At 38.7% G+C, this 72,089-nt stretch overlaps 2 protein-coding genes, 2 long non-coding RNA genes and 2 pseudogenes across 4 annotated transcripts; 3 read left to right on the forward strand and 3 right to left on the reverse strand.

The window, feature by feature from the left end:
• Positions 1–15,071: 15,071 nt before the first annotated feature.
• On the reverse strand, positions 15,072–15,997 carry LOC126629474 (uncharacterized). Its single transcript, XM_050299520.1, has 2 exons — positions 15,985–15,997; positions 15,072–15,454 (listed from the first exon to the last, which is right to left on the reverse strand). The coding sequence occupies exons 1-2, from the start codon at positions 15,995–15,997 to the stop codon at positions 15,072–15,074; spliced, it is 396 nt and encodes a 131-aa protein (XP_050155477.1).
• A 12,548-nt stretch (positions 15,998–28,545) lies between these two features.
• Positions 28,546–31,555, forward strand: LOC126633212 (ribosomal RNA small subunit methyltransferase-like; annotated as a pseudogene).
• Positions 31,556–42,890: 11,335 nt separating this feature from the next.
• LOC126633139 (pentatricopeptide repeat-containing protein At3g62470, mitochondrial-like) lies at positions 42,891–44,724 on the reverse strand (annotated as a pseudogene).
• Positions 44,725–57,902: 13,178 nt separating this feature from the next.
• LOC126633182 (probable calcium-binding protein CML18) lies at positions 57,903–58,655 on the forward strand. Its single transcript, XM_050303756.1, has one exon. It carries the CDS (start codon positions 58,036–58,038, stop codon positions 58,522–58,524), a length of 489 nt encoding a protein of 162 aa, XP_050159713.1. The 5' UTR covers positions 57,903–58,035; the 3' UTR covers positions 58,525–58,655.
• Positions 58,656–60,248: 1,593 nt separating this feature from the next.
• LOC126633220 (uncharacterized) lies at positions 60,249–71,601 on the forward strand. The gene is made up of 12 exons (XR_007626984.1): positions 60,249–60,697; positions 65,174–65,383; positions 65,495–65,589; positions 66,399–66,466; positions 66,595–66,637; positions 66,721–66,827; positions 66,945–67,651; positions 67,753–67,797; positions 68,147–68,284; positions 69,194–69,266; positions 69,974–70,042; positions 71,165–71,601. It is a non-coding gene; the product is annotated as an uncharacterized LOC126633220 (long non-coding RNA).
• On the reverse strand, positions 62,792–64,862 carry LOC126633233 (uncharacterized). Its single transcript, XR_007626993.1, has 4 exons — positions 64,675–64,862; positions 64,429–64,564; positions 63,676–63,749; positions 62,792–63,368 (listed from the first exon to the last, which is right to left on the reverse strand). It is a non-coding gene; the product is annotated as an uncharacterized LOC126633233 (long non-coding RNA).
• Positions 71,602–72,089: the final 488 nt, after the last annotated feature.

Below are 72,089 nucleotides of genomic sequence, written 5' to 3' on the forward strand. Positions count from 1 at the left end.
ATTAATTACTCACTACAAGAGTGTATCGGTGTACAATCATTTTAGGTTCCAATTAGCAAGGCAGTGAGGTGATTGGCATTAATCCAATTGATTATATTTAATTCAATCACTTAGTGAATTAAAACTTCATTTTAATTCACCTTTCTTCTTTGATGACTACATTTAATCATCTAGAAAAAACTCACAAGCTATGAGTGACATCTAACCATATGTCATAGCTACCCAAGCTAATGTAGAAGTTGTTCGGAGAACCTATTCATTTGGAATTACAATGTAATTTGATCCTTCTCTAAAACAATACTCTCAATCACATTACTAGGGTATGGATATATTATGTCAAACCCCTAATGTGATTATTCCTTCTTATATGATTCAATTGAGTCGTATAGGAACGCTTTCCTTTATTACGCTCGATACTTTGGCCGAAGATTCCCGAATCATATCTTAGAGTATTCTTCCTCTCTTATCGAGGATTAGAGATTCCTTGTTGCGCATACACTTGCCTTCATGACTAAGTGGCTTAACCCCAACTATGCCGTTGACATTCTGATAGAGTGACTTTTGACATAATCAAAGATCAAGTACTTAACCACAAGACAACGACGATGCCTCAGGTCAAAGGACTACTTACATTATTCCAACCATTAGAGTTACTTGCTTGACATGTGAGTAGACCTCCATGCAAGTACTCTCGTTCGATTGTGTTCAGTGAACTCATTCCCTTAATGAGCACCTACATACTTGTCTTAGTGTCACCACACGAATGGGATGAGACTTTCCATCCTTCCAATTGAAGCAGACACAGTATGTACCGGTCTAAGCATTGTCGTATCCCTCCGACAATCCAATGACCAGGAACCTTTTGGACATAATGGTTATGTGAAGAAGGTCTCTGTAGTCTAACATCATTAGATTACTTCTTCAATCAATCCATTGTCCATTGATTCACTATTTAGGACATATATCGTTTATTGAGATAGTCCTAATTAGTATCTTTGCCATTCAATGTATAAGAGTCATCTATACATCGATTCATTTGTCCTGAAAGGTTTCTTCCAAAGATTGACTTTCAGGGCATATTTCCAACAAGGATGAGACTACTTAGGTACATTTACAAGCCATTAAAGACAATCTATGGTTTTGTAGTACCAAGTCCGGAAACTAAAGCTTTCGGCTTTTATTTGTCAAGTGTTGGATAGCGTTTGCAAATATATTGGTAAATAAATACATAACGAATATAAATTGATTGATTTTAAGCCATTTGATCCGGGTCTTTAAATCAAATAGCACCACCCACTATTTTTGGCAAATTCCATATCCCTCATTGGAATTCGAGAGTTTTGGAGGAAACTCTTAGTAGGGTATGGGAGACTCATCATTACCAAGCCCACCTCACAATGATATGATGTTGGCTAGCATTAATAATAATGAGAGAATACGCTTACTCATTTGCATCTCTTGCAAGTACCCATCTTATTTGGCCTCTAGAGAATGTTACCTCACAATGATATGATGTTGGCTCCATTGCACTTAGTTAAGTCATTCCCACCATGCAAGTTCGGGTAGGGGTTCAAGAACAACCTCACAATGATATGATGTTGATCATTCTCGTTGCCTACTGGCGCCGTTGCCGGGGATTAGCAACTTTGCTAAATCCCCATTGTTTCTTTTTATTTCTTTTTTGTGTGTTTTAATTTTAGTTTTAATTTTATTTGATTTTGTTTATTTCAGGTACTAGTTTATGACTCGTAGTTCTCAACCAGTTCGTGCACATATATCGGAGTTTGACGGCAATTTTGAACGAACTTTGAGAAGGAAAAGGAAAGTACCAGAACCTAATCCACCTAGTTCTAGTTCTGAATCCGAATTTGAAGAAAATGAGGAGGCAGAAAAAGACATGGAGGTGGACAATCGAACAATCAAAGAACTTTCAGCCTCGGGATTGGACAATGCCGCGCCTCTATGTATCCAATACCCCGCAGCAGCCCGAGGAAAGACAGAAGAATTTGAATTGAAGTCAAGCTTGTTACACCACATTCCGAAGTACCATGGGTTGTCCATGGAAGATCCTAACAAACACTTGAAAGAATTCGAGGTAGTGTGTTCGAGCATGACCCCCGTCAATGTCGATGGGAGTATTTTGAAGATGAAAGCCTTCCCTTTTTCTCTCTTGGAAAAGGCGAAGGATTGGTTGTACGAATTGGCGCCCGGAACCGTCACATCATGGGAAAGCATGAAACGGGCCTTCTTGGAGAAGTTTTTCCCAACTTCTCGAGTCATCCTCCTACGGAAAAGGATAAGTGGAATTCAACAAGAGGAAGGTGAATCTTTTCCTACTTATTATGAACGTTTTAAATCTCTTGTTGCTTCTTGTCCACAGCATCAGATGAAGGAGGAACTTCTTTTGCAATACTTCTACGAGGGGCTACTACCTATCGAACGTCAAATGCTAGATGCCTCGGTGGGAGGAGCCTTGGTGGACAAGACCCCCACGGCAGCAAAGACTTTAATTTCCAACCGTGCGTTGAATGCTCAACAATACGAAGGCTTTGGACAAAGGAGTAACCCACGACCACATCAAATCAATGAGGTAGGTGCCATAACCGAACTTCAAAATCAAATGGCTAACCTTACTACTTTGCTTTCTCAGGTAGTGGAAGGTCCAAAAGTGCAAAACGTGGCAGCTTGTGGCGTGTGTTCCATGCAAGGCCACCTTACGGACAAGTGCCCACAGTTGATAGAAAATGGAGGGTGGGAGACCCTCAATGCCGTGGGATTTGACAACCAATACCAACCAAGGAATGACCCATTTTCCAATACTTACAATCCCGGTTGGCGTGATCATCCAAATTTCAAATGGCGAGAACCCCAACAAGGCCAACAACAAAGCGGATTTAGGCAACAACCCCCGGGTTTCTATCAAAAGCCGTTTGCACCAACTCAACCCCAAGCACAACCTGCCCAAAAATCAAGTTCGTCTATTGATAATGATCAAATTTTTAATTTACTAACTTCTATGGCGCAGGGAATGCAAAATAGGGACAAAAAGGTGGACGAGTTGGAGAAACAAGTAGGGCAAATTGCCGAGTTCATGGGGCAGTTTCGAGAGCAAGGCAAGTTGCCTAGCTCAACCATTGCAAATCCAAAAGGAGGCTTTGAAACCGTCAATGCAATCATGTTGAGAAGTGGTACACAGGTTGGAGCCAAACCAAAATCATCCAAATCAAGTCACGATGAGGATGAAAAGTTGCTACAAGAGGAAGCACATGGACCAAAACTCACGGCCAAGGATGAACAATCCTTGCCACCACCATCTATCCCTCCTAAGCCGTCCCAAACCACCAAGGTAAGTCCAAATTCGACTTTTTCTAGTTCCATTCCATTAAATGTGCCCTTTCCTGGCAGGTTTAGGCAATCAAAGAAGGAAGAAGCCGAGAAGGACATTCTAGAGACCTTTCGGAAAGTTCAAGTCAATATTCCGCTCCTTGATGCAATTAAGCAAGTCCCGAGGTATGCTCAGTTTTTAAAAGAACTTTGTACATCAAGGAGAAGGATTTCGAACAAAGAGGTGGTCCAAGTAAGTGAGAATGTTTCTGCCATGTTACAAAGGAAATTACCCCCTAAATGCAAAGATCCGGGTAGTTTTACAATTCTGTGCGTTATTGGCAAGACTAAGTTTGAACAATGCATGTTAGACTTAGGGGCTTCGATTAATGTTATGCCATACTCTATTTATGCATCTATGAACTTAGGTGAGCTTAAAAACGATGGTGTGATTATTCAATTAGCCGATCGTTCTAATGCATATCCAAAGGGTGTTTTGGAAGATGTGTTGGTGCAGGTGGGCAATTTGATTTTTCCAGCGGACTTTTACGTGCTTGACATGGAGGATTCACCCTATTCTACCCCATTGCCGATACTATTAGGGCGGCCCTTCATGAAGACAGCCCAAACCAAGATTGATGTGGCTAAGGGAGAGTTAACGATGGAGTTTGGTGATGAATTGATTAAATTCAAAGTTCATGAATATGTTAAGAATCCTCATGATGTTCGTTCTTGTTTTGCAATAGATGTGATTAAACATGTGGGGAAGGAACATTCATGCGCACCAATCAAGAAGGATGTCCCTAGATGCATCATCGAAAAGGGTATTGGAGTGGAGCATACAAAGCATGTCATGGAGGATGTACCCCTCCATGCCGTGGCACCTAGTCAAGCTTAAACAGAGGTACCGTCCGGCTGGAAGACGTTAAAGAAAGCGCTTCGTGGGAGGCAACCCATGCATTCGACAAAGGAAGGCCTAGAGAGCACTCCAATTCCAGATTTGCGTTCCTAAACCCTTCTCTTTGTTGTTTAATTAGTTTCTGCCATATTTAGTTTGTTAGTGTTTGTTTGTTTGTTTATGTGTTTTTGTGTTAGTTATGCTTTGAAACATTGAGGACAATGTTTGGTTTAAGTGTGGGGGGGGGTAACCAAAGTGTTTTGATGCAAATTCGTAGGGTTTTCTCACTCATACTTCCCAATGTTGTTTCTTGCTGTTTTTAGGTGTTTTTAGGCTGTTTTGGTGAGTTTTAGTGTGTGCTGACTTATAACTCCGAAAATCACATAAAAATTTGAAAAATTGCTTTGCAAAACCCAAAAAGAGTTGTTTTTGTGTGTTTGTTTGTGTCTTAGGGTACCTTCCAACACAATGATGAGGATTTGGTTTGTAATTTCATGGCTGTTAAAGAGAGTGATTAACATGGATGAAAGTTTGATTTACTCTTTGTTTATGCTTGGTTGTGGTTATAACTTATGAATTTACATGCAATCTTAAAGGAAAAATCAGTTTTTGTAACATGCTTGAAGGAAAGAACTCAAACTAACGCTACAACCTTGTGAGACTTGAGCCTAAACGTTTATTTGGAGAGTTAATAATCTGTGATTTATTGTTTTCTAAGTCGTTGCATGATCTCATTATTCTTTGCTTGGTTACTACTTAGAAGACGTTTCATCATTTAGTTCCAAATGCTAGAACTCATACCCATTTCATTCAAAGCATGTCATTGATTTGCATAACACATATTCAAGATAAAGTTGTGTAGTGACCACCACCATAACCAAAAAGCCGTGAATCCCCTATGTCATTATGTTTTGTACGTTTTAATCCCGTTGAGCTTTGTGAGCCTTTTCTTTGTAACCCACATTACCCTCACCTAGCTTAGATTAGGACCATCCATTAACCTTGTTCTTAAAGCGTAGTAAAGCATGATTCAAATTGAATTCCTTTGTGGCAGAAAACAAGTGTGGGGGAAGTGTTTTTCATAAGGAATTATGTGCCATAGGCACGGGTAAAAAGAAAAAAAAAAAAAAAAAAAAAAAAAAAAGAAAAGAAAAATGTGAAAAGAATGCGAAAAGAGTTGAAAAGAAGTGAAAAAGAGTTCTAAAGTGTTGTTTGATGAAGAAGGGGTCCAAAACAATGAATTCGACCCTAAGGAGTTGTTTAAATCTTCCCCTTGTGTTTTAAAGCTAATTTCTGCAATCTAAGTAAATTCTAAGTCTCAATTTCATTACTTTGCTTACTATCACTTTAAGAACGTTTGTTTTCCTTATCCTTTCTTTGTTAGCCAATACCCCAAGCCCCGTTACAACCCTTGACTTCTATCTTGAGTGTTATGTGTTTCAATTTGTGGAGATTGAACTTGGTATGAGCATATGGTCACTGGTTCTCGCATCTAAGTAGTAGCATTCCATTCATGAGATCATATCTCAACATGCTTATTAACTCTAGAAATTGTGTTCTTTGTTATACATATATGTGAGCATTCGTTTTTATATCTACATCAATTCTCTCACATATAACTAGTATAGGGTGTGTAGTTAGAAAATCTGAGTGAAAATAGAGTGCGTATCTTGTAAGGATTGAGGGAATTCTCTAAGGCATGTTACTACATTCAAAACATTGTTTTAATTGGTTAATTGTGAATTAGTAAGTAGTGACTATGATTAAGTATGTGCTTAAGTGTTAAATTGACTCAATTCTGTGGGAATGATAATCTTTAACATGTCATGTGCATTGGAAATCCCTAAGGCAAATGTTGGAAGGTTAGGTTATGTTTTATTTGTTTTATTTTGCTCGAGGACTAGCAATAGCTAAGTGTGGGGGAATTTGATAGACGCATATTTATGCGACTTAGTTAACTAGTTTTCTTGCATTTACGTTATTAGTTCTTAGTTATTTTAGTACTTTAAGCCATTTTCGTGTGTTTGTAGGTCCAAAGGGCTAAGGTAGCAAGAAAGTGCATTTTGGTGCATTTTGGAGCAGTTTTGAGCTTGGAATGGATTACATATGATATGAGCAAGATGGATGGACGAATTTGAAGACAAAAGAGGCTAGGAACATGCTAAAAATCTGGTGAAACAAATACAAGTTGCAAGAAGGGATAAATTTCTAGAAGGATTGGCCAAAACTTCACTCAAAACCATGCATACCCCATAAAATTCATCAATGCCGTGGCCTTCCCTTTGTTTTACTTCCACCAGATTTTTTAGTGATGATGCAATGCCTATCTCACTATGACATTTGAGTGGATGATGTAATGCTTAACTCACCATGACATTTGAGTGGATGATGCAATGCTTAACTCACCATGACATATGAGTGGATGACTCAATACCTACCCTCACCAACAATTCTCCACCTTGCCATGCCTTACCTACTTCATTCCACCAGATTTTTGCATTAAACATGTCCATCCTCTTCCTATAAATACCATGGCAGCAACCTCATTCAAATCATCCAGAAATTAACCATTCTCCAAGCCTTTCCTTGCCTCTCCTACATATCTAAACCCCTTCCCATCCATCCCTCCAAATAACCAACCCTTCAACATCATTCAACCTTGTTGTGGCAGCAAGGAGAAGGAGAAAAGTCCTTGGACGCGCTTGCTATCCAACATGGATCGTTGGAACGTTTAGGTGCTTTCTTCCCTTTGTTTTTCAATGGTTAAATTTGTTTATCTTTGTTTTGTAATAATGAGGAACTAAACCCCCCTTGGCTAGGGGGGGATTCAAAACCATGTTTATGCTTGCTATATGATTTGATTACTTCCAATTGCGTTTCTTGAATTGTGAATTCAATTTACTTATCCGTTCGTATAAAAACTAATTTGTGTATGTTGGTTGAGAGTGCACGCTTAATTTTCATGCATGAATTTGACGCTAGAATATAAGGGAGTTTCACCTAATCGTTATGAACTTATATTCACAAGTAGTGAAGGTTGCTAGTCACAATCACGTTAAGTAAATTCTTGGCATAAGTTTCATGCAAATCATAGTAACGAGTGCCTCGTCAATGCTTATGTTTTTCATAGAACTTAATGATTCTTGCTTGTATCTCTATTATGCAATTCATGTAGGGAACTTGTAGGGAATGTTTTGGGTTGTCGTATGCAATCATCCAATCTAATAACTTGTTGAAAAACTGAGAGTTAATTAGTGCAATTCACGGTTAATTTGGGGCGTTGAGTATTCATAACTTATCGAAGAGCAATTGGAAATCATTTTGTATGCAAGCAAGACATGTGTGGAGAAGAACCCCTTAGCTATCCTTCCATTATCCATTCAACCCAAATTTGTTTAAAATCTATTTAAGTTTTTAGTTTATTCGTTTTTACTTTCAACTTCACCAAACTCAAATCCCCCTTTTACTTTCTTGTTTTAAAATCTTTTGTTTACATTTTTAACTTTGTTTCTTTTTGTTTTTGAGTCAGTTTAGAGGTTTTAGCAAGCCCTCCTAATCCCCGGTTTAGAACGATCCCTACTTACATACTTTGCTACAATTGTCAAAAAGAGGGTTTAATTTGAGTGTGCTTATATTATTCGCATCACCTACGTCTCACATCATCAAGTATGCATATAGACTCCTCCTGAGTATAAGCATGCACTTTTCACTCCCCCATGATATGGTGAAGGCGGTGTACAAGTCATAAACAATTGGAGCCTACCACGGTGGAAGGCCACGAAAGAGTGTTCAAAGCACTCTCACGCTTTATCAACTTAATAATGGTTTGGTTGAGGGTTTTAGGTCTCATCACATATAAACATACATTTTAATCTTATTAAAACAATTTTGGTCCTATTACAACTATTGGTCCATATGATTGTTTTAGTTGTATATAATACTCCCACTATGCTTATAAAACGGTTTTTAAAGCAAGAGTATATGATACTACTAACATAAACTTTTGCATTCATTTGATGGACTATATAGTTGCCTTAGGGCCTTAGGATGACTATGAACCTTTGTTTAGATTCAACACGAGCCTAGTGTTGAATCTCGGTCTAGGGATGGTGATTGATTTTAGTTATGCGTTTTAATCACATTAAGGCGTGTTGTCTTAGGGGCGTTGGACCCAACTACTTCATTTTCATGCATATCAAATAAAGCAAGAAAGAAGTACTTCAAAGTAAAGGTGAGCTTATGCTCATTACAACATTTGAACAATTCAAATTACTTTAAAGTAAAGAAGAGCTTAAGCTCTTTTACAACATTTGATCAAATCAAATTACAACCAAAATTTAGTCTACACATTCCCATGGTTCAAACAAATTTGAAACGGCCTTTCACATAGCTCAATTATCGTAGGCTTAGGTTCATAATCACCCTTTAATTAATTAACACTTTAACTAATTAAATTGAATGCAACATTTTCATTTGGTTTTTGTATCCATAAAATTGATTTAAATGGAGCTAAATAAAATGAAAATCCAATTCTCATTTAAAGAGACAAAACAATTTTGTTCTCAACCTAATTTGGGCCAAAATGCAATTACCACAACTTTTGGGCTATATTGCAAAAACACAAACTTTTGGGGTCACTTTGTAAAAACACAAAAGTCCACTACTTCATGTAATTACAACTAGAACCCAAAAATTTCAATAAATTCAAAACTTCGTTAAAGGAGCAAAACAATTTGTCCTTTAGCGTTTTTAGGCCTTAACGTCAAAACGTAAACTTTCAGGTCAAAATACAAATACACAAAAGTATCAAAACTTTATGTAATTGCATAAAGCCCCAAAAATACCCTATTTTAATAGGGTGGCCGGTTTTAGGGAGAAAAAGGAGTGGAGATAAGTCCACAAAAATTTGGAAAATTTTCAACTAAGTCATAAAGCCATGCAAGTGGAAATAGGTTGATGTGAATAAAGCCATGCAAGTGGTGTGTGTGTAAGAGAAGTCCTTCTTACACACCCATCACCATTTCTATCACCTTTCAAAAATAATAAATGTTTTGATGATAGATAAGTCACACCCACCAACACAAAACAAAGACTTTATGAAATAAATCAAAACTTTGAATCAAAACATCAAACCTTTTTGTTCTTGGCAAGAACATCAAGAACAATGAAGAACATCCATGAAAACCCATAAGAGCTCCATGAATGTTTTCAAGCAATAAAACTCAAATTTTCACCATTCAAAATGGGGCTAACATCCTAGGGTACTTAGGGGTTCCAAAAGTCACTTTAAAACATTTTTAACAAGTCAAACAAGAACCCAAAAAATCACCCTTTGGATTTGGCCGAAAATCCCCAAAAACTTGGCACCAAATTTTAGCTCTAATATTCATGCTCATATGAACTACATCTACAACATTTGAGATGGCAAATTTTATAACAAAATTTACATTCAAAGAAACAAGAATAAAGCTTGTAACATATTACAACTTTTAAATCAAAACTATGAAATACAAAACCCAAAAGGATTCACCAACTACTAGACCTAGGCTCTGATACCACTTGAAGGAAGATTTTGTGAAAACATGTTCATTTGAGCAACATCTATAAGCATGCAATTAACAATTAAAGGTGGAATCATGCTAGCATGCACTCAAAAACAAAACATTACCCATGAAATTCAAAGCCTAGTAGATTGGTGAACCAAGACTCAACTCAAAACAAAGTGAGTTGAGAAATTTATACCTTTGTAGATTCCTCTTTGCATAAGCAAAGGCTAATCACCCAAGGAGAGGGCCTTCATTCCTTGCTTCTTAGATCCATGGATTTGGATGGAAGAATAGATTCTCCAAGTTCCCAAAATTGAGAACCTCTAAGTCTCCACACCAAGGTTAGATTGGAGAAGAAATGAGTGACCTTGGAGGAGTGGGATTGCTAGCTAATCCCTCCAAGGGGGCCGGCCTCTTTAGAGAGAAAGGAGAGCTTTGTGTTCTCTCCAATTTCCTAAAAAGAAACCCTAAATGAATTTTGGCTATAAAGTCACATTTATACCTTAATTCATTGGAGTGGCAAACTTGTAAATAAGTCCAAAACCCACTCCATCTCTAAATGGCCGGCCATTGGGTTTCATTGGGCTTTTAGGGCCTTTGTGAATTATTAGTCATTAAGTTGTCATACAACTTAAGTCAATGGGCTTGACGTTCGAAGCCCATTGGGCCTTGAGGCCCAAAACTAACCCGTGGTCTTTTAACGAACTTATTCGTTTGATTAATTAACATATTAATTAATCATTGCCATCAATAATTAAACCATTTAATTATTCTTACTCATCTCCGTTGTTTCTTCAATCTTTACCTTACACGGTGTACGATCCATTAGGTTCCTTTTAGCGAGGCAGTGGGCGATTAGAACTCTTTCAAACCAATTGTGAATTGAAACTTACTTTCAATTCTCCCTTTAGTGATTATACACGTTTAGGGCTTCCACAAACCATGAGTGACACCTAGCAGCATATCATGGTTACCCAAGCTAATCAGAAGAGGTGGAGAACCTATTCAGTTTAGGATTACAAATGCAATATGGTCTTTCTCTAATACAATACTCTTGACCACATTGTTTGGTTTGATAGTTTATTCATGTCTACTATCCAATGTGATTTGTTTACTTATATGATTACCTTGAATGTGATTTGGAACTCCTTCCTAAATCTCATTCATACTCTGATCAGAGATTTTCAATCATATCATAGAGTATTCTCCCCCAAACGGTTTGAAGGTTAGAGATCCCTTGTTGCGCATTCAATTGCCTCCATGGCTAAGTGGCTTAACCCCAACGATGCTGTGGACACCTGCGGATGGGGTGACTTTGACATAATCAAAGATCAAGGACTTAACCACAAGACAACTGTGATGCCTCAGGTCAAAGGACTACTTTGCATTATCCCAACCATGAGTTCTCATGTGACATGAATATGAGAACTCTTCGTTGATCGTGTTCAGTGAACTCATTCTCTATTGAGCACCTACGTACTTGTCTTGATGTCACACACACCAATGACTCGAGACTAGTCACTCTCCCTGAGAGAAGACATAGCACGTACTTATCTTAACGGAATGTCAATGCCTAATCGGCAATCCTATGATCAGGAACGTTTAGGATGTGTCTACGAAAGAATGGTCTCATGAATCTAACTTCTTTAGATTGCATTCTCCCAATCACATATTCCTTGGACTTATCGTTTAAGCATATAACATTTATATGAGACGGCTCAAACAATAATCTTTGCCCTTTATATTTAAACTACATTAGTTTAACTTTGTGAAATGTCCGTAAAGTATCATCATATGATTGGTTTTAGGGCACATTTCCAACAGCATGAAATCTAATATGATGGAGGGAACAAGGAATGGTGCAGCAAGGTAAGATGATGCATCCTTTGTGGCAAGGATTGTCCTTCTAAAAACATGTAATTAAGTGTCCTGAAGTATTTAGAACACCCCTTTGCAGCTGTCCATGTGCCTTCAAACTTGATTTTCTGCACTCTTTGCTATGTGTTCCAGCTCACTTCCACATGTATTAGGTGTTAGACAAATTTCACACACATGTTTTGAATTATTTCATCTTGCAAACACCAACTTTCGGCCACTTTACACCTCTTCACACATGCACGAGCTGCTAGACACTTTCACACACATGTTATGCATCATTTCAGCTTGCAATTATGTTTGTAGTTGCTGGAAATGTGAATACAACTTGTAAAGCAGTCCAACAAATGGCATCTTTCACTTCTTTTCCTTTCAAATTGTTCCTTAAGTGTATGTATCTGCACACTTCCACACTTTAACTTCATTATTCAGATTTTTGCATATGTTGAAATTCTTTTAAAACACAAAAAACGTCCATCCAACTTGCTCCATATGCATGCAATCCAATTCAGCCTAAAATTGCTCCAAAATGCACTATCTTGCCAACTTTGTTATTAGGACCTACAAACACACGAAAATAGTGTAAAATGCTAAAATAATTATGAACTAACAACATAAATGCAAGAAAACAAGCTAATCAAGTCGCATAAATATGCTCCTATCAAATTCCCCCACACTTAGCTTTTGCTAGTCCTCGAGCAAAACAAAACAAACGAAACAAACAAAACATAACCTAGACCTTCCAACATTTGACTCAGGGATTTTCAATGAAACATGACATGCCAAAGATCACCACTCACATAGATTTAAGCAATCCTTACCCTCGAGCATACTTAATCAGGTGATCAAAAGTACGCCCAATACTCCAAAATTATTCGGCAGTCTGCCGTTATTATCACCAACTAGGTGATCAAAAGTGCACCCAGTACTCCAAAATTATTCGGCAGCCTGCCGCTATTATAATCAACCAGGTGATCAAAAGTACGTCCAGTACTCCAAAATTATACATGAGCATCACTCATGTCAATCATACATAAACATTCATGAGCATCACTCATATCAATCATACATAAACATTCATGACCATCATTCATGGCAACATTCATGAGCATCACTCATGTCAACATTCATGAGCATCACTCATGTCAATCAACTTCGAAAGCTTCATTTACAGAGCTCCAGCTTCGAGAGCTCCAACTTCAAAAGCTTCATTTACAAAGCTCCAGCTTCAAAAGCTTCACTTGCAAAGCTTCACCTACAAAGCTTCAGTGCAGGGTATACAAATACCGCCTCCGAACAACTGCCACGTCGGCCCATACATGGATTCAATTTGAAGTCTCCAGCCAACAGACTTTATTAACCGAAGACTTGGGGAACTACACTATGTACCATATATTGGGCCTCATGAAAAATACTGGGGGACTTAGCCGATCATTTATATATTGAGAAGCGAGCCCTTATTCTATAAAAGGGACTCCCCCACCATCATTAGAGAGCATCAACTCTAGCTCATCGCTTATGTATTGAGGAGCGAGCCCTTATTATATAAAAGGGACTCCCTCACCTTCAACACCATAAGCCGAGCCAACCAAGGCAACATAAGCCACAAGCCGAGCAGCCTCGCAGCATGTGCTACTTCTAGTTGAACATCATTTCACATTGAGCACCACCTCATATCGAGTATCAGTTCTAGAAGACATCTAGTTACTTCGGCCCACACATGGAATGAATTTCAAGTCTCCAGCCAAAAGACTCTCTTGACTGAAGACTTGGGGGACTACTGTTTGTACCATACTTAGGGCCTCCGTATTTAGACCTCGTATAAATACTCGGGGGACTCAAATGTAATTATGTAATAAATGGAGGGGAAAATATGTAATAAGTGAGAAGCCCTTATTCTATAAAATGACTCATCACTCTCTTCATTAAGGAGGCCAATTCTCAGGCTTGAGATCCCCAAGGCCTCAAGTCTCTCATATTCATAGCAAAGCTTTCAAGCTCTCTTCCTCACATACAAAGCCACAAGGCTAACAAATAGAGAAATACAATATCAGTGTGGACGTAGCCCAAACATTGGGGTGAACCATGATACATCTTGTGTTCTTAACTTTCTTGCAGATTCATGGTCGGATTTACGTTGTTCGAAGACCCCTCCAGTTTTGAACCACGATACAACTTAAAGTTTCAAGTGCATTTGATTAATATTGAAATTAGATAGATGAAACAAAATCAAGAAAAAGTAGTTTATGAAATATTTATGTCCCTCTATAGTTTGTGTGGGAAAAAAAAGACCACAGACGTCCATATGGATGATTTCTAAAGTTTCTTTGCTTCTTGTTGAACCTTTCTTTCTACTACTTGTCATTTTTCCCTTAGCATAATCCACACAGAACTCAAAACCATTAAAAAATTATGGGAGGCAAAATATCATTATTGAAAAGTAACTTCATCCTTTGTTTTGACATATGACCTAGCCTCTTTTGCTATAAGTTTGATGATTGTCGAGTCTTAGTATGTTCATTTTGAATGTTAAAATAAATTCGACTTTGTTGAGTTTTATTTGAAACATGTCATCATTCAAAAACCAGTACCAATTTGAGAAGATATGTAAAAAATGTTGAAGCCAATATTATTTATAGTAAAATAAAAACTCAACAAAACTAACTTTGAAACGGAACCAACTTCCTTCTCATGGAAGGCACATAGACAATGTTTTCTAATTCTAAACAAAAAACCTAATCCTAACTTTACCCTAACACTTCCTAAAGCTTTGACTTCAACTCTTCTTCCATTGCAAACTGAAACTTTGACTTCATCCATATTTGGTGTTCTCCTTGTTATGAAGTTCTGCAATGAATTCGTAACATGAATATAAAAAACTAGAGTCAAGCCACCATTTAGTGCTAGGTATAACAATTAAATTAGACTCAAAACAAGCAAAAAAATTTTTACCTTTCTTCATGTGGCAAGCCAAGCCTTATACAAAAATAATGTTTGAGAATCGATGGCTTGTTAGGTTTGCTATTTCTTTTAGGAGAAGGAACCCTTTTGGTAGAATTCTTTCTAGTATCGGTGGTTAAGGGTGTATGTGCCTCGGTGGTACTTCGTACATAGTTCAAAGACTTAATCTTCTCATCTTCAAACTTTTTCATCTTTTGCTCTTCACTCACACATACTGAAATTAACTCATTCACATCCCACTTTTCATGCAATGCATTGTAGGACAATTTGAGATGTGTATAACTATCAAGCAGGGAACTCAATATCACATGTACCAAGAAAGTTTCAGGGATTAGTACCTCGATAATTTTGAGTTTTCCAACGATGTCCACCATTTTTAAAATGTACTCACACACACTCTCTATGCCATCATGTCTCATGGTTGTCAATGAATTCATGAGATTACCTGTTTCAATTTTTGGTGACTCCTAGTACTTTTCTTCAATGCAATTAAGGAAATCGTTTGCATTGGTAGCATCTGTCTCAGTTTTTAGTGACTCTTGGTACTTCTGCTCAATGGACTTGAGAAAATCCTTTGCATTGGTAGCATCTGTGAAGGCTCCTCGAACCACATCGGTCATGCTTCTTTTGATAATCAATAAGGAAATTCTGTTTGATTTGTGCCACTTTTCATATTTAGACTTCTGACTTGAGGTGCTTCCATCTGTTGGTGTAAAGGGCTCTTCAGTTCTAAGTGCTAAGTCCCAATCCATGACACCTAGCAGGATCTCAAGATCTTGCTTCCATTTCTTATAGTTGACACCAGTGAGTGGTTCAACTGTATTAAGGTGCATGGAGCTAGAATTCGTAGCTGTCAAAGCACATAGTTCAAGTATTAATCTTTAAATCCCCAGACTATAAATCACCTTTTCAACATCTTTAGATTGATGAACATGTGAAGACTTTTCTTTAATCACATCACCTTTATAACCAACATTTGAATTTCTATAATCAAAATTATAAACCTTTGTGGTTTGACAATAGTAATTCGATTCAAACATTTGTATATAAAGTGATATACTACTTAAATTCTAAGCATGAAAGAATGATCTTCTTTAGATGACCAGTGATCATGTTTTGAATTTAAGCACCATCACTGGTATGTATATCTGAATGAACATATATGTCTTTATGATCAAGGATAGCTTTAGCTATCACTTGATCGTGTTCATATATATTTCCCTAATGATATACTACCAGTTCTGTAACCTACGAGACAAGGAAAATTTTCTTGATGCCTTCAACATAGGGTTAAATGATATGTGAAGGGCTCTGATACCAAATGTAAGTAAATTATGCAACAGAAAAAACTTATTCACAATTATCAACTTAACCACTTACCTGTGGAAGACATCATCTCAGAGAACTAGGATTAATAACTGAAGTTCTTCTACAACTCTACACAACCGAAAGCAAGGCTCGCTCAATGGGGCTTGAGTTTTCTGTAAACTTTCGTGTACTGTGAGAGAGCAAGGACCTCAATTTTATACTACATACGATGGAATTCAATAAGGATGCCTCCCATTAAGTGATCTTTATCAAATAGTAGCTTTATCACCATGAAACACTTATGCATTATATCAGCTAGAAGAATTCTAGTTTTATCAAGAATGTATCTGACTTGAAACTTTAAGTAATACAACTCCTGATAAGTCTACCACATGTGTCAATCCTAATCTCCTTATCATTCCATATGTCTTTAATCAAATCACCAAGTGTTTGCTCTCATATAGAACTTACACTCTGGGCATGGAATGGCGTCCGTCATCCATGAAATTTTCTGTTGGTGTGGATATCAATACAGGACAAGAATATATGGTGCCTCCTTTGCCAGATTTGGAAAGAATGATTGAACCACTACCATATTTTATTGATGCCATGTTATGAAAACCAGAAAATGAGGTTGTAAGTGAAGATACTGATTCGGTGTATAATGTTACTGATGAAAATTCTAGTGAAGAGGAGAAAGGAAATATTAGCACCAGTTCTTCTAATGATCCAAACTGCAGTGAAGAAGACAGTGAAGCTAGACGCAGTCATAAGGATGGCCTTCATCGATCAAGGAGAAAAAGACCAAGGGTAAAAATGCTCTATCTATATTTAGATTCTATACCAGTTTTTGTTTTGTTCGACCTACATCGATTGAATTTTAATGATCTTTAGGTTGAGTCTTCTGAGAGGTGTGTCAAGAAAAAGAGAGTGGGTGAGCATGATCGCGTTTTATTTGGGATTAAAAGAACTAAAAATTCAAAAGGTGGCCAGAAAGTTTCAAAGAGGAAGTCTTCTAAAGCAAAGACAATGAGACCCTAGCGAGTAGCAGCACACAATGCTCAAACTGTGTTTTCTCAGAACCCTGAAACATCTACAGAAGGAGAAGAAGATGATTGGGAAGATGATTCATCGAATAGTGAGTCTCTTCAGAAAGAAATCCACACTCAAAACGATGATGGGGACTTCCAGATAATGCAACAAAACCATACTAAAGAAGAACCATCTCGACATGAGTTTGGCAATATAGTGAAGCCACGTGTAGTTTGTTCGTCTCAGTCAAACGTCAGAAGCATGCCAAAATTGGTTTTTAAGCTTAAGAAGCAAGAGGCTCCAAAGGATGTAAAACTCAAAGATAATAATCAGGCTGATTTGGTGTCTCCATCTTCTAGATATCAAGATGTCACTCCAGATAACAGGATTTTTAACAGCTCTATGGATCCAGATTCCTCTTCGGTGGATGTGGTTTGTTGACTTGTATTAGGATTCCCATAATTGTGGGATTCTTACCATATTAGGTCTCCTAGTATGGAATGTAATTATTCTTTTTATTCTTTCCCATATTTGTATAGGGTTGTATATATACCTTTGTTTGAGATGAAATAAACCTATCATTGAAAAGCATTCTTTCTTCTTGGTATCGGAGCCGGGATTAGAAAACACCAAACCCTAATTATTTTTTTCTGCCGTGTCCCTGATCAATTGCAGCGAGCAACGTAGAGTTGTTGCTGCCCGTTTTCTGATTGATTGCAGCGAGCAACTGAGCAGTTGTTGCTGCCCCTTCAGTTCGTCCTTGTTGTCCCAAAGTTGCTGCAGTTTTTTTCTTGCCCGTTTGTATTAGTCAACACCAAGTTCCAAAGTTCCATCCACGTTGCAGGTAAGCGAGATGGTTGAAGAAAAGGGGACTGATTCTTAGATTGTTTGTACGGCTGCTCCAATTATGGTGCAATCAGAAAATTCAATCTTTAATATTGGTATGTTTTTGGATGAAAAGAACTATGATTTATGGGCTCCTCTCATTCAAATCCATATTGCTGGAAGGAAGAAGATGGGATATCTTCGTGGGTCTATCAAGGCACCTAACGAAGACGATCCTAAATATGATGATTGGTTCTCTGAAGATCAAAAAATAAAGAGTTGGCTTTTGTCTTCAATAAAGCCTGAGATTATGAAACGGTACATTCGGTTGTCTACATCGAAGGAAATTTGGGACTCTCTTAAGGCCGCCTACTTTGATGAGAATGATGAAGCTAGAATTTATTCGTTGAATCAGAAGGCATCACGTCTTCATCAAAATGGCCGACCTTTGGCTACCTATTTCGGGGAGCTAACTGAGATTTTCCAAGAATTGGATCACTTTAATAAAGTATCCATGGAGTGTGAAAACGACATCAAAGTGTTTCAGAAATCCACTGAGAGACAAAAAGTCTATGTGTTTCTTGGTGGTCTCGATGATGGGTTTGATCAGGTGCATGGAGAAGTGCTGCGGAAGGATCCCCCATTCGGATTGTAGGCCTCTTATGCATATGTCCGTCGCGAAGCCGACCGAAAGGAAACAATGAAGACAGAGGTTAACAGGAGTGAACCCGCTGCCATGGCAGTGAAGGCCCGTGGATCATCTTTTGGGTCGAACCGAGAAGGGTCACAAAGCCGGTCGGGACAAACTTGACCTAGCCAGACAAGCCGAGATCGTCCCCAAGGTAAGTGCCCACACTGTGGCATGACAGGACACTCTAAGAGTCGTTGCTTTGAGTTGATTGGATATCCCGAGAATTGGGATAAGACCTGTGATCCTTGGTGCAACAAATCTCGAGCCTCCGTTGCAGAAACTAAGAATGATTCGGACCAGATAGCGGACAAGGTATCTGCCATGATTGCTACAGCAGGTAGTGATGGTAAAGCACTAAGTACCTCTACTTCTGTTATGAATAATATATGGATAATTGATTCCGAAGCTACTGAACATATGACTTGCAATTCTAGACAGGTTCCCTCACTAAAAACATCCACACAAACCGAGGTCAATGTTGCTAATGGTAATGTCGTCCCTGTTATTGGGGATGGCACAGTTTCCCTTTCCGATACCATGAAACTTGACACTATTCTTGTGGTTCCCTCTCTAAATTATAATTTGTTGTCCGTTGCTCAAATAACCCTTGCCTTACATTGTTTGGTTATTTTTTGGCCCTATTTTTGTGTTTTTAAGGTCATCCGGACGCGGAAGACGATTGGTTATGGTATTAGAAGAGGGAAACTTTACTACTTGGAGTTGGCCACCAGTAGTTCTAGCCTGCTAACTCAAGCTCTTTCCATTGATGATTCTCAAAGGGGTACTAATAAAGTGTCAGATATCTGGATGTGGCACCGGCGCCTTGGGCATGTTTCCTTTGGTTATCTGCATAAATTATTTCCTAGTTTGTTTGTCAAGAATGATGTTTCTCAGTTTAAGTGTGATGTTTGTGAAATGGCTAAGAGCCATCGAACCTCCTTTCCTCCCAGTTTCAATAAAAGTACCGTTCCTTTTATGATTTTGCATTCTGATGTATGGGGACCGTCGAAAATAGCTACTCTTAGTGGTGCTTACTGGTTTGTTACTTTTATTGACGATTGTACCAGAATGACTTGGGTTATTTTGTTAAAGTCGAAAAGTGAAGTTAGTTCAGCCTTTCAACAGTTCCATAAAATGATTGCTGTGCAATGCAACAGGAATATCCAGGTTCTTCGAAGTGACAATGGGGGTGAATATGTTAATATGGAACTTCGTTCCTTCCTAGAATTGCATGGTATTGTTCATCAGACCACGTGCCCGTATACTCCTCAACAGAATGGGGTTGCTGAACGAAAAAATAGACATTTGCTGGAAATAGTTCGTGCTTCACTCATTGCGGTGCATCTGCCTCTACATTATTGGGGAGAGGCACTTACGTCCGCCACCTATATTATTAATCGTCTTCCTTCTCGTACCATAAACTTCCATACGCCACTTCAGGCTCTCACATCTCAGATTAGCAGCCCACCGACTCCCAATCTTCCCCCACGGATCTTGGGGTGTGTAGCTTTTGTTCACCTCCAGTCTCCTCAACGGAATAATAAACTTGAGCCTCGCGCTATTCGTTGTGTTTTTTTGGGGTATGCTACTACCCAGAAAGGATATCGTTGTTATCATCCTTTGAGTAAAAAAATGTTTGTAACTCAGGATGTGATTTTCCATGAGCATGAAATGTTTTTTGGCTCTTCCGCGTCCTCACTTCAAGGGGAGTACCGGAATAGTGAAGTTCTGACCTGAGATAATAGTGAAGTTTTGAGTTTTGATTACTTTTCTGTGGCTAGAAACAAGCTGCATGAAGAACAGCCATTGCAGTCATCAAGCATGGACTACACGGCATCTGGAGGAGAAGGGCCGCAGCCCACGTGTTGTGGTGATCAGCCCACGGGATCTGAAGAAGGGCAGCAGCCCGTGTTTGGTCATCAGCCCATTGAGGAGCAGAAAGAAAATCAGGAGGAAGAGGAGCCCACAGGCCTCACAGAGTTTAGGCTTGAAAGTGAGTTGCAGCCGAATGTTTGCAGTGGAACCGAGCAGCAATTGCAGCATTTGTCACGGGATTCTTCTCCCGAGGTTATGTCAGGTCCGAGTATGAACTCATCTTCTATTAATTCTCATAACCAATCGTCTCCTACACCGGATGCACATCCACTCCGTCGCCTTTCAGAGCGTATTAATCGAGGTATTCCCAAACCTACTTATCAAGCAGATCCTAAGTGTAAACACAAATATTCTGTGAGTGAGCCAAACTCTGATTCAAGAGTGAGATACCCATTAAACAATTATGTGTCTACCTGTCACCTGTCAGAATCAAATAAGTCATTTATATATCAATTATCTACTGTATCTATTCCTAACAGTGTGCAGGAGGCTTTAGCAGATTCTCACTGGAAAGATGCAATGAATGAGGAATTGAGATTGTTGAAGAAGAATGCTACCTAGGAAATAACTGACTTGCCAGCCGGAAAGAAATCTGTGGGATGCAAATGGGTTTATACAGTGAAATACAAAGCAGATGGAACGGTAGATCGCTTTAAAGCACAATTGGTGGCAAAGGGGTATACACAGAAATATGGCATCGACTACACTGATACGTTTGCACCAGTGGCAAAGATCAATACAGTTCGTGCTCTACTATCCTTAGCAGCAAATCTGGATTGGCCTTTGTAACAGTTCGATGTAAAAAATGCATTCCTCCATGGAGATCTAACTGAGGAGATTTACATGGACCTTCCACCAGGGTGCAATGATTCGGACATATGGAAACGAAAGGTATGTAGGCTCAAGAAATCATTGTATGGGTTAAAGCAGTCCCCAAGAGCTTGGTTTGGTAGATTTACCAAGTCTATGAGGGCATTCGGGTATAGGCAAAGTAATTGGGATCACACTTTATTCGTGAAACACCAGAACGAGAGGGTTACAGTTCTCATTGTATATGTGGATGATATGGTGGTTACTGGTAACGATCATGTTGAGCAAGCAGCCTTGAAGAATTATTTGTCCACAGAGTTTGAAATGAAAGATCTTGGTTCTTTGAAATATTTCCTTGGGATTGAAGTGTCGAGATGCAAGTCCGGGATATTTCTATCACAAAGGAAGTACGTTCTTGACCTGTTGGAAGAAACCGGTATGATGGCGTGCAAGCCGGTGTCTACTCCATTGGCCGAATGAATGAAGTTGGGTATCGATCCGAACCAAGTACCGGTTGATAAAGGGAAGTATCAAAGGTTAGTAGGGTGATTAATGTACTTGGCTCACATTAGGCCAGATCTTGCTCATGCCTTAAGTGTTATTAGTCAATATATGCACAATCCGGGAGAACAACATATGAGTGCAGTTATGAGAATATTGAGTTACTTGAAAGGGAGCCCTAGTAAAGGAATTTTATTTCGGAAAAATGGGCATTTCAAGATCGAGTGCTATACGGATGCTGATTGGGCAGGATCAACGAATGATAGGCGCTCGACATCTGGATATTTCACCTTCGTTGGGGGCAATCTAGTAACGTGGAGAAGCAAGAAGCAGAATGTTGTATGAAGGTCAAGCGCAGAAGCCGAATTTCGAGGCATGGCACTCGGTATTTGTGAACTATTGTGGCTTAGGTTTCTGTTACAAGATTTGGGGGTCAAACATGGTCAGCCGATGAAGTTATTTTGTGACAATAAAGCTGTTCGTGATATTGCTTATAATCCCGTGCAACATGATAGGACCAAGCATGTAGAGGTTGACCGGTTCTTTATTAAAGAGAAGCTAGATAGTAAAGTAATTGAGGTTCCTCCCATAGGAACGGACGACCAAGAAGCAGATATTCTCACGAAGGCGGTTTCTAGTGACAAGTTCTCCAGGTTTCTAGACAAGTTAGGCATGTGCAACATCTATGCACCAACTTGAGGGGGAGTGTTGACTTGTATTAAGATTCCCATAATTGTGGGATTCTTACCATATTAGGTCTCCTAGTATGGAATGTAATTATTCTTTTTATTCTTTCCCATATTTGTATAGGGTTGTATATATACCTTTGTTTGAGATGAAATAAACCTATCATTGAAAAACCTAAAGTTTTCAAGAAATCTCTTAGCCAATGATTTGACAGATACTGGGGAAACTGTAAAGACAGAGAATTCATTGGAAGCATCCGCAAATTACCAGGATAGCAGAGTCAGATTGGAAGCAGCTACTGGGTCGCTTGCTAGTTGTAATGTCCATATAGAAGAGATGAATAATGTCCATCAGTATGTTAATCCTGAGAATAATTGTGAACAATTTTGTAATCATTTAAAAATTAAGGGAACGGAAAATTATGAAGGTGTCTTGCGTTGCAGGGATGGGGAACATACTGGAACACGTGCATTTGAGGATCTAGATGGTAGAGAGCTTTGTCATACTGACGAGGCACTTGTATCTTCATCATTTGATTACTCAACTTTGGGCGAGCACAAACAAAAAGGAATCGAGGGTTCTCCGGAGATAGAGAAGTTTGCTAGAAGAAAGCACTCTGGTGATTATGCTTCTCTTAAATTTCCTGCACAAAACTCCACAAGTTCTAGAGATTTAAACCCCAACGATTCTTCAAGCATGGATCCAAATTCAAATTTTGGGGTACGGAAAATGGGTGGAGGTGCTGGCAGATCAACTTCTTTGAAGTTTGTTTACAAGCGCAGGACTAATTCAGAAGGTTCTGGTGGTAATGTCGAAGAATATGCAACAAATATCAACGACCATCATGATTCAGGAATGGATCTCCCCGCAGCTGCAACCAATGCAATAAGCAGAACAAGAACCTTTAAGATCAAAGCAACTTCACGGAAGGTGGACTCTGTGAGCTGTAGCCCTAAGTTGAGGTGGGGCCATCAAACATTGGGGACATCAAGGGATGCAGAAGACTCCTCTGCCAAATTGTGTGACCAGATTCATCAAAGACCAAGGTCTACGAGAAATCATCAGGGTTCATGTAATGACTATGGCCAAAGTTCTTCAACCCGAAGCATGTTAGTGTTGAATTATAAGTCTCTAGCTGATTGAGTATTAGAAATAAGATGAGTTTAATGTGTGTATTCATTTGAGCATAACTGCCAAGTGTAGAGTTAAAATGATGTAAGGCCATGAGTGCCATGTGGTGTTTGATCCATGTAATTAGGTTGATGAGTGACTAAGATTAAAAGTAGTGTTTTGTGTGGTCCTAAAGCTAAGGCTACCAGTTAAATGTAAAGCAGTGTTAGTGCGCATTTTTCAGAGTAGTACAAATTATTCCTCTGCAAGATTTTTGCATGAGTGAACAAGAAAAAAAAAAACTTTTCGGTTCAACTTCTTCTATCTTTGTTTTGCTTCTGTTCAGCATTTTCAGAGAAAAACATCCAGCTAAATCAAGGAACACTAACATGGCCTCAAAGCCTGGTTTCGATTAAGATCTGGGCGTGTTTCTGTGAGCTCAAACATCACCGTTTCTGGTTTCGGTGAAGTTTGCCGGAGTTTGTCTGTGACTTAAAGAACTACGTGTTTCTGGATTCACACAAGCTCACGATGGCTGGATCTGGGAGTGCTGAAGTGAGGACCCCGATCTTCTCCGGTGAGAACTACGAGTTCTGGAGAATCAAAATGGTTACCATTTTCAAGTCATATGGACTGTGGAATCTGGTGGAAAAAGGGATTTCGGTTTTCGATTCGAAGAAGAAGAAAGCTAAGACTGATGAAGATACAGATGTTGATGCTGACGATGATGAGAAAATGACTGCAATCTTCATGAAAGATGCAAAAGCTCTCGGAATCATTCAAAACGCAGTCTCCGATCAGATTTTCCCTCGAATCGCAAACGCAGACTCGGCAAAAATGGCATGGGATCTGTTATATGGCGAATATCACGGTGGGGATCAGGTAAGATCTGTGAAACTCCAGAATCTTAGAAGAGAATTTGAACATACTAGAATGCGTGATGATGAATCCTTGACTGGGTATCTTACTCGTTTAAATGATCTGATTAATCAAATGAAAACGTTTGGTGAAACTCTGTCAAATGAGAGATTAGTACAGAAGGTATTAATCAGTCTCACTAAGATATATGATCCTATATGCTTAGTGATAGAAAATACCAAATGTTTAGAATCTGTTGAACTGCAAGAGGTACTAGCCATATTGAAGAGTCAAGAGCAGAGGTTTGATTTGCATTCTTCAGATGCAACTGAGAGAGCATTTTCTTCTCTTACTGTTAGTTCAAAAGGGCAGAATCGAAGTTATGCTCAGTCTAGTACTTTTAAACCACAGAGAAATTGGAATCGAAAGGGTAAGAAATGGGATTCAAAACCAAAGTTTCAGCAAAAATCATACACAAATATTGCACAGAATAGTACTTCCTCACAGGTTATGGGTCAAGAGAGTGTAAAACCTCAATATAAAGTGTGTTCAAAGTTTCATTATGGTGAATGTAGATATAAGGGGAAATCCAAGTGCCATAACTGTGATAGATTTGGTCATTGGGCCAGAGAGTGTACTGTTGGAAAGTCTATTCAAAAGGCAAACTGTGCAAGTCAAATGGAAGTGACAGGAAACTTATTTTATGCAAATTGTATAGTTGCTGAGACTAAGGTTAATGGAGATTGGTACATAGATAGTGGCTGCAGTAATCATATGACAGGAAATGTTGATCTTCTTGTTGATGTGAATACAAATGTTGTAGGGAAAGTTCAAATGCCAACAGGAGTGTTAGTTAATGTGGCAGGAATGGGATCACTGGAAATTGAGACTAACAGAGGAAGAAAATACATTCGAGAAGTCATGTATCTACCTGGTTTGAAAGAGAATCTATTAAGTGTAGGACAAATGGATGAGCACGAATATTATCTTGTGTTTGGTGGACATATGTGCACTGTTTTTTATGGTCCTTCTCTGAAATGTCAAATTATCCGTGTAAAAATGAAAGAAAACAGGTGCTATCCTCTATCTCTACGGCCTGAGAAACAACTTGTGTTGAAAACCAGTTTTGCTCATTGTTCTCTGACTTGGCACAGAAGATTAGGCCACCTACACTTTGGTGGAATCAAGAAATTGAAGGATAATGACATGGTTCATGGATTACCATATCTAGATGAGTATGACAAAGTGTGTGAAGGCTGTCAATATGGTAAGCAACACAGAGAAAGGTTTCCTAGTGGTCAAGCACAAAGAGCTGGTGCTCCACTTGAATTGGTTCATGTTGATCTGTGTGGACCGATGAGAATCGAGTCTACTGGAGGAAACAAGTACTTCATGTTGCTTGTAGATGATGCAACCAGGATGATATGGGTGTATTTCCTTAGATTCAAATCTGAAGCTTTTACTTGTTTTCAGAAATTCAAGGCCATGACTGAGTTGCAAAGTGGAATGAAGGTAAAATGTGTAAGGAGTGATAGAGGAGGGGAGTTCTTATCAAATGAATTCAAGCAATACTGTGACACAGAGGGAATCCAAAGGCAACTGTCTCTATCTTACACTCCACAGCAAAATGGAGTGGTTGAAAGGAAAAACAGAACTGTGATTGAAATGGCCAAGTCTATGCTTCATGACAAAGGAATGCCTTACTATATGTGGGCATAAGCTGTGCATACTGCTGTCTATCTGTTAAACAGATGTCCTACCAAATCACTGGATAGTATAACACCTTTTGAAGCTTACAGCAAAAGGAAACCAGGTATTGCTCATTTGAAGGTTTTTGGCTCAGTCTGTTATGTCCATACTCCATCCGAGCTAAGACACAAGCTAGAACCTAAGAGTATAAAAGGAGTCTTTGTTGGATATGCAAAATGTGAGAAAGGCTATAGAGTATTTGATCCAATCTCTAAGAAACTGATTCTGTCAAGAGATGTTGTGTTCGATGAAAACTCAGCTTGGGATTGGGAAAGAAGCACAGAAAGATATATGTCACTTCCTACTTATGAGTTTGACACTGTGGATACATCAAGAAGTGAGAATAATGAAAATGACCCTCAAGTTTCAAGTGGTTCATCATCTGGCATATTGGAAGAAGCTGCAAGTGATATTGATGATACACAGATCAATTCTCAGTCAAGTGCAGGTGTGAGTGACACCTAGGCATTTGATCATACTCCATTAAAATGGAGAAAGCTGGATGATGTACTTGCTAAATGTAATCTGTGCATTATAGAACCAGAGAATTTTGAAGATGCAGCTAAGGATGAATCTTGGATGAATGCTATGAAGGATGAGCTCTCCATGATTGAAAAGAATGCAACCTGGGAGTTAGTGGACAGGCCAAGTAACAAGCCTATAATTGGAGTAAAATGGGTGTTTAAAACCAAACTCAACCTAGATGGAACTGTGCAAAAGAACAAGGCAAGGCTTGTTGCAAAGGGATATGCCCAGAAACCAGGAATAGACTACAATGAGACCTTTGCTCCTGTTGCCCGGTTAGATACAATCAGAACCCTTATAGCATTGGCTGCACAAAAGAGTTGGAAACTCTATCAACTTGATGTCAAATCGGCTTTTTTAAATGGTGTTCTAGAGGAGGAGGTGTATGTCGAGCAGCCTGATGGTTTTGTAGCTAAAGGGGAGGAAGACAGGGTATATAAACTTCACAAAGCCTTGTATGGTCTAAAACAGGCACCACGGGCCTGGTATGAGATCGATACATATTTCTCACAATGTGGTTTCACAAGAAGTTTAAGTGAACCAACACTGTACATCAAGGCAGAAGAGAAAGGCATTTTGATTGTGTCGATCTATGTGGATGACATAATCTATACTGGGAGCAACAAACAAATGCTTGAAGAATTCAAGGAAGACATGAAACGAAAATATGAGATGACTGATTTGGGCCTTCTCCATCATTTTCTTGGAATGGGAATAATTCAAACCACTGCAAGCATTTTCATCCACCAAAAGAAATATGCAAGCTCTCTGTTAGACAAATTTGGTCTAAAAGAGTGCAAACCTGTGCTTACTCCATTAGTTGCAACTGAGAAGTTAACCACGGATGATGGAAGTGATGCTGCAAGTGAAGAGTTATACAGAAGTTTGGTGGGAAGTCTCTTATATCTCACTGCAACCAGGCCTGATATAATATATGCATCCAGTCTATTAGCCAGATTTATGCACTGCCCTACCAGTAAGCATATTGGAACTGCTAAAAGAGTGCTAAGATACATTAAGGGCGCACTTGATTATGGTTTGGAATATGTGAAGGGTAAGAACTCAATGTTAATTGGGTTCTGTGACAGTGACTGGAGTGGATCAATTGAGGACAGTAAGAGTACTTCTGGTTATGCTTTCTCCTTTGGCAGTGGAGTATTCTCATGGGCATCTGTGAAGCAGAATTGTGTAGCTTTTTCCACTGCAGAAGCAGAGTACATCAATGCTTCAGAAGCAACTACTCAAGCCATTTGGTTGAGATTTGTTCTTGAAGATTTTGGTGAATTTCAAACCGAAGCCACTCCAGTGCACTGTGACAACACCTCAGCAATTGCAATCACCAAGAACTCTGTGTTCCATCAAAAGACCAAACACATTAACAGAAGATACCATTTCATCAAGGACGCACTGAAGGATGGGATCATTGATCTGGTGTACTGTCCAACTAATGAGCAACTAGCTGATATTTTCACAAAACCTCTGCCTAAAGATCAGTTTAATTATCTCAGGAGCATGCTTGGAGTGAAATCAGCTCAAGACTTAAAGGGGAGTGTTGAATTATAAGTCTCTAGCTGATTGAGTATTAGAAATAAGATGAGTTTAATGTGTGTATTCATTTGAGCATATCTGCCAAGTGTAGAGTTAAAATGATGTAAGGCCATGAGTGCCATGTGGTGTTTGATCCATGTAATTAGGTTGATGAGTGACTAAGATTAAAAGTAGTGTTTTGTGTGGTCCTAAAGCTAAGGCTACCAGTTAAATGTAAAGCAGTGTTAGTGCGCATTTTTCAGAGTAGTACAAATTATTCCTCTGCAAGATTTTTGCATGAGTGAACAAGAAAAAAAAAAACTTTTCGGTTCAACTTCTTCTATCTTTGTTTTGCTTCTGTTCAGCATTTTCAGAGAAAAACATCCAGCTAAATCAAGGAACACTAACAGTTAGTTAACCCCGCTGGAAAGTTACCATGGCTGATGTTGTCAAAACATGAGGATGGTTATCGTTATATTCCTCAACTAGGTGATGAAGTTGTATACCTGAGACAGGTGATTTCTAATATCTATGATTCATGGTTTCTGGTCCTTTGGTTATTACTTATAGAATTTACTGTTTGATAATCAATATTTGGGCTTGTGATTGTTAGGGCCATCAAGAGTATCTAAAACTAGTCAAGAATTTAGATGAGGGTCCTTGGGGTCCTTGGGAATCAATTAAGGAAAACATCAAAGTTGCGGAAATTTGCAAGGTTGAAAGCCTCGATTATGCTTCGCTGCCTGGTTCGAGGGAGAGTTGCTGTAAAATCAAACTTAGATTTGTAGACCATTCTTCTGCTATCCTTGGTAAAGCATTGAAGTTGACTTTGCCTGAAATTGATTTTAATGATTGAAAACGTGGTATGATGCTTCTATTAGAAGAAACTAGACCACTGGGGAGGAATGCGCGGTTTGGTGGAGGGATTCAATTTCAGATGAAGGTGGGACTTGGTGGGTAGGTCGAATTGTTTGTTGCCAGGCCAAATCACATGAGTTTCCCGATAGCCCTTGGTTAAGATATAAGGTTCAGTATGAGAATGATGATGAAACCCATTTGTATTGTCCTTGGGAATTGCGTGAACCGTCCGTAGTAGATGATCCATACTCATGCGAACAGCCCCATATTGATTCTGAAAGCAAAGAGAAGCTTCTGCGTATTTTTTCTAAATTACAAGAGAAGGTTTGTGCAAATACTTGGTGTACCTGTCTTGTTAGTTTGTGGGAATTGGAATTCAAAGCTCCAATTATCATTAGGAAAGACGTAATCATTCTAAAACTGTTTTCTATCATCAAGGATATTAATTAATTATGCAGTGAATGATGCAGGACTTGCAAACAATCCAACAATTGAATCAGGCTGTTGAGAAGGCGGATTTCTGCAACAAGTAGAGAAACACTATTATATGGTTTAACAATTTCAGTTCTGATAAAATAGAAAGAATGTGCGGAAGGTCGCAACATATATGCTTGCCTATCATCGATCTTGGCTGAAACTAAGATTTGAGAAAATAATGATGTCTTGGCTTTCCTGTGCATTGTACCCTGAACTAATCCAGTCGAGGTTAGAGAACGACTATTATACAAGCTTGGAAGCTGTGAAGCATGATATAATGGTTATGATGTCAAATGCCCAGCATTACTGGAAGAGAAATGAATTGCAAGCCCGGATTAAGCACATCTCGAAAAGGTTTAAGAAGAAACTGTCCAAGTTGTAGAGCTTTTGAGTCAATTTTGTATTTCCCGGCATTAGGGCCGGTTGTTTCAGTTTTAGGTAAAGCAGTCCTTCCAAAAGGGGAGTGAAAACCACAGGCCACCGAAGGAGATAATTTGTTGTATAAACTCCTTCAAGATGACAAGTATGATTAGTCTCATATGGGCAACATAGCATGCCAGCTGTTTGGAATTTTACTATTACAAGTTAGAACCACATAAAAAATATGAGAATTCTGCACATAGCTGTCAAACAATCCCCTCATTTTATATCATTTTTCTTTCTTTTTTTTTAAAGATATTTCTTTTACCGAGCATTTTTTAAAAATTAGAAAATCCATTATTGGGTCATTTCAACTAGCGTTTCCATGACTATGATTCGATAATTTAGAAAGAAGTTCTCAAATTATGTTCTGTTCCGAAATGATAATTATATTTGCCAGAAGATTTTCTCAGGTAGTGTTGTAATTAATTTAAGAAACTATGTTGTATGATTATACAGAAATATGTTTGATGTGTTTTGGGGATTCTGAATTGAATAAAGATAGGGGTTTGCTTGTGGTTCTGTACACAGGTGATTCAAGGAGATGTGCTGAAGACTGAGGAGCTTCCCTATTTCGATATATGTGCGGCAAATATCCCTTATCAAATCTCATCTCCCTTAACCTTCAAGTTACTGAAGCACCAACCTGCTTTCCGATGTGCCATTATAATGTTTCAGAGGGAATTTGCGAGGAGACTGGTTGTGCAGCCCGGTGACAAGCTCTATTGTCGTCTTACCGTCAACACCCAACTCTTGTTTTCGCCCCCCGCCTAAGGTGGATTCCTTTGTTGTTCGAATCGAGCCCAGGAAACCGGCTTTACAAGTGAACCAAAAGGAGTGGGATGGCTTTTTGCGGATCTGTTTCAATAGGAAAAACAAAACCCTTGGCTCAATTTTTAGGCAGAAAAGTGTCATCAATTTGCTCGAGAAGAATTACAAGACCCTGCAGGCTCTTAATCATGCAACAGCCCAAGAAGAGGATACTAATGATGTGATGGAGTTTATGGATGAGGACATGGGGACGGATGGTGTTAATGCGGAAGGGGAGATATCCGAATTCAAGAAAAAGGTGCTGGATGTGTTGAAGAAGTCTGGTTTTGAAGGTGAAAGGTCCTCCAAGCTCAAATTACAGCAATTTTTGAGACCTACTTTCCCAGTTTAACAAGGATGGTATACACTTGTCCTGATCTTTGGATCCAGTGTTATATTTCTTACAAGATTATTATACATTTTACTCAACCCAATTTTGTTAGGTTGCATCAAGTCTTTCTCTTGTTTTATTTAGTGTTTTCTTAGAGGGGATACGTGATGATTTAGCTTGAGATTATATGTCGGATGTCCGATGGTTCTCCAAGTTTCCTTTCCAATGTATGTGGATAATGCATCTTAATTGAGAGAATGCAGACATGAGATTTCACGGTTTTTAGTCGATTTTTCGAATTACTACAAAATCCCGCACCATTCTGAATCGGTAGTGTGTTTAGCATTGTAAGCCATAAGCTGTTTGCATTATTGGAATCATTGATTAATCTAATTGGATTCAATCGTCTACCACTGCGATGCATCTCCACAAGGAAAAAGACGGTAACGACAGACATTTGCATTCTTTTTATTGCTTGTTCAAGTTCCTTATCAGAATTTCCGACCCAAACAAGTTGTTTGAACGGAACACATTGGTGGTATGGCAATTGAAATGCAGATACATCTCTATCGCTTTTTTGTTTTCATTATTCTTTGCAACTTTTGAATTACTTCCTGCAACCTTCCGGATTTCTGCACAATGAAAGCATGAATCAAAAAGCAAAACCAGTAACATTTCTGCCGTATCCTTTCTATGCCTTTGCAAGAATTTGAGATTTTGGTGGCCAAACAAAATTTGACTCCATAAGCAATAGGAAGGCAAGGACTATGGGTGGAGGACGATTTCCCTTCTCATCACATTGAGAATTATGCTCGAAAAAAATGTTGTACTTCACATTGGCCCCTGGAGGATTTTCCGCAGTATATTTATTAGGAAAACTAATGAAAGGGGCTTGAAAACTTTGAGTTTTAATGATAAGGACAAAATAAAGGGTAAAGTGAATAGTACCAGGATTGACTTTTTAGTGTAAAAATGTGGTTTTTCGTTAAAGTGAACAGTACCGAGTGCTTTTCGTTAAAATTCCCATATTTATTTGGTCTTAATTTATGTTTTACTCATTTTCTAGAAAGGCTACGCTTTCAAAGCTCCCCTTATCAATGGTTTCCTCTATATTTTAATCTTCCAAGTTCTCTGATTTTTTACGTTTTCCATGGAAGCTGTTTTAATTCAAGCTTTCATTCTGGTTTAAAGGTTGCATATATCTAAAGGTATAGTTAAAGATCCTAGACATTTGAAGGTAGTTTAAATCTCTATCTATATTCAAATCCGCAATATTATAAGTTGGGTTTTGATTGTTGTGAGAAACCCCAACATTAAGGATATATTAGTACTTTTACATCAACTTTTGGTTATAATTATCATAAAATTAAAATGTTGGTTATAATTCTACATGGGTTCTAAATTTGGGTTATATTTCCAAATTTCCCCTAGTCTCTTTCCTTTCACATTTTCAAAAATATCGTATTTTACGTAAATACCCTTATAGTTATTTATAAAGACGGAAAAATATCACTCCCCCACAATCTTTTTTATTTTCTTCATTCTAACAAGGCAATAAGAAAGAGCAACCCGGAAGGCTGAAGCCAACAGAATAGTGACTAGCACTGGCGGATCCATATAGGGACCAGGGGGTCCAAGGACCCTTCGGAAGCCCGAAGAAACACTTGTGATCGACCTTCGGGACCTTCAACAATTTGGGCAGGTGCAGTGGAGATGCTTGTTGCCTCTATGGATGTGCAAGCAATAGTGCTTATAACAAAGAAGAAGAAGAAGAGGTTTTTAATTTTTGTTTTAAAAGACCTAGCCAAATCGATGACGTTTTTGAGCTAGGTCGTTATAAAAAATTTAAAAACTAAAATATCTCTATTTTCTTTACAGAGCCCGAGAACCCCCGGTCTTTTCTAGTATCCCCAAATTATATTTAAGAACTCATAGCCCCAATCGTCGCGACCTTCCAACTTTAAACCTAAGTTACCCTATTCCCCACCACCATTTGCCGTTCCACCGCCTTTAGCTGCCTAATTTTATTTCTTCCAAATTCATATAAGTTTTTAAATCCTAGACTCTAGTCCCAACTCCCAATTAATAATATATATGTTACATTAACAAATTTTATCTTTGTAGAGTCACTAATTGCGTCATGTTGCTGAGGAGAATTTATTGGTTTTATTACCTTTGAGATTAATCTTGATTTATTCAATGAACCAAATTCAGTAGAAAATAGTGATACGGAACCAAATTAGTCTATTTTTTTTTTTTTTGAACTTTTATGTTGGGACCCCCCGAACTTGAAATCCTGGATCCGCCACTGGTGGTGACTAGTTAATGTTCAACTCTCATGGAAGACAACCTTAATTCCATATGGCTGCTTGATTGGAGCAGCATGGGTTCGGGTCAGTGTAATCAAAGTTTTCGAGATTCTATGTTTTTGTGAGATGTCTTACACCAGGTAGCCTTATTTTTCTCTCACATAAGAGAAAAGGATGAAGAGAGTGCAACATACCTCTGCATTCTTCTATATTCTGTATTCCTTGTTCATGTTGCAGTTGAGAGATTCAAAGAGTATGTATCCGAACAAAAAGAATTCTGACTGGCAAACTCCACATATAAGCAAAATTTGGTCCAAATTTATACTTTTGAACAAGAAAAGGAAGAAGAAGAAGAAAGATAGCAGAACAACAACAACAACAACAACAACAAAGCCTTTTCCCACTAAGTGGGGTCGGCTATATGAATCCTAGAACGCCATTGCGCTCGGTTTTGTGTCATGTCCTCCGTTAGATCCAAGTACTCTAAGTCTTTTCTTAGAGTCTCTTCCAAAGTTTTCCTAGGTCTTCCTCTACCCCCTTCGGCCCTGAACCTCTGTCCAGTAGTGACATCTTCGAACCGGAGAGTCAGTAGGCCTTCTTTGCACATGTCCAAATCACCGGAACCGATTTTCTCTCATCTTTCCTTCAATTTCGGCTACTCCTACTTTACCTCGGATATCCTCATTCCCAATCTTATCCTTTCTCGTGTGCCCACACATCCCACGAAGCATCCTCATCTCCGCCACACCCATTTTTTGTACGTGTTGATGCTTCACCGCCCACCATTCTGTGCCATACAACATCGCTGGCCTTATTGCCGTCCTATAAAATTTTCCCTTGAGCTTCAGTGACCTATGACGGTCACACAACACGCCGGATGCACTCTTACACTTCAACCATCCAGCTTGTATTCTATGGTTGAGATCTCCATCTAATTCTCCGTTCTCTTGCACGATAAATCTTAGGTAGCGAAAACGGTCGCTTTTTGTGATCTTCGCTAGATTGCTCCGGTCATTAGTATGGATAAGTATATAAATGGATAGAGATAAGAAAGCGAACACAAGATGTACGTGGTTCACCCAGATTGGCTACGTCCACGGAATAGAGGAGTTCTCATTAATTGTGAAGGGTTTACACAAGTACATAGGTCAAGCTCTCCTTTAGTGAGTACAAGTGAATGATTTAGTACAAATGACATTAGGAAATATTGTGGGAGAATGATCTCGTAATCACGAAACTTCTAAGTATCGGAGTGTGGTATCGTCTTGACATGCCTTATCTGTCTCATAGGTAGATGGGGCATCTTCTCTGGAAGTACTCTTCCTCCATCCAGGGGTGGTATCTTTAACTGGTGGAGATGCACAAGGTAATGTATCAATTTCACTTGAAGCTTATTTGTAGTTTCAGGCTTGGTCAAGCGCGATACAAACCATGTAGTAGGAGTCCCCCAAGTCGCCGAGCTAGGGGATCTGCTGAAAGAGGTGACAGACAAGGTAAGCAATCATAGCTCCGGCTGATTGTTCACAGTCTCCCTATCTTGCAGGCAGCATGAAGGATAAAGAGAAGAAAATGAGAAGAGATGATATGGGATACTTTTGCTTTTGAAGAAGTAACTTTCCACAGGCTTATTCTTAAACTGAGCTGGAGGGTTTTCTGGTTTCCTCCAGAGTATAAGGCTGACTGAAGAATTTGATGGTCAAAACAAGTCCATCAAATCTAGAGTACGTTCGACCCTGCTGATATGGGATACTTTTGCTTTGACAGAGTAATAGATGTATCGGCACGTGTGCTGTTACGCTTGTCTCCACATGCTTCCTTGTATCCTTCTCCCTTGCCCTATCTGTTCCTCAAGCAGATGCGGTATCTTCCCTGGAAGCATAAGATGTTGAAGATGAGTACTCGAGAGCAATGTCAGGTAAGTAATCAGGTAAGGGGTTCCAGGCAGTCAGTTCCTGGCTGGAAGCTTGATTCCAAGTACTGACTGATTGCTCTCTTTCTCCTTGTCTTGCAGGTAAGAACAAGGTCAAAGGAAAAGACAGGGAAAAAGCATGATATGAGATACTCTTGCTTTTAACCCTGATGATATGAGATATTCTTGCTCTAGTATAGCTTGTTTGCAGAGGTATTATCGGGGGGAAAGAAAGCTGAATATTTCGAAAGGCTTCGTTGGGAGTGCCCTCTCAGATATGAGGAAGGGTTGAGCATTTTTGCAGGTCTGCCTGTCCGTTGGGGATGGAGGTCGACATATATAGGAGTCTCCTTAACAACAAGTAGTAATGTTATTCCTTTACCCTACTTGGTCATAGCACGGTAGTGGGAGCTGCCAGCTTCACATGTTTTAACGCTGTCAGAGCACTTTGAAAAAGTGGTTTGTGGTATCTGGAAAGCTGATGTTGCGTGTGAAGATTACAGACAGCTTTATCCAAGGAGATCCGGCTCTTGAAGTTGGGAAAGTGTTGCCTCTTCGATTTTCGAACAAGCAATCCTATCGGGGATCTGGCTCTCGAGATTCGGAGAACGATGCCTCTTCGATTTTTGAGAAAGCAATCATGCTGGGGGTCTGGCTCTCGAGATTCGGAGAGCGGTGTCTCTTCGATTTTTGAGAAAGTAATCATGTTGGGAGTCTGGCTCTCGAGATTCGGAGGGCGGTGCCTCTTCGATTTTGGAGCAAGCAATCTTGTTGGGAGTGTTTTCTCGAATGTGAGTAAAGGTTGGGCATGTTTGCTAGTCTACTGTGCCACGAAGCACAGAGGTTGACACACAGGGACTTTCCAATTATCCAGCAATGGTACTGTTCCTTTACCCTCTTCGATTTTTGAGAAAGTAGTCATGTTGGGAGTCTGGCTCTCGAGATTCGGAGGACGGTGCCTCTTCGATTTTGGAGCAAGCAATCTTGTTGGGAGTGTTTTCTCGAATGTGATTAAAGGTTGGGCATGTTTGCTAGTCTACCTTGCCACGAAGCACAGAGGTTGACACACAGGGACTTTCCAATTATCCAGCAGTGGTACTGTTCCTTTACCCTTGTGGGTAATAATATTGTAGCTAGACCTTCAAAATTTATGTGTCTAAACTTTGTTAGTGTTGTTTCTTTGCTATTCTTTTACCCTTCTTGGTCAGAGCGATGTAGTGGGAGCTGCAAGCTTCACGTGTTCAACTTTGGCAGAGAACTTTGGCAAAGTTATCTGTGGTACCTATGAGCTACTGTTGCGTGTGGGAAGTGGGTGATTGAACAGTACGACTCATGTGCTTTCTACTTAACCAGAAGTCTTCGACCGAATGCCCATAATTTCTGCAAAGCTGAGTGTGCGTGTGACAGGTGCTGACAAGGCTGGAAAAGTAGGTGCCTCTTCGATTTCTGAGATCGGCCCTCGTGGTCTCTGAGCAGCCCAGCTTTTGAGAAAGCAAACGCCTCTTCGATTTCTGAGATCGGCCTTCGTGGTCTTTGCGCAGCCCAGCTTTTGAGAAAGCAAACGCCTCTTCGATTTCTGAGATCGACCCTCGTGGTATCTGAGCAGCCTTGTTTTTGAGAAAGCAAACGCCTCTTCGATTTTTGAGCAGGCGCCTCTTCGATTTCTGAAGCTCTGTCGAGTGCAGATTTTTATAGAGGCTGGCATTAAGTTCCAAAGTACACTTGAATCTCCACCAGTAGAAGCTCCATTCTTGCACTTCTAAGATCTTGATTTGTCCGACTTCTTCTCTCTTCAACACCTTTGAAAATGTCTGGCCCCTCCGACCGTCGTTTTGACTTGAACCTTGTTGAAGAGGCAGCCCCGCCTTCTCCTGACAACATATGGCGTCCATCCTTCGTCTCCCCTACTGGTCCTCTTACCGTTGGGGATTCCGTGATGAAGAATGATATGACCGCTGCGGTGGTGGCAAGGAACCTTCTCACTCCCAAAGATAACAGACTACTTTCCAAACGGTCTGATGAGTTAGCTGTTAAGGATTCTCTGGCTCTCAGTGTTCAGTGTGCAGGTTCTGTGTCTAATATGGCCCAACGTCTATTTGCTCGAACCCGCCAAGTTGAATCATTGGCGGCTGAAGTGATGAGTCTCAAACAGGAGATTAGAGGGCTCAAGCATGAGAATAAACAGTTGCACCGGCTCGCACATGACTATGCTACAAACATGAAGAGGAAGCTTGACCAGATGAAGGAATCTGATGGTCAGGTTTTACTTGATCATCAGAGATTTGTGGGTTTATTCCAAAGGCATTTATTGCCTTCGTCTTCTAGGGCTGTACCGCGTAATGAAGCTCCAAATGATCAACCTCTGATGCCTCCTCCTTCTAGGGTTCTGTCCAGTACTGAGGCTCCGAATGATCCCCCTCCGGTGCCTTCTCTTTCTGGGGCTCTACCGACTGCTGAGACTTCTCCTAAGCAACCTTTGTGAAGGCTCCCTCTTGTTTGTTTATTTTGACTTATGTATATGTACATATTTGTAGCTTATCGGGGATATCAATAAATAAGCTTTCCTTCATTTCAACGTATTGTGTTAAATACACCAAAGCCTTCTTCGCTAAGTTCTTTGAATTTTCTTTTGTTTAAGCTTTGTGAGTGGAGCATGTAGGTTGAGGTAGTGTTCCCTTAATTTCCTGAGTGAGGAAAACTTCTCGGTTGGAGACTTGGAAAATCCAAGTCACTGAGTGGGATCGGCTATATGAATCTTAGAACGCCATTGTGCTCGGTCCTGTGTCATGTCCTTCGTTAGATCCAAGTACTCTAAGTCTTTTCTTAGAGTCTCTTCCAAAGTTTTCCTAGGTCTTCCTCTACCCCTTCGGCCCTAAACCTCTGTCCCATAGTCGCATCTTCTAATCGGAGCGTCAGTAGGCCTTCTTTGCACATGTCCAAACCACCGTAACCGATTTTCTCTCATCTTTCCTTCAATTTCGGCTACTCCTACTTTACCCCGGATATCCTCATTCCTAATCTTATCCTTTCTCGTGTGCCCACACATCCAACGAAGCATCCTCATCTCCGCTACACCCATTTTGTGTACGTGTTGATGCTTCACCGCCCAACATTCTGTGCCATACAGCATCGCCGACCTTATTGTCGTCCTATAAAATTTTCCCTTGAGCTTCAGTGGCATACAGCGGTCACACAACACGCCGGATGCACTCTTCCACTTCATCCATCCAGCTTGTATTCTATGGTTGAGATCTCCATCTAATTCTCCGTTCTTTTGCAAGATAGATCCTAGGTAACGAAAACGGTCGCTCTTTGGTATTTCTTGATCTCCGATCCTCACCCCTAACTCATTTTGGCCTCCATTTGCACTGAACTTGCACTCCATATATTCTGTCTTTGATCGGCTTAGGCGAAGACCTTTAGATTCCAACTCTTCTCTCTAAAGGTTAAGCTTTGCATTTACCCCTTCCTGAGTTTCATCTATCAACACTATATCGTCTGCGAAAAGCATACACCAAGGAATATCATCTTGAATATGTCCTGTTAACTCATCCATTACCAACGCAAAAAGGTAAGGACTTAAGGATGAGCCTTGATGTAATCCTACAGTTATGGGAAAGCTTTCAGTTTGTCCTTCATGAGTTCTTACGGCAGTCTTTGCTCCTTCATACATATCCTTTATAGCTTGGATATATGCTACTCGTACTCCTTTCTTCTCTAAAATCCTCCAAAGAATGTCTCTTGGGACCCTATCATACGCTTTCTCCAAATCTATAAAGACCATGTGTAAATCCTTTTTCCCATCTCTATATCTTTCCATCAATCTTCGTAAGAGATAGATAGCCTCCATGGTTGAGCGCCCTGGCATGAACTCGAATTGGTTGTCCGAAACCCGTGTCTCTTGCCTCAATCTATGCTCAATGACTCTCTCCCAGAGCTTCATTGTATGACTCATTAGCTTAATACCCCTATAGTTCATGCAATTTTGTACGTCGCCCTTATTCTTGTAGATAGGCACCAAAGTGCTCGTTCGCCACTCATTTGGCATCTTCTTCGTTTTCAAAATCCTATTGAAAAGGTCAGTGAGCCATGTTATACCTGTCTCTCCCAAAACTTTCCACACTTCGATTGGTATATCGTCTGGGCCTATTACTTTTCTATGCTTCATCTTCTTCAAAGCTACAACCACTTCTTCCTTCCGGATTCGACGATAAAAAGAGTAGTTTCTACACTCTTCTGAGTTACTCAACTCCCCTAAAGAAGCACTCATTTCATGTCCTTCATTGAAAAGATTATGAAAATAACCTCTCCATCTGTCTTTAACCGCGTTCTCTGTAGCAAGAACCTTTCCATCCTCATCCTTGATGCACCTCACTTGGTTTAGGTCCCTTGTCTTCTTTTCCCTTGCTCTAGCTAGTTTATAGATATCCAACTCTCCTTCTTTGGTATCTAGACGTTTATACATATCGTCGTAAGCCGCTAACTTAGCTTCTCTCACAGCTTTCTTCGCCTCTTGCTTCCCTTTTCTATACCTTTCACCATTTTCATCAGTCCTATCCTTGTATAAGGCTTTACAACATTCCTTCTTAGCCTTCACCTTTGTTTGTACCTCCTCATTCCACCACCAAGATTCCTTTTGGTGTGGGGCAAAGCCCTTAGACTCTCCTAATACCTCTTTTGCTACTTTTCGGATACAACTAGCCATGGAATCCCACATTTGGCTAGCTTCCCCATCTCTATCCCATACACACTGGGTGATTACTTTCTCTTTGAAAATGGCTTGTTTTTCTTCTTTTAGATTCCACCATCTAGTCCTTGGGCACTTCCAAGTCTTGTTCTTTTGTCTCACTCTTTTGATATGTACATCCATCACCAACAAGCGATGTTGATTAGCCACGCTCTCTCCTGGTATAACTTTGCAATCCTTACAAGTTATACGATCCTCTTTCCTCATTAGAAGAAAATCTATTTGTGTTTTTGACGACCCACTCTTGTAGGTGATCACATGTTCTTCTCTCTTCTGAAAGAAGGTGTTGGCTAAGAAGAGATCATATGCCATTGCAAAATCCAAGATAGCTTCCCCATCCTCGTTTCTCTCCCCAAAACCATGGCCACCATGAAAACCTCCATAATTGCCTGTCTCCCTGCCCACGTGTCCATTTAAATCTCCTCCTATAAATAACTTCTCCGTCTGAGCAATTCCTTGCACCAAGTCTCCAAGGTCTTCCCAAAATTTCTCCTTCGAACTCGTATCCAACCCTACTTGAGGTGCGTACGCACTAATCACATTGATAAGTTCTTGTCCTATTACAATCTTGATTGCCATGATTCTATCTCCTACCCTCTTGACATCTACAACATCTTGTGTCAAGGTCTTGTCCACGATGATGCCAACACCGTTTCTCATTCTATTTGTGCCCGAATACCAAAGTTTAAACCCTGAGTTTTCTAGATCCTTTGCCTTACTACCAACCCACTTAGTTTCTTGTAGGCACATAATATTTATCCTTCTCTTCCCAGAAACAAAACCGTGAGGGCATGGTCGGGGCCTAAAGTGGACAATATCATGCTACGGTGGTGGAGCGGGCCCGGGAAGTGGTCCGCCCCGGGCCGGGATGTGACAAATTGGTATCAGAGCCAATCCCTGGCCGAAAGTGTGCCGACGAGGACGTCGGGCCCCTAAGGGGGGTGGATTGTAACATCCCACATCGCCCAGTGGAGTGATCCTTAAATGTATATTCCTATCCATACCTAGCATGAGGCCTTTTGGGAGCTCACTGGCTTCGGGTTCCGTCGGAACTCCGAAGTTAAGCGAGAGGGGGGCTAGAGCACTCCCATGATGGGTGACCCACTGGGAAGTTGCTCGTGAGTTCCCAGAAACAAAACCGTGAGGGCATGGTCGGGGCCCAAAGCGGACAATATCGTGCTACGGTGGTGGAGCGGGCCCAGGAAGTGGTCCGCCCCGAGCCGGGATGTGATAGTGCAGGTATAAAAAAAAATCCTATCAGGAACTTGCGCCTCTTATTAGCTATTTTTATTTTGTACACTAAATTTGCAATCTGCAGTTAGTTTTGTTCATCTTCTCGTTGGAGTTAGGGCAAAACAATGTTATGATGTCCTTATTATATGATGATATCCAGGTACCCTTGCTTCTTTGATAGAGAGTTTTGTATATAAATTCAATATCTTGAAGTAGATTTTGGATATTAAATACTCAAGATCAGTCTGCACAATTCCTTTTTTGGCTTCTTGCACACGCCCAAAATTTTCCATCTAGGGCTCTTGCAGAATTGGGGATATATACAAGTAGCACATAGAAATATTGAACTAGTAATAAATCGAAAAACAGAAATTAAGCGCTTGTTAAAAAGATAATCTCTATCGATCGACATATGGCATTAGAGCAGTGGGGACTAATGTTTTGGAACAGGCTCGATTCCATGCAGAGTCCAGACCATAAAGCAGCTTAATGTCGTTGCTTAGGAAATAATAAAAAGACCTAGAGAAGAACTTGTCCATTAACTGAAAAACAAGCACATAGTTTTTATGTCCTGCTGCAGTATTGGCTTAAAGGGAGCCAAAAAATCCTCATGACATAATCCTCATTAATTTGTTATGTGATAAAAGGTTTAAGGCAAGAATTCTTTTTATATGTTTCCTATTATGCATAATAATTTTGAAAAATAAATTATGTCCTATCAGACTAACTCTAACGAAAAGACTCAAATCTAAATATTTGGGTTTAGACACAAAAAGATGCAACCCAAACCTAAAAACTTTGAGTTAGGACTTAAATGAAACCCAAATTTGGCTTCAGATTTGGTTGACTCAAACCTAAAAACTTTGAGTTAGTACTACGGTCTAGTGATATTTCTTTCCACTTGTAAGTAAGAGGTCTTAGGTTCGATTCTCACTAAATGTGAGTTTGAACAACATTATTGCTAGCTCATTGTGAGACTCAGCCCACTTCCCCACCCTTAGTGTAAATAATATCATTTGTTAAAAAAAATGAAGTGAGCCCCACTTTTTTTTAAACAGAGAAGTGGCTAAATTTATAACATAGTGCTCGACAGCTAGGCCCCGAGTTGTAGGAATCCTAGATGTCCAACAGCTACCTGGATTTCAATTTTGGCCTTTCGATTTCCGGACCATTTGGATTCAAATTTCATACTGAAACTCATATTTAAGTCTTTGGTGCATTGAAAAGACTTTGACTCATATTTAGCCTCAAATATCTTATTTGAGTCCAATTTTTCAGTGCATTGGAGATGACCTCACATTTCTTTTTAACAAAGTAATGGAGGAGGGTCTTTCACACTTGCAGTATCTTCCAATATTGGGAAACAATGGTGAAATAATTGATTGGGGACGAATAACATGTCTCATAACATATAGGTTAGCATAGGCAACAAATCAAGTGATATAGCTGAAGTACATAAAATCTGAACCAGATACAGCACCAAATAGGCAAATAATAGAGATGTGCACGAACTATGATAATATACAGCAGAAATTGTAGCTCTTCAATTAATGCCCAACATGTTGTTGATGCATGCTAAAACTTGAAGAGGTATGGAATGAGGGAACAGTTGGAAACCATGATGCTTCCTCCACCATTCCGCCACCTTTAAGGCTGAGTATCCTGGATCTTCGTCAAGTAACCAAGATTCATTGTCAACCATTTTCAATAGGATCTCTTCTCTTTACCCTTTTCCTCATCATCTCAGCCCACCTTGCAAAGACATTGGAGACTTCAAATTTACCAGCAAACTTCATCTTCTGCACCAACTCCTAAAAATGTCAGATTTCCCAGGTTTAGGGAAGTCGGTTGCAAACTTGGTTAAATCAAGCTGAGGTTTCATTCATTTCTCGACCATTCCCTCTAGATATTTACAGGCCTCTCCTGATCTTCCCTGATTTATAAGACCTCCAATGAGAATAGTATATGAGTTGTCATCAAGGCAAAACCCCTTCTGAATCATCTCATCCCATACTGCACGACCAATATGATAATTTCTCGTCTGAAAATAAGACTTCATGATCATGTTATAAATGTGTATTGATGGCTTAATGCCATTTTGAATCATCTTCTTGTATATCCGCACTACATCATCTGGCATTCGTTGCTGCCTCGTCATCACCTTAATCAAAGCATTGTATCCCATCAGGAGTGCAACCGTTTTCCTTCATATCTTTTAACAATCCATAAACTGTTTCCATCTTATTCTGATTTCCAAACCCTGTGATTAAGCACGAGTAAACAACAGCATCTAGCTGGCAGCCAGATTCTTGCATTTCATAGAAAGAGTCAACCGCTTCTTTCATCTATTTTTGCTTGCAGAAATCCTGAATCAGAACACTACATCTTCTAACGTTAGGAGATGGGCCCTTGGCTTTCATGACCTTAAACAACTTGATAGCATCAGACCTTTTATGACCCCTCAACAACCCTCTGAGCATTGTATTATGTGCAACAATATCATGCTTAAATCCCTTATCAACCATCTCATTCCACACCCTCCCTACCTCCATTAAATTTTTTGAGCTGCACCACCCGTTCAGTAGTGCAGTAAAAGTTTGTAAATTTGGTGTAAACCTCTCTTTCAACTTCTCGAAAAGCAATTGCATTTCTTTTACCAGCTTTGCCCTTCCATGAGTATCAAGCAAGCAATTAATCGTATCGACCCCAACTTTGAACTTGTAGTACTTCATCAATTCAAAAATGCCAATAGCTTTCTTCCTCTCCCTGACAACATCAAAAGCTTTAAAAAGCAATCACAAATGTTTCCTTTGTCAAAAGCTCTTTCACTCCCATTTCTTCAAGCAGCAACATTATGGTCTTAAACTGCCTAGTCTTTCCTAAAATGCTTATCATCGAATTAGAAGTCCTAAAATCATGAGAAAACCCTGGCTTTTGCCCTACCCAACAGAAGAACTGAAATGCGGGTTTTCTAACGTGCTGGAAGCTTTTCAACACTTCCACAACCAAATCATGCTACAAATGAATGCAACATTCATCAAGAACAACCTCCATGTTTCGATCTAAGGCAAACAATTTGTCGATCACCTTGCATACCATGTCGACCTCCTCCAAGTCTGCCCCAAAACTAACATGAACATTATCCCTCTTATCCTTGTCCTCACTATATAATGGCAACCATTGAAGTGTTAAAATTGGAGATTGTAGTGGGTGCAATTAGCAATTTTTCTTGTAGAATAAAGAGTGAAGTGGGGTGTGGCAAAAGAAATGGAATTTGACAATGAGAATGATAGAGATAAGGATGAGGAGGAGAATGAAGCAAACTAGGCAGGGTCAGAAAGCTACTACTAGGAAGGCAAAGTTGCTCTCGGCGGCGTCTTATTTCTCGTCCCTGCTAGAAAGAGCATATCTCAGCGGTGAAGCGGCAACGTAGGTGGACATCTGAGAGTGTGGTGTTGCTGGGTGCGGTCGAGAGTAAATGAGGTGGCTTTGGGCGGAAGATGAGGATCTTCTTAGAAAGAGAGACATTGGGCAGCCATTAATGGACCTTCTGGTAGTCTCTGGTTGAAGACAAGGAACAGACTGCTAAGTGCTTGAGACGGGGAGAGAGTGACTCAGTGAGAGAGAAAGCTTAAGGCTTCCCGCCAAACAGCATCGACCCCCGTAAGAGTTCCTGGGCATTTTTCACTGATTTTGCCGCCACATTAAAACGTTCTTCTCTTTTATTCGACAATCTCCAAACTCCTCCTCCCCCTTCTTCCGCCTTTTCGCTTACACTTCACGCAATTCCACCTTTCCACACCCATCAGTAAGCGTATCTCTCTTCTTCTTCTTCGCTAGATTAACACCTTCACAGACGGCGATGTCGGCGTCGTGTCGTCGAACCAATGGCCAATCACCACTGGTCAACCCACAGCGCTAAATCACTTTCTTCTTCTCCAAAGCCACTTCCACTCCATCACCAATTTCTTCCAAACAAACCCTAAACCCTAAATATGCCCCCATTTCTTCCAAGCGAACCCAAAACCTTAAATCTACCCTCATTTCTTCCAAACAAATCGTAAACCCTAAATCTACCCCCATTTCTTCCAGACAAACCCTAAATCCTAATCCGAATCCTAGTCTTGGTCATAGCCCTAGCCCCACAACCCCTTCGCCTCTCGATTCCAATCCCAGCTCCAAGACCAACCCCAAAAAATCCCATGGCCACGAGGTTGTCGAGAATAAGATCAAGGTTTACTGGCCCTTGGATAAGAACTGGTACCAAGGTTATGTCAATTGCTTCAATAAGTACAGTGGTAATCATTTAGTTTAGTACGACAATGCCGAAGAAGAAATGTTGAATTTGGAAATGTAGATGCCCAATTTCAAACATGTTTTTCTCAACTGCTTTGGTATGGAAACAGACAGCGCATGGATGCCAAAAGAAGACGCCCTGTAGATGCAAATTATGATCAAATAACTCTGTACTTGCCTCCCGGATTCTTAAAGAGTTTCAGGTGGCCTGGTAATTGCTTTCTTCTAGATAGATAAGTGGCATGAAGGGTTTTTGTGGCATTTACTATTATGAACACTCTTAATTCAGTGACATGTTAATATTTCAGAGATAATGGTGGGAGTTTAAGTCAAAGCACATGGACAAAGTTATCTTTTTCAAGGTATGCTCATCCTTACGAGTACCCAAGTAATGATAAATTATGCCACACAAATTCAGGGTCATTATTGCAGTCAAATGATGAATATCTCATTTTTGTTTTAGCAGATGGGCAAATTTTATGAACTTTTTGAAATGGATGCACATATAAGAGCAAAAGAACTTGGTCTGCAGTATATAAAGGTAATATATCTTGAAATTTTGTCTTAGTGTTGGCTTTATGGGCGGGCAATGGCACATAGTATTTTCTTTCTGTTGATGCACAAAATCAATGAGGACTTTGGTACAACAGAACGTGTTAAGTTTGTGACCTTCGCTAGATTGCTCCAGTCATTAGTGTGGATAAGTATGTAAATGGATAAAGACAGGGAAGCAAACACAAGATGTACATGGTTCACACAGATTGGCTACGTCCATGGAGTAGAAGAGTTCTCACTAATTGTGAAGGGTTTACACAAGTACATAGGTTCAAGCTCTCCTTTAGTAAGTACTAGTAAATGATTTAGTACAAATGACATTAGGAAATATTGTGAGAGAATGATCTCTATTTATAGAAGAGAGTTTCTAGTTTCATTCTGACATTGACACGTGTCATGTTGTGATTGGCTTCTGATGTTGACACGTGTTGCGCTATGATTGGCTTCTGATGTGGACATGTGTCGCGCTGTGATTGGGCTCCTGGTTTGAGAGAAACTCTTCTAGGTTCTTGACGGTATAACGTTGACCAATGCTCAGTAGTTTCGGGATTGGTCAAGTATGGTACAAACAGTGCTCCCCTAAGTTCCCGAGTGAGGGAAGCTTCTCGGTTGGGGACTTGCAAGATCCAAGCTATTGAGTAATCACGAAACTTCTAAGTACCGAAGTGTGGTATCATTTTCACTTGCCTTATCTGTCTCATATATAGATGTGGCATCTTCTCTAGAAGTACTTTTCCTCCATCCATGGGTGGTATCTTTAACCGATGAAGATGCACAAGGTAATGTATCAATTTCACTTGAAGCTTACTTGTAGTTTCAGGCTTGGTCAAGTGCGATACAAACCCTATAGTAGGAGTCCCCCAAGTCACCGAGCTAGGAGATTTGCCGAAGGGGGTAACATACAAGGTAAGCAATCAGACTTCCAAGCAAGCAACCTAGATCGGAGGTTCGACTTCGGCTTCCGGTTGATTGTTCTCCTTCTCCTTGTGTAGTAAACAGCAACAAGGATAAGGAGAAGCAAATGGAGAATAGATGATATAAGATACTTTTGCTTTTGAAAAGGTAACTTTCCACATGCTTATTCTTGAACTGGGCTGTAGGGTTTTCTGGTTTCCTACAGAGTATAAGGCCGACTCAAGAATTTGAGGGTCAAAACAAGTCCATCAAATCTAGAGTACGTTCGACCCTGATGATATGGGATACTTTTGTTGTTGACAAAGTAGTGGATGTATCAGCACGTGTTATGTTACGTTTGTCTCCACATGCTTCCTTGTATCCTTCTCACTTGGCCTATCTGTTCCTCAGGCAGATGTGGTATATTCTCTGGAAGCATAAAATGTTGAAGATGAGTACTTGAGAGCAATGCCAGGTAAGTAATCAGGCAAAGGGTTCCAGGCAGTCAGTTCCTAACTGGAAGCTTGATTCCAAGTGCTGACTGATTGCTCTCTTTCTCCTTGTCTTGCAGGTAAGAACAAGGCCAAAGGAAAAGACAGGGAAAAGGCATGATATGGGATACTCTTGCTTTTAACCCTAATGATATGAGATACTCTTGCTCTGGTGTGGCTTGTTTGCAGAGGTATTATCGGGAGGAAAAGAAGCTAAGTATTTCAAGAGACTCTGCTGAGAGTGCTCTCTCGGATGTGAAGAACAGTTGAGCATTTTTTTTTATTTGTAGGTCTGCCTGGCTGTAGAGGATGGAGGTCGACATATATAGGAGTCTTCCTAACAACAAGTAGTAGTGCTATTCCTTTAGTGGGTACTGGTAAATGATTTAGTACAAATGACATTAGGAAATATTGTGAAAGAATGATCTCTATTTATAGAAGAGAGTTTCTAGTTTCATTCTGACATTGACACGTGTCGTGTTGTGATTGGCTTCTGATGTTGACACTTGTCGCGTTATGATTGGCCTCTGATGTCGACATATGTCGCGCTATGATTGGCCTCCTGGTTGGAGAGAAACTCTTCTGGGTTCTTGACGGTATAACGTTGACCAGTGCTCAGTAGTTTCGGGATTGGTCAAGTATGGTACAAACACTTTTGTTTCTCATTTTTATCTTGATTGTTCTGAGATTTTGTATTGTTAGGATTGCTGAATGCATCCGTTGTGTTTCCTATTTGTTTTTCTTTAGTTACTGATTTGTCGTTGCCTGATATTAGGGTGAACAACTCCATTGTGCATTTCCGGAGAAGAATTTCTCAATGAACGTGGAGAAACTTGCTAGGAAGGTTGGTTTTACTCTTGTCACTCTATTTGGAGATATCTTTCTTACTCTATTTTATTAAAGTTCAGCATCTATGTGAAGCCTCTTTCACACTATGGCGGGAAATTTATTTAAGCTGCCTTGAGTGACTAGGGGTAGCAGACAGAAACACCTAAACAGATGGATCTTCGTCGTAAAGAGGATGGCTCTATAGATAAGGAATGCTCATTTTTCACTTGTCGGTCTGTATCCTTGAATTTTTGTCATCTGATTAATTTGATATTCTATGTTATAATTCTTACCGCTGCACGTTGTAATTTGATACCCGTATTGGAACTATTAATTAGAAGAATGGTATTAACTTCTGAATTTACCTTGGTGTATAGGTTGTGAAACGTGAAATATGTGCAGTGGTTACAAAAGGAACACTAACTGAGGGAGATATGCTGTCAGCAAACCCTGATGCTTCTTATCTAATGGCAGTGACTGAAAATTCTCAGAATTTGGCAAACGAAAATGCAGAGCGGGTATTTGGGGTTTGTGTAGTTGATGTTGCTACCAGCCGGGTCATTCTTGGGCAGGTATGAGTATGGTAGAACATCATTTTCATCTTGTTCTCTTAGTTATCTTGGATTATTCTCATCATTATATAGTTATATATGCACACATAATACAGTTGTTCCCTGAACTGGGCTGGATTATCACTCAATAAAGCAGTGGGGAGGGAAGGGGAGAGGGGTTCTTGGTAACCACTAAGCATAATAGGTGAAAATTTGTGCCTGTTATGAATGTAAAAGGTCTGATAGTGTGATCCTCTGCTGCCTGATGGAGTTTGTGGATGTATGCATTGCATTTCCATTATATTTTAGCTATCTGAGGACATATATAATCATTGGGGAAAGTTGTGACATTGTTACTCCTAATTACCATTTCATAAGATGCTGATGTAGATGTGTCATAAGGTCGTTTTAATGAATTTCTTGTTATGTATGATTGTGTTTTTTACTAGTATTTCTTTCCCAATACCAGTTTGGAGATGATCTAGAGTGCAGTGCCTTGTCTTGTCTCTTGTCTGAGCTGAGGCCTGTTGAAATTGTAAAACCTGCAAATCTACTTAGTCCTGAAACAGAGAAAGTGCTGATTAGGCATACAAGAAGTCCTCTAGTGAATGAGGTAGTCCCAGTATTGGAATTTTTGGATGCTGAGAGAACTGTTCAGGAAGTTAGAAGTATATACAGGCGTGCAGATGATCAATTGGTTTCTGGTTCTCCAAAGAAAGCCGGTTTTCATGGCAGTGATTCTCATTTAGAAGAAGATGGCTATGGCTGCTTGCCAGATGTGTTGTCAGAGATGGTGAGAGCAGGTGAGAATGGCATCTGGGCACTTTCAGCTCTTGGAGGTGCTCTTTTCTATTTAAAGCAGGCCTTCCTGGATGAGACAATACTCAGATTTGCAAAATTTGAGTTACTTCCAAGTTCTGGTTTTGGTGATACCGTAACAAAACCATACATGGTTCTTGACTCAGCTGCCCTAGAGAACCTTGAGATTTTTTAGAACAACAGAAATCGAGACTCTTCAGGGTAAACCTTTCATATTGTCTTAAGCTTTTCTGGTTTGTTTTTATTCCAATCCAAATTCTTAGATAATTTATTGCTCTGTGAAGGACATTGTATGCACAATTGAACCACTGTGTTACTGGATTTGGGAAGAGATTGCTTAGAACATGGCTTGCAAGACCTCTCTATCATGTAGAGTTAATAAAGCAACGCCAGGATGCTGTTGCAATTCTTCGGGTACTCCGTACATATTATATTAACATTTTACTTCTGGTTCTTATTTTTTCACTTGAACACTGAATCTTAGTGTACGGTATCTAGATGACTTGAACTGGATATCCAAGCACTTGGCCTTTCTAATATACAAATGTTATATATGCTTCTCTCTAGGGAGTTAATCTTCATTATGCACTTGAATTTCGTAAAGCAATTTCAAGGCTTCCGGACATGTAGCGGTTGCTTGTGCATGTCTTCTCTAGTAGGTAAAACTAGGAATAACAGTTGATATTATGCTTATGGAGAACTTACTCATGCTCCCAAAGAATGATTTACAGTAACCGAATGTGACTGGATGCAGTAATGCTTGCGGAAGGAATGCTAAGAAAGTGGTTTTATATGAGGATGCTGCAAAAAAAAACAGCTTCAGGAGTTTATTTCAGCTTTACGTGGTTGTGAACTCATGGCTCAAACATGTTGTTCTCTTAAAGTTATCTTGGAAAATGTTGAATCTGCACAACTTCATCATCTGCTGACACTGGGTATTGTTTGCTTTTTGCATTTATATTTGTATTATTTTAAAAGATATAGTTTTCTTTTTGTGTTTATAGTTGTATTATTTCAAAGGATATAATTTCTCATCTTATATCTTTCCATAAGAAAGTTTTCGTATAGGTTCATTGTTTTGGTACATGCATGCATCCTTCATTGTTAAAGAAATCTTGGCATCTTATTGTTCATTGTTTTACAGGTAAAGGTTTTCCTGATGTCAACTCAGTTCTAAAACATTTCAAGGATGCCTTTGATTGGGTACAAGCCAATAATTCAGGTCGTATAATACCTCATGAAGGAGTCAATATTGAGTACGACTCTGCTTGTGAAAAAGTAAAGGAGATAGAATCTCATTTAACAAAACGCCTCCAAGAACACAGAAAGTTACTGGGAGATAAATCGTTAAGAACTTCTATGGAAGACAAATCGGCATTTTGATTTCCGAGTAGTGTACTTTTAAGTAGAAACGTTACGATATCTTGTAACTCGGTCTTCTGTTGGTCTGTTGCAGATCACTTATGTCACAATCGGAAAAGATTCTTACCTATTGGAAATGCCAGAAAGTCTGTGCAGTTGTATTCCTCCAGATTATGAGTTACGTTCGTCCAAAAAGGTAATTCGAAAAATCTTTGGAATGGTGAATTAAGTAGCTTTGACGGTTTTATATTAATACGATCATGCCTTCCTTGTGTTTAACATGCAGGGTTTCTCGAGGTACTGGACCCCAGATATTAAGAAGTCATTGACAGAGCTCTCGCAAGCTGAAACTGATAAGGAGTCCTCACTAAGAAGCATTTTGCAGAGGTTAATTGGACGTTTCTGCGAGCATCGTCTTAAATGGAGACAATTGGTCTCTGTGACTGCAGGTGTGCAATCTTTTCCCCTCTGCATTGGCTGCTTTGTTTTGATCGATTTTGGTCAAACTTTGGTGGATTGACTGGAGTCTGGAGCATAGTTTGTCATTCGCCTTTTTTTAGTGAGTGCATTCTGCTATGTATGCAATATAAGAGGAATCACACACACACACACATAAGAGTACTGCTAGGTGATTGATTCCCCGAACGATGTAGCTATGTGATTGTAACAAATATGGGTCCATTTTAAACAAATTTAACTCTAGTTAATTTCGAAGCATTTTGGTTAAACAAATTCTAAAAATGTGTTTCTAGAAACAAGTCCATGAGTCTAGTAACTAGTGTCTATATTATGTTCACTGCTGATATTGACCCCACATGCAGAAATCGATGTTTTAATCAGTCTAGCAATTGCAAGTGATTATTTTGAAGGACCCTCTTGTCAGCCAGTTGTCATGAGTTCATCATGTACTGATGAAGTACCTCGTTTTTCTGCAAAAAGTTTGGGCCATCCTGTTCTTAGAAGTGATTCTTTAGGAAAGGGTACATTTGTATCCAACGACATTTCCAATGGAGGTTCTGGCCATGCAAGCTTTATCCTTCTCACTGGTCCTAACATGGGTGGAAAGTCTACTCTTATTCGCCAAGTTTGCTTGGCTGTGATTTTAGCACAGGTAAGGTAGTCTTTTTCTTATTGTCTGAATTTCTTACTTTTGTTATTCATTGTCTTGTAATGTGTGATCATTTTTGCTTTTGTTTCTTCGGCAGTTAGGAGCAGATGTTCCTGCAGAGAGCTTTGAGCTATCTCCTGTTGACCGAATCTTTGTTCGTATGGGTTCCAAAGATAATATCATGGTAGTCCTAAGTACATTTCTGTCCATTCTCTGAAGGGGCCTGACTTAGAAATCTACGTGTGCTTCTATCCCAAGGATTGATTATGATGATGATGATGAAAAGTCGCTGAAATTGAGGAAAACTAATGAAAATGGTTTAAAAACTTTGAGTTTTAACGATAATGACAAAATAAAAGGTAAAGTGAATAGTACCATGATTGACTTTTTAGTGTAAAAATATGGTTTTCGTTAAAGTGAACAGTACCGGGAGTTTTTTGTTAAAGTTCCCAAATTATTTATTATGATTATGAAACTTGTACTGTACTACTGTAAGGATAACTTTTTTTTTAATTCATCAATTACTTGGCAGAGAAATTGAACTCCGAACATAAGCGATGTTCTTGGTTTTGGCATTGGCAACATTGTCTCATCATCCTATCATGAAATAATTGGTTTTTTTTACTCTTAGTTTCTTGTTAAGTTATTTTTTTTTAAATGATATTATCTACATTAGGGGGGGGGGACGTTTAGCCTCACAATGGGCTAGCAATAATGTGGTTCAAATTCATTTTTGGCAAGAATCGAACTTAAGACCTCTCAGTAAAAAGAAATACTAGTATATCATAGCACTAAGAGGTCTTAAGTATGGCCACGTCGCGAATGTAACGTATGCTCCCTACAAATATTGGTTGTTCCAATTTACATGATCCTAACAAAGCGCCACCAGCATGGATGTCACAATTTATTTATTTTTTAGAACAAACGATAGTATCTACGATAAGGCCAACTCCAACTCTTGGTGTAAGTCTCAAAATTTGGGTTCCTCCCAAAACACAAAATGACACACCCCGACCCGGAATGTCCACTAGGACTCCGAATCGAGCTGTGCTGGCCGACACCTGGAAGGTGGCGAAGCCATAAAATGTGATGATGTGGAAAAATGTGAATAAATTTAAACCTAAGAGTGCCTAAATACCCGAATGCACTGGTGAGTGGGAGTGAACCCACTTCACATGTGACATTAGAGCATAAGCAAGTACAGAAGAGTGAATTAAGAATCGTACCCTCGAGATAATCTCCAATATTAAGAATTGCCACGAATCTTCGACGATAAGAAAACTCAGCTAAGAAAACCTAGGTGAAGACAAGCCAAGGGTGAGTGGCCCTGTAAATAAAATTTTAATAGAAACCATATAAACCATTATAACCCCTCGCTACAACACTTGTATAATTTCCAAAAAAATCATAAACATACCACAACACAGCATCTCGTCAGCAATATCAAAAAATCATGTGATTAATAACTCATACTAGTACGCAAGTTGGAGTCACCTATGGTGACCTGTACGACCTACCCGTATTTCATCACATATACTAGTTCATCACATATGCTAACTTATCACGTATTCATCACGTCTGCTAGCTCATCACATATTTATCACATATGCTAGCTCATCACGTATTCATCACATATGCTAGCTTATAAGTCGAAGTCACCTCTAGTGACCTGTATGACTTATTCATATCTCATCACATATCTCATCACATGTCTCATCAATCATGGCTAGCATGTAAGTCGGAGTCGTCTATAGTGACATGTACGACACAACGCCTGCAAATGAGTCGGAACCACTATAGTGGTTTGTACGACTAGACTGGGTGTAAATGAATATGCTCAAGTGCTACGATCACGTGAAGAGTCACCTACAAGTCGGAACCACCTATAGTGGTCTGTACGACAGACATGTGCACCTACCTTGAATTCAAGGTGAGCATATGGTGTGGGAGGTGAACATTACGTAAAGGGTTGTGCCCTGACCACGGGCGGGAGCACTAACACCGGGGTGCATGTTTATGAGCTTTAAATACATCTAGTACAACATGTACGACTCATAAGCAACCTATACGACAATGCCGGAGTTGCCTACTATTGCAACCTATACGACAGTGTCGGAGTTGCTTAAAATATAAATGTAGTCATACCATAACCCCATTAATTCAACTAATACCGTATACTTACCTGAACTTACATGCGCCTCCTCAGCATCATTTAGCATAACATAATTCAAAACAATGTAACACTTCGAATATAACACATTTTAGACATAGCATGAAATGCATAACTCAACTTAAAACATTTCTGGAAACCATAAAGCATATATGTATATATGTATATGTATATGTATATGCATATACATATACATATACATATACATGTATATGTATATATATATATATATGTAATGTATATGTATAAACAAATGCCCACTCACATTGCTCAATTCCCCAAACAATGCTATTGTCTCAATTATTTAGTCTCATTTATTATATAGTTGCATCTAATGTCTTGCTAGACTGTCTCAAGCCATTTGTAATTCACAATAATCGTAAGCCATAATTATAGACATTTATGAAATTATCAATCACATATATATATATATATATATATATATATATATATAAAATATACGATGGAAAGGAAAAGACCCACTCACCTGAGGCCCATGCTATGATTCTCTAGCACCCACATCGAGGCGTCCCGAACGATTGGTGCCTATGGCCAAGGTCAATTTGGCCTGGAAAGGCTCCAATTTCATCAAACCCGCCGGAAAACCCTATGATTTGGGTGTTTCCAATTCGACTCCAAAACTGTTCCAACGCCCCAACCAATGCTTGGGCTTTATTCCAGAGTTCAAGGAGAACCTAATGGTGGAGGAAATTGATGGGATTTCATTCAGGATTTGATGAATTTTCCCCAAAAGTTCCGCGGCATCGTGGCCACATACACCATGAAAAGGACATCCTTGCTTCGAATCTAAGGGTGATTAACTAAGGAGGAGGAGCATGATGATGGTTTTAGGTGAGGGAAGTCCTAATTCGCCAGAAAAATGGTGAATATTGCTTCGAAATCAACTCGGGGTGACCGGTTTTGGAAATGGGTCATGGGTTGGGGATGGGTCAAGGAGAAAGGGCGGGTTGGGTGCTCTGCACCTCCCTCATTTCCTCTCCTTTTCCCTCATCTCATTGGTCTCTCTCTAACTCTTCCTTCTCCCCCCATTGGGCAATCCCCTTTTCCCCCAGTTTTTTTATTCTCTTTCCCCCTGCCACTCCCGTGGCTTTTCTTCTTATTTTTTATTTTTTACCAAATATATCTAAAAATAATATATAAAAACTAATAAATAGTACTCATACAAAGTACTTCACAAATTGTAGTTCTGCAAAACCTCCTTCGTAAATTCGATTTCCATTATGCTTGTGTCTACACGTCCGTATTGTCGAGTACTTCGAAAATACGCTAAAAGAGAAGCTCATACACATCACGGAAGGACGGTCAACAAAAGTCAATATTCTTGCCTCTAGGGCATTTTCGTCAATTCATGCTTTTAAAATTACAACAACCATAATTTTTAGGGACGGGCTGTCACACAAAAACACTCCAACCTTTGACCTAAAAATTAGGTTATGGGTTAAAACTTCAAAATTGGGCAAATTCCAGCCAAATAATAGGTTTGGGTTAGTGGGCTGGCCGGCACACTTATGCGAGTGGAAAACCAACATGTGCACTTCACTTGCCCAAAATCACGCGCAAACACATGCCAACACGCTAGGCCTGCAAGCTGGCAACCCCACCCACCCATGTGGGTTATGTCGGCTACTTGTCTGGCACCCATCAGAGCCCAACGACTCTTTTTCTCATCCAAAGGCTTTGCTTCATTGGAAGGTTCAAATTTGTTTTAGTTTTTAGTTTATATTAAGAAATTTATTGAATCCAATGACTGAGATCGAATATGATTAAATCTAATGGTGAGAAAAAAGATTTAACAGCTAAAATTGAAATCCAACAGCTAAAATAATTTAACTATAAATTCACCTAAAAACTCTATAAATACCTATGTATTTGTTCAAACATCCATGCAAAATTCAATTTTCTCCTACAATTCTTCTAATTTTTCTTTCTACCATCTCCCAAAACCATGTTTTTGTTCATGTGTTTTGTGTTTATACATCTCTATTATGTGTTTCATATTTTTTCATAGTGTTTCATGAGTTTCATGTGTCGGTTTAGTGATTTTTCAATGTTTATCGGAATTTAAATATTTTTAGGTTAAAATGTTCATAAAATTCATTTATGATAGTACACATAATATTTTTTTTTTAAAGTTAATTTTTTTAATTTAAAAAAAATAGCTTAAATTCATTCTTTAATAATCTGGGGCTAAAATTTTAGGCCAGAAGAGTCAGATCAAAAAAGCTAATTTTGAGTTAAAACCTAAATTTTGTGGGCTAAAAATTTTGGGTTTTACTCCAAGGGTTGGAGATGGTCTAAGGGGGTGTGGGAGTGGGCTAAGCCTTTATAATGGGGTGGGAGTGGGCTAAGCCTTATAATGGGTTTGTCATAATAATGTGATTCAAGTTTTTCTTTGGCTATAATCAAACATAAGACTTCTTATTTACAAGTGAAGAGGAATACTACTAGATCGTAGTACTAAGCGGCATTAAATCTGATTCCCGCCATCACACATCTCCATAAATGGCCTTTTTTGTTTGAAATAATTTTTAGGAGCAAAATAAAAAAAAGAAATTGTCGTGTAAGAAGTTCGAACTCTTGCGGGGGATCCCCATGCACTTAACAAGCACACGCCTTAACCACTCGGCCAAAGTGACTGTTGATGACATTGGATGTCACATCCCGGCCCAGGGTCCACCACATTCCGGGCCCGCTCCACCACCGTAGCACGATATTGTCCGCTTTAGGCCCCGACTACGCCCTCACGGTTTTGTTTTTGGGAACTCACACGAGAACTTCCTAGTGAGTCACCCATCATGGGATTGCTCTCGCTTGCTACTGGCTTAACTTCGAAGTTCCGATAGAACCCGAATCTAGTGAGTTCCCAAAAGGCCTCATGCTAGGTAGGGATGGGAATATACATGTAAGGATCACTCCCCTAGGCGATGTGGGATCTTACATTGGAGGCGACTCATCTTTTTTAATTAATTATTTAATTAATCAAAGTGTTTGTTCCTAATTTCCTATCGACGGATATATTGAATATCGATATAGACATCTATAGATTTTAATGGAAAAAATAGAAATTTAAAATGAAATTTTAGGGATTGTCAAACATTGGTTTGGACAAAATATAAAATTTCTCTGATATTTAACAGATATATAAGAAATATCGACGATATATGCCCATTTTTACCTAAACTTAGGAGTTTCTTCGAAAAAATGTGAAGTTTAGACTTAACCCCAATTTCTATATCTTCTGTAATTTTTTTAATATTTCTACGAAAATATCGACTTTATCGAAGAAATTTTTAAACCATGATTATATCTGATCCACCGCCTATCACACGTCTCCATATTTGCCTTTTCAACTTGAAATAATTTTTAGGAATGAGCCAAGTATTTATCGAAAAATTAAAAATAAACAAAAATTAAAAAGAAATCATCACCTAAGAGGTTCGAACCTTAACCACTCACCCCAAGCGACTGCTGATGACGTTGCAGGCCACTCATCATTTTTAATTAATTACTTAATTAATCAAAGTCTTTGTTCCTAATTTCCTATCGTTTAGTGATCTTTATATTTATCTTCACCCTATTCACAATGTTAGTTGAATTATTTGTGCCGGCCATGACCATATTATGCATTATATATCTTCACCCTAATTTACTCTCATCGCAATAACCTACTCATGCAAGATCATTAGTAGTACCAGTAGTAGCACTAGAAGCAAACAATATAAATCGGTTGCGGCGGCGGCGAATATGGAGGAGGAGCAGATGGCACAGCTGCGCAAGATCTTCCGATCGTTTGACGGCAACAAAGACGGCAGCTTGACCGAGCCGGAGTTGGGGTCACTGCTGCGGTCGCTTGGGCTGAAGCCGAGCCATGAGCAGCTGCAGGCTCTGATTCGAAAGTCGGATACCAACCACAACGGATTGGTCGGGTTCTCGGAGTTCGTGGCGCTGATGAGGCCGGACCTCAACGGACTCTTGCAAGACGACGCCAGGTGCCCGTGTTCGTACAGTGAGGATCAGTTGAGGGAGATGTTCAGCATGTTCGACAGGGACGCCAACGGGTACATCAGCCCGGCGGAACTGGCCCACTCGATGGCCAAGCTGGGCCACCCACTCACGGTTCAGGAGTTGTTCGGCATGATGAACGAGGCGGATACCGACCGCGATGGCCTTATCGATTTTCACGAGTTTTCCAGGGCCATCACCTCAGCCGCTTTCCTTAATATCAATGCTTAATTGAGTGCATATTTTGATAATGAATGAATCAGTATTATTCAAATAGCAACAAGTTCATATGCATCATGCATGTATTGTAATTATTTCCAAAAATACTGAGGTGAATTAATGAGTAGGTTTTTGTTTTTCAATATACTTTTGAAATATGAGAGATATAGATTAGTACTTTTGAAAAGTTCATATTACTTTAGTCTAAAGAAGGCTTTTCAATTGCACTGTACAAATTAACAGTGTTTTGAACCACATTTCAGTTTATTTACAAGATTACCACCGCCTCTTCAGTTTCAGATTGAAAATTTCGATTTATTTATGAAATAGCCACCCCTCAGACTGCACGTGTCGACCATCGTAGAAAGGGTGGGGGATGGAAGCAAACCCGATTTTGTTCCAGAGATCTCTTCGAATACAAACCCATTTTGCTCCAGAGCTCTTCAACGACAAAGTTGATTCGGCGCCTCGCCATCGCACACCTCGCCTTCCCCTAGCCATCGCACACCTCGCCTTACCTTGCCACCGCACTCCTTACGAGAACTCGAATCAATGGTAACGTGCCAATTGTATATATTTTTTGTCGATTTTTATCATTATTCTGGAAATTAGGGTTTGATCTAAATTTTGTGTGGCTATGCTTCAGCCAAAACTCACGGATTAGGCTGAGAGAGATATATATGGGAGGATTTGTGGACGGATTTCAGGGAGAGAGGTGTGGGATGGCAGGGAGAGGAAGGGAAAGGTAGAAGTGAGGCTGCCAAAAAGGGTGTTAGGGTTGATTTTTTTCTCCTCAAATCAATTGTTGGTGTCGGTGATTGAACGAGCATTGGTTAGAGGGGAACTTTGATTTCCTTTGTTTCTGAACTGGAATGGGGTCGATGGGACCATGCTCTTTTGCACGTTCAGATGAGTGATTACAGGGATTTGTGGGTAGGGAGAGTGATTTCAGGGATTGGTAATCCCATCCCGTGTTTTCCCCTCATCTCTGTCGCACTCAATCTCTCTCTAATCCTTTCTCTTTCACTCTCTTGCCATGGATTTGGAGGGGACTGATGGGAGGGAGATGGGCGAGGTAATCAGATTGAGTTTTTTAGGGGGTTTGTGGGGTTTTTTTTAGAGATTTTTCTGTGAAAGCATTGTTGTTGTATGAATTTCTTTTATTGTGGGTTTTGATTGTTTGGTTATAATTTTGGGTATCTGTTTTGGTTTTTTGAATCAGTTTTTGTGTAAGTCAAAGTTTTGTGTGGATGATCGTTGGTTCTAAACGAATCGAGCTACATATATTGTGACATCTCACATCACCCAAGAGAGTGATCCTTAAATGTATATTCTCATCTCTACCTAGCACAAGGCCGTTGGAACTCCGAAGTTAAGCGAGCAGGTGGCCAGAGCACTCCCATGATGGGTGACCCACTGGGAAGTTGCTCGTGAGTTCCCAGAAACAAAACCGTGAGGACGTGGTCAGGGCCCAAAGCGGACAATATTGTGCTACAGTGGTGGAGCGGGCCCGGGAAGTGGTCCGCCCCGGGCCGGGATGTGACAAATTGGTATCAGAGCCAATCCCTGGCCGGAAGTGTGCCGACGATGACGTCGGGCCCCTAAGGGGGTGGATTGTGACATCCCACATCGCCCAGGAGAGTGATCCTTAAATGTATATTCCCATCCCTACCTAGCATAAGACCTTTTGGGAGCTCACTTCGGGTTCCGTCGGAACTCCGAAGTTAAGTGAGAAGGTGGCCAGAGCACTCCCATGATGGGTGACCCACTGGGAAGTTGCCCGTGAGTTCCCATAAACAAAACCATGAGGACGTGGTCGGGGCCCAAAGCAGACAATATTATGCTACGGTGGTGGAGCGGGCCCGGGAAATGGTCCGCCTCGGGCCGGGATGTGACATATATGGCTTTGCTTCCCATCTACTGAAAACGTTACCCTTCTTCGCTCTACAAATTCCCTTCTAACTGTCCACACTTATACAAAACCAAAAACCAATTTTATAAATTTTGATCAGATTTTTCTTCGGATTAGAGAGAGAAAGGTTCATATATTTTTGCTATCTTCGGAGAGAGAGGATTTGAGGTGGGTGGAGTGATGAGTGTTTAGGATTTTTTACGGGAGGGATGAGAAAAGAGTAAAAACGATCAGGAAAGTTGAATTCTTTCTCTGAAATTTCGTCAACACTTTGTAAGAACTCCAATTCTTTCTCTCATATTTCATCCGTTTCTGTTAATTTTTGTAAATTTTCAGATTATGGGTCATTCCTAATTTCCATTTTTTCTTTGGGGTTATGTTATTTTGATGGAAAAAGGCCGTATTAGCAAATAGATAATACTAGCTATTAATGCCCGCGCGTTGCTGCGGGAATACAAATTGACTTTCTAGCAATGTATAAATTTGAGTTAGTATCAATGTAACAGTAATTATTCTAAATAAAATTACCATAGTGAAGGAAAGAATTTTATTTGCTATAGAAAAATTGTAGTTTTGATACCTTATAAAGGTAACTTGTTTAAAATGATTGATTGGGTAGAACTATTGTACCACCTAGAGGAAAGAAAACACAATGAGTTATTGAGATATTCTTATACACAAAAAGAAAACACTTGAAACTGAATGAACAAAATATTCAAACATGGAAAGCACATCATGAGGGATAATCTATCGTTTTTGGCCAAGTGACGAATGATATCTTGAGTACCGAGAGAGAAAAAAGTAGTTCAACATTATTTTATGATACATGTTGGGTTAGTCTTGTATTTCACTTTATTTATACAATAGACTACTGATATGATTACAACCCTGCCAATATCACCCCTAGTATTGGGTGTCCATCTAATCTAACTTAAATTTCTTCTTCAATCTTGGATATACATAATGCTACAGTTTAAGTTTTACTAGACAAAAAAATTGTCAGCCTAAATGAGTATTTAGTTTTATAAATAGATGATAAAACTGCAACTTAGTTGAATCAAAGACAATGAAAATTGAATATTATTTACCATAAACTGACATGCAAATTTAAATGGAAGAATGCAAATGAAGAGAATTCGCTTCATCGTGTTCAGCAAGGAAATAAATAGTGATGAAAACAAATTACGGCCAAAATCTATACGATATGTTACAAACCATGATATAAATTATTGCATCAAAGTTGTATCCTAAAAGAAAATTCAAACTTCTATATGAACCCAATGTATGATTTTTGTATGTACCTTGGTGGATTCATTCTCTGGATGAGTTTCTCATACTCATCATCCATGTTATGTGAAAAGCTCATTCTAACTTCTACAGCAAGTCACCAAAAAAAAAAAAGAAAAATAAAATTAGACAAAAGGTTGAGAGAATAAAAAGGAATCAATTGGTATAGGATTTGGATCAATGATGTTAATTTGTTTATATAAGTGATTTGGCTGTGTACCAGAAGCTTCTTAAGCTCAAGTTACAAATTTTATGCACATTATAGATATTTAAATTATGGAGAGGGGTAGCATATACCTTATAACTTTTTGCAAGCTGGACATGTCCATTGTGAACAGCAATATAATTTTTTTCCTAAGGCATTGGAAAAAGTATATTTAAACTTGTAATCAGATTAAACTGTAATTATATGATAGAAAACCATACAGTACAAAGATTGAAAAAAAAAAAAAAAAAGCCGAACACAATTAGTCTTGAAAAAGACTTATTAGTCAAGAATGGTTAATAACAGAAAATACAAATCACCGATGGAATAATGAGGAAAAATAAGAGCAGCCAAACTTGTATAGCATTAGGGTGAACTATGGTAATTTGTTGATATAACTGATCTACATCATTATATCTGTTGGTTTTTCAGCAGAGAAAAAGATTTATTTTGCTTTTTCCAAATGGAGTCTATGTTAAATGAAGTATCATTGGTCGTTAAATTGTTGGTATTATACGGTGAATAAGCTGGAATAATTAGTTTGGACAACTAACTGGAAAGGTGCTTAAAAAATGTATTGAATACACTGAAACAGTTCTGATTGAGAAATTTATAAAATGTACTAACTAATTGAAACAAACTGTTTGATTGTTTAGCTGCCACCATTGTTAACTAAATGATATGCATCATATTTCTATTGAACTGTTGTTTTCCTGTTTATATAACTCAGATTAACATGTGGTAGATAAGTTAAAAAATGTAAGTAACCACATTGTGTAAGAGCATTTTCTTTTGTGTTGGATATAAAATTGAAAACAGTGCGTTACTTTAATAAAAAAAACAGCAGATACAGCAGTATTGTAATGTGTTTTTTGAGTAAGAATTTCTGTTTTCATGTGTGGAGGATTTTGGTACACAATGGGAAGATTTTCTATGTCAACTTTACTGAACACAAAGTATTAAACCAAGAACTAATCTGTATTTGTGGAGGCATGTCCATGTATTTAACTGTAGTAAAAAATGAAGATCTATTTATCAAACTTGATGAAATATGGTAATAAGCTAACCTTTGGAGGACCTGTAGTTGTTTAATACTGGTGTAACCTTGTGCCAACACAGAAAAACATAAAAGACAAAAAATATAATAAAAAAGCGAGGGGCAAAACAACCATTCGACTGTACAAATGTGAAAACAGCAAGGGAAACAGAGGAAAGCGAGGGGCATATGGGTCCGGCCACTGGTCATCAATAGTACTCAAAACTGAGTTTCAGTATATAGGATGATGATACATGTAAGTCTTGAATCGATTAAAAAAAAAACCTCTAAATGAGGTCTACCCTATCCCTCTCTTATACTCTTCTATCTTCCCTTTGTTTTCCTCCCCCAGTTCTAAATCATTCTTCCACAGTTGGCATCTCGATTTTATCTCACCTTAACATTTTATATCCAACCTGCAACCGAGCTCTCTTCAAATTGTATTTAAAATAATGAAGTGCTTGTATAAGAATGGTGCAAAAAGGAATAATGCAATCCAATTGCAAATCGGTCCAATAAAAAATTCAAACAAAAAAAAGCTCCTCATCTCTCTCATCAAACAAAAATTCCCAAATCCAACAGAATTCTTGATCACAACACATAACAAAAACTAATAAAACATTACTCAAATAACGATTTAATTTTTAAAATTTAAAATTAAAGAGAACTAAATACAGATACTTGGAAGAAAAAAAATGGAATGATTCCATACGTAAATCTCACCCTCAACAATTTTAAAACGCAATCATCCCAGTGCAAACAGAAGGTGGAAAATGTTGTCCCAGCACAAACACAACCTGCAAAACAAACAAACCAACACACAAAAAAAAACCAAATGATCAATGATAAAATTTAGAAACCCTACCACACAAAATCGTAAGAATAACATAAAAATTACCAATAAAAGTAAGCAAAAAACACACACGGTCTGACAATAAACGTCTTAACGCCAATGATGGCCTCAAACCCCAAACAAAACCCCAAATCAGTTAAAAAAATTAGTGAAAATGAACTGAACCCATTCCTCTATCATATTCTTTTCATCTGTTTTCCTATCCCAAATCTCTCTTCCATGCTTTCTCTGCCGCTTTCCCCTCACCCTCAATCCCATTTTCTTCCAAGTCTATAATAAAAACCACATGCATAAACACGCTAGAAATTTGCCAAAACCCAAAACATAGCCTAACTAAAAATCTCACCGATTAAAAGTTTCACCCAAAAAAAACACTCTATCTCTTTGATCAAACGAAAACTCCAAAACCAATTCAATGATTGATAACAACACATAACAGAATCTGACCAAGATTTTCCTCAAGGGATATCCCAGAATTTAAATTCACTCTAAGCCCATTTCCTAATTCTCTTAATTAAAGGCAACCCAGAAACAAAATAATGAAAAAAAATGAAAAAATTATTCTCAATATCCAAACAGCTCAAAAGCCCAGAACCAAAAAAAAAAAAAAAAAAACAGAATACCTTTGCGGGTTTGGATCTTTTTTCTTGTAATTGTTACAGTATTGGTGTTGCGCCTCAATTCGTGGTGTTTCCGTCAGTATATATCGAAGATGGGGCTGCGGGTTTGGGTGACGAAGAACAGGAGGAGGATCTGAGCCTACAAACAGAATCACAAAAAGAAAACATAAACACAAAACCCATCTTCAAATCTAAAACCACAAAAATAAATAAATAAAACACCCACACTGAGAAAGCCGTAAAACTCACCATGAAACGCCAACTTTTCTGGGTAAAAAATTGAATCAGATCTAATTGCACCGTTGTCGATAATTCCTGAGAGAAAGATGGAAGGTTGGAGGGCGAGAAAAATCGGCGTTTTGAAGACAGAAGGCTAGAGTTGGGAATATAGCAGAAACCGAGAATGGCGAGAGAGAGAGAGAGAGAGAGAGAGAGAGAGAGAGGTGAGAAGAAAAGTGGGTCAAAATTGAAACGGAAGGGAAAAAGTGAGAAGAAAAGTGGAGAGCAGGCGTCGCACAGCGATGGTCGACACGTGCATCCAATGGGCAAAACCGTAATCTCACTGTACAAAGCTGACCAAAAAGAGGAAAGCAAGGATAAACCGAGGGACAAAACGGTCATCACACTGGTCATCCACAGTAACCAGCCCTTACGAGTTTTAGTATATATGATTTCAAAATTACAGTCGTCTGATTCACTTATTTTTGTTCATATCTAATATTTCTGGATTTTTCCACATACATTACAGAATTTAGTGACATTTGATAAACGTTGAACGAAGTCCTTCAATGAATCTCTCAAGGCGCTCGAATAATATTCAGTTTGCCAACACTGTAAGAACTCCAACTCTTTCTCTACTTACACAATTCCAAAGCAATGTGTAATAAACAGTGGAATTTTGATTCAAGTTGTAGTAATTGCCATGCAATTGTTTTTCCAATATGTTTATACACTTACGGTACTCCAATCTCTCTCTCTCTCTCTCTCTCTCTCTCTCTCTCTATCTGTCTCTCTCATTTCTTTTCGGTTTTGCAAATCTCTGACTTTCGGTGGTTTTGTTTTCTTCCAGTTGTCGATGAATTTTACGGACTTCCTTTGTAATCCTTGCTGCAGAAAGCAATCTCAACGCCACTGTGGGCGATACGAGCCACCACGCTACTGTTGGTAATTTTACTTTTCCGATTTTATATGAGTATGTGGTTTGTTTGATGAGAAAATATAGAAAACGAGAGAAATTTTTTGAATTTAGGGTTGCTATAACATGAATTTTCACTACGATTTGTGATTGGTTTTGGGTATCTTTCCTCTCTTATGCTTTTTACACTGCCTGCATCAACCCCTTTTCGTTTTTTGTCTTCTCTTCCAACTTATGCCCTCAATAATGATATTAGATAATGCATTTTTAAATTTATTGCTAATATTTTGAACTTTGTGTTGTACTAATGCCATAAGGCATTTTGATTTTTGACATTTTGTTATGTTGGTTGGAGAGTTGGAGACTTTTGCTCTCTTTGCATTTTGCTATGCTGGTTGGAGACTTGCGAACTATTGATTTTGAATGCTATTGCTCTCTTTATTCTTTAGAATCGAGTATTGGAATTTTGAATGGGACATGATTGGATGTATGACTTTGTGCTTTCCTAAATGGGTTTAGTTTTGTACAGCTTGAAATGTTGGTATTGTTTTTGTTCATGTAACTTTGGTTCATTGTTCGTTGTGGGATGAGATTTGGGATCTATTTTTTTGTTTCAGTTTTTACATATTGAATTTTCGAGAGCTATTTGATAAGAGTCAGGCCTGTTTAGAGTCAGGTTTTATAACTCAAACCATTTCCAATAGCTATTTGGTAATAGGACGAGTATTTAAGTATCAAAGAGTGGGGAATTCAATGTCTTATATTGTCAAATATAATGTTATTGTGTATGTATTTACTTTGCATAAACTTGGTCTCATTTTTGATTGAATTGTTGCAGTTCTTGGTATAAGGAGCTATAACTCCATTGAAGAAGTGAGAGGCATACGACAATATTTCTTCAGTCTGGTATGTCATTTTAACGATTAGAATTCCACAATTTGATTAGTTTTGATAATTTCCGGAAGAAGAAGGCCCTGTGTCCAAGTTTTAAAAAGCACACTTTGTAATGCTTCAAAATTTCATGCTTTTTTTAGGAATTTAGACAGGCAGGATGTGGATACTTCTGACTTTATCAAGGTTAGTGAATTATGTGGTTTCTCCACAGGGTGCAGTTTTATTGTTACACTTTGTAAAGCTTCAAAATTTCATTCTTTTTTCAGGAATTTAGTAGTCCCCATCATCATCAGTTTGTCTGCTATTGCAGTTAGGGAAGCATTCCACAGAAGAAGGCAGGGTTATACCTTCAGTTTATTCACGCAAAGAACCAGTATGTCGAAAATATATGTTACTCGATTCTTAAAAGCTTTATGGCATGACAAAATAAATTTACAAATTGCTAATTTTTCTGTTTTGTATAAAATCTTTGTTCACTTTACCTAAACAGGTACACATGTTAAGTTTTCTTTCATCTTATCTTTGGCACAGAAAGCACCATCAAAATTTAAAACTTTTTTATTATTTTTTTTTCATTCGGCTGTTGAGGAAGGGATTGTTGTTGGTGGATGAAACCTTTAGGTAATTATTTGTTGCTTATTGAACTCCCCCAATCATGAGTTTTGACTCGAAAGAAGATTTTGATGATGACAGATACTAAATTAAATTTTGGCTCAAATTGTATTGAAAATTGCAGTTCGGAGCAATTTTTATGAGGAAGAAGGATGAATCCTAAACATATGTATGAATTTAGTCAATTTCTACGCGCTCCATTCAGTAGATGAATTGTAAACATATGAATTTCAAGCGCCTTAATTGAATAGATGCTTTTAATTCTTCTCTCATCTAAACCTTAGATTTTTCTGCTATTTTATTTCTTTGTTGTTTATATCATTGTTGTTTGAATATATGGTTAAACTTATTTCATTAATTGTTGATGCCGCGTGTTGATAATCATGGAAAGGTAGGGGTGCGATGGTCGTTTTAGTCTGTAGGGTTTTGAACGGATTGGGTGGGTTAGGGAGACTTTCATTTCCTTTCTTTCTATGAGCTGCAGAGGGACTCGGTGAGAGCATGCCATCAGGAGAGAGAGCGGGAGGAATAGAGATAAGGATTTGGTGGGAACTCATAATGTAGTAGATATTCCTCAATGCAAAGGTCCCAATCCTAATGACTTTATATTTGATATTTAATCCTTGGATTAGTGTTAAAATCTATATTTTTTAGTTTAATTTGTGTTTTCGTTTCTGTTTTTGCAGCTCATCCTCCAAGTATAAATGCTGTTGTGGAGCTACTTAAACAAGGTCCCTTTTCGGTTATTAAAACTCAATGTTACCTGCTTTCATTTCCAGTTTTTGAGTCTTCTATTTGTTTGCTTGCTGCAATTATTCAACTTATGCTGCTATAATATTTGTTTCCTTTTGTTTTGTCCTCGCATTAACTACCATTTGGATCATGTGAATGACAACTTTCATGTATATTTCGAATAATGAGCAGTTTATTACTGTTAATTTTTTGATCACGGTATATGTTGCTAATTTACCTTCTCAAACAACGTAGATGTAAACATTGATATATAAAACTTATATGTTAATCAACCAATTTAAAAATTGGATTTTAACTGATGGTCGTCCATGGTTCCTTACTTTCCAGATATTGCAACATGCATAAATTCACTTGGAAATTATTCATGTCAATGTCCCCAAGGATAGAAACATGAAGGCATGGATGAAAAGAGTTGTATCAAAGACAACAAATGGTCAAAGGCCATTCTCCTCATTATTTCATTAGGTATGCATGTTTTTTTCACATGTTAATATATTGCATATACGAGTCTAAATTTATTTTATTGGAGCCACTTTTGTATCCAAAATTCTCATAAAGTATGTCATTGATGAAAGTTATATTCTGCTGTCTTTTAGTGATCTTCATGTTTTTCGTACGAAATAAGATTGTTAGCTTCTACGGTAAGCAGTTTTAACTATCAGGGATTTGTTTTCATATTGCATGAAATTTCCACTTTTTTCATCTTTGAATGGTCTCAAGCATAGTAAATATAATAGCACTAGAAAGTGAGGAAATCCACTTTCTTTTGTTAGGTTGGATTCTCTACTATGACTATCATTTTTATCTCTAAACAAAATTTTAATGGTATGTATGATATAAAAGGGTAAATTTAACTATTTTGGTTTCTTTGTTCTCATACTTTGGTGCCTCGAGTTTTAATTTTTCATAGTTGTGTCTGAGTTGTTTTCCAGTTACTATTCGGGTGCCATTGGCAACTTCTAGGGGACCAAAATTGTTTTCAGGTCAAAATACAGGAACCAAATCGTAACTAGACTAGGAGATTACATTACCAAAGTAGGAAAGTTTGGTCTTGATTCATAGTTTGGCAACATAATATGTATGTAGGATGTTGTTTTGGAACCACTTGGTAAGTGTTAAATACATCCTATAACATGATTGACTAACAAGCATGGTCGTTCAGATATACATGCAATTTAGATCACTGACTAAATCAGATTTCTTTTATATTGAAGCAAATCTTGCCTATTAGGTGTTTGTGAAAATTCCCCAGAGAGTTAGAAACAAGGATATGATGCAAATCTGAATGTAGGCTGTTTTGGTATCTGTGTGTATGTATAGGGGTGTTATATTGATATGACATGCTGCCTAATTTATCTATTTTTCGATTGTTAGATCAAAGAAGGAAGTTCAATTTATCAAGGATCAAGGTTTGGACTACTAGACAGCACACCGGCTTTGGTTTGAGGTATGGAAGTCTCGAGCTTGCAATCTTAAATTTCTGGCTCCTGAATAAGAAATATGCTCTATTTGATCCCGAATAAGAAATGACATAGGTCTGTGGCTTCCATCGTTATTAAGTTGTATCCTTTTCTACTTGGGTTACAAAAAACCATTATAATGAATTAATCAAATTTTTTATTCTAAGGAAGTATGTATTCAACATTGTTTTTTTCTGAACAATTTCAATTAATATAACTATGACCATTTGTCTACTATTTTATATCTTCTGTTTTGTTTCCTTTTTGAAGACTCCCATTGCCATGTTGGTCTCTTGCTGCTAATTGATTTAGTTGGGGTGTCTTAACAAGAGTGTTGTCTTTACGGAGTCTTTTTTTTCTGTGGTGTTACATTTTACGGGTTGGTGTTACTTTATGAATTTGTAGTTAGTAAGATTTAACAATGCCTTTTTTTGTTTGCTTTACTTTGTTACATCTTGATAAACATAGGTTCAGCAACAGGTTGTTGAAATGATCACTTATATAGCCTCTACTACAGAACAATTTCCTAATAAATGTGTATTACTTTGTCTTCTGGGTGAGCGTTCTCTAATTTAGATTAGACAACAAGACTTGAAGCTTGGTTTGTTTTCTGTGTCTCCTTCACTCTATCTGTTCTGTGAATGAACAGGTAGATGTCAACTCTAGCAGTTAACGGTGTTGTGCACCTTGACAGGTATAGGTATATGTGAATGGCTCACAGGGTTTTTCTGAATCTGTAAGTCCAGGATTTATTTTTGAAAGGGTAAGTGGTGTGATTCTTTTAATTCTCATCTTCAGTTCAAAAGTTTGTGTGCAAAGTTTTTTGTTGCAGTTTTATTCTTCTGTATGCATTATGTTTATCTTGAAGTAAAGGTTGCTAATCTTTTATTTCTGAGTGTGTGCTACTCGGTCTCCAATCATTGTTCATATTTTTCGAGGGTATAAATGGGAAGGCAAAATGCATTCCAATAACTCGGAATTCAACCTCCACCAAATTGTAAGGAATCCAATTCCTCCAAATTTTGGAGTTGGATTCCAAAATTTGCATGATCTCCCAAATTTTTTATTCCCCAATATTGGGTAAACACCGGAGTAGTCTGTAATCGACTTTCAATTGCTTTTTTTTGTTCCGATTACCCTTACATAAATGTATTTATGATCTTTTAGTTTCAAGAGCCCAACTGTTGTTGCAAAATGTGCTATAGATGGAGCAACTAATGTCTTTCTTACTTATTGTTGGGCTCTTCTATCTTTATGTGAGGCATTTTGTACTATTGCTTTTGTAACGTTGGGATGTTTCAAGATTTATGACTTTGTGCGTTCTCTCTCTCTACACACTTTCTTCCCTTGCTCCTTCTCTCATGTAGAGCCATTTTATGGTACAATGTGTTTATCGGTTCTCATGTCCAAGTTTTTCTTTCTGCTTTCAATTAAGTTTTGTTTTTATGTTATGTTTTCATGGAATCTCTTGCACAGATTTCAATTACGTTGTACTTGAATGTCCTGAACTCAAGTCAATTAGGATTTTTTTTTTTGGTTGAAACCATTGAATTTTGTTGTACTTGAATGATATAGATGTGGGGAATACATTTGCATAAGGATTAATTTTAACCATTGAATTTTATTTCATTTTTCCTTGGAGCTTGAGTAACAAGATCATCAAATTGTTATATTCGTTATCTGTGAGAATAAATCTACATGCATAACAATATTGTTACACTTCTACTTTTATTGGGTTTTTATACAGTTTGTGTGTTTGCTTAGTCTTGCCTTGGAGTTGGATCCACTTTGTGTAATGGATTGTGATTTGTTTGAAAATATCTTTACTGATGATTTTGAGTATAATGTGTTTTTCTAATACTGTTTCTCGCCCTTTGTAATCCAGTTGTGCAAAAGACATCTCCATTAACCGGTAATAGCTGAAATCGTTTGTTGTCGAAGTTCACGTGCAGAAGAGCGAAAATGCTGCAAGTGAAGGATAGATAACAGCTCAAGACACATGGTATGAGGGTGCAGGTAAATTGTACATATGCATCTGGAAAAAGTTAAAAGTTAAGGCGGGTTGGCTATAACTTCTCCTTCTCGCCACAACAGGAAATACTTTTGAACTGCATTAAGATGTTAATAAATTAAGCTTAAGCTATATTTTACTTATTAAGAATGGGTAAACTGTTTTAAATAGAAAAATTAAGTGCTTATATCAGGTAAACTATCAATTTTACAAAGTTTTCTGGTAAATTAGATATATAGTCTAATTTGAAGAGTTGTGTTGACCTTTACTTTTGTTAAATTATATAGTTTAATTGCGTCCTCTTTTTCCAATCCTTATATATCTGCTCAACTCTTGGTCAATTATTTGCCAGTAGGAATGTTTAATTGCTTGATCAATGATGTCCATTCAATTTGGAGAAGAAATAGGACTTTTGTCCAATAGGGATTTGAAATAGGGATTGAGACTCACATATGAGTAAGATGTCTCAATTGTTCATTGATTCTTAGGTGCTATGTCTTTTTAGTTGCTTTGTGGGGAAACTATTCATGCCTGTTGCGATTAATACATTCAAGTTCCCGCAGCAACGCGCGGGCATATTTTCTCGTGTAGATTTAAAAGAGACTTAGAAATTTACAAATCAAATGGTCAACACACCTCCAATCAATATAGAAACTGTAATTATCTGTCATCGTATTATTTATACAAATAGAAAGGTAAGTGTGTGTGTGTGTATCTGTCATCATAATATATATATATATATATATATATATGAAGTCCTAATCACAATTTCATCATTCCTATTTTAATTACCAATTAA

The sequence above is a fragment of the Malus sylvestris genome, chromosome 1 (genome assembly GCF_916048215.2).
Source record: "Malus sylvestris chromosome 1, drMalSylv7.2, whole genome shotgun sequence".
Lineage (NCBI taxonomy): Eukaryota > Viridiplantae > Streptophyta > Magnoliopsida > Rosales > Rosaceae > Malus > Malus sylvestris.

Excerpts from the sequence above, each read along its gene's own strand:
- LOC126633182 (XM_050303756.1), top strand. The coding sequence starts at position 58,036 with ATGGAGGAGGAGCAGATGGCACAGCTGCGCAAGATCTTCCGATCGTTT.